General features: G+C 42.8%; 1 protein-coding gene across 7 annotated transcripts; it reads left to right on the forward strand.

The window, feature by feature from the left end:
- Positions 1-13,288: 13,288 nt before the first annotated feature.
- On the forward strand, positions 13,289-60,204 carry Zbtb34 (zinc finger and BTB domain containing 34). 7 transcript variants are annotated; one of them, XR_010040191.1, is made up of 5 exons: positions 13,289-13,413; positions 33,198-33,265; positions 33,362-34,890; positions 44,519-44,649; positions 45,979-60,204. XR_010040191.1 is itself a non-coding variant. In XM_063227723.1 (3 exons), the coding sequence occupies exon 3, from the start codon at positions 33,372-33,374 to the stop codon at positions 34,884-34,886; it is 1,515 nt and encodes a 504-aa protein (XP_063083793.1). In that variant the 5' UTR covers positions 13,289-13,413; positions 33,198-33,265; positions 33,362-33,371; the 3' UTR covers positions 34,887-39,792. The 7 variants fall into 7 exon arrangements, 5 of the variants coding, with proteins under 5 accessions (XP_063083793.1, XP_063083804.1, XP_063083802.1 ...); XR_010040192.1 differs by having other exon boundaries at positions 46,448-60,204; XM_063227723.1 differs by lacking the exons at positions 44,519-44,649; positions 45,979-60,204 and having other exon boundaries at positions 33,362-39,792.
- Positions 60,205-60,948: the final 744 nt, after the last annotated feature.

The raw sequence follows: 60,948 nt of genomic DNA on the forward strand, positions 1-60,948 counted from the left end.
CCCTGGGTTCAATCTCCTGCACCCCACCCCACCCCATCCCCCCCAAAAAAAGAAGAAGAAAAAATACTCTAGCCTTTTGGTGCTGCTGTTAAGTTTTTCTGGGAAGCTTGTTCTCAAAAGCCACGCTACTTTCAGTGAGATTCGGGCATAAGCGAAAGCAGATAGTTACATGTTATTTGGTGCTTCCTCTAATATGGAAAATTTGTGACAAGTAGCTTAATTTGCTTTTGGACAACTTTCTTTCTTTCTTTCTTTCTTTCTTTTTTTTTTTTTGGTGTGTGTGTCTTTTTTGCTTTTTATCGGTACCGGGGATCCAACTCACGACTGCCTGCTTGCAAGGCAGGCGCTTATGCCGCTGAGCTAAATCCCCAGCCCCTGGACAACTTTCTAATTACAACTTTGCCGATCTGAGTTTAACAGTAGAGGGGCTGGGGATTTAGCTCAGCGGCATAAGCACCTGCCTTGTAAGCAGGCGGTCGTGAGTTCGATCCCTGGTACCGATAAAAATGAAAAAGACAAAAAAAAAAAAAAAAAAAAAAAAAAACAGTAGAATGTTCTGGGTGGATCACACAGAATTGGAACCAGACAATTTGGGGGGGTTATGCTAATACAAACGTGAATTGGCTCTGACGGGGGCGTGGCATGGGTCTTCTCTGACCACCTGACATTAGAAAGGGCAGCACTGAGGTCTATGAGTCACACAAGGAGTTACTGTGCAGTTTTGCTGGGAGAGGCCTCCAAAGACTCCCAGAGAAATTGTCCCCAATCTCTTCAAACACAAGGATGATTTTGAATATTAGAATACTTTGCAAAGCTTTCCCCCTTACCACCAGGTAATAGATTGGTGAGGAAAAACTTAAAATCACAAAACACAGTTATGACATATTGCTAACATGTTGCATTTATGTTTATTCTTCAAAAAGTACACGGTTGGCTAGTACTAGCACTAACATGGAAGACCTCGAAGTACCTTTATATCCAGCGTCTATTTCTTGGTTCAGTCATTCAATCCTTTATTTAACAGTATTTATTTATGAGATGGAGTCTTGCAATATTGTCCAGGCTGGCCTCAAACTTCTGACTTGAAGTCATGCTTCAGTCTCCCAAGTAGCTGGGACTATAGGCACATACACGTAGTTTGCTAAATTTTAGGAATCCAGACTTGTAAATAAGATTTAAGGAGCAACTTCAAGAGACCCATTTTTAAGCAAAGCTAAGTGGATGATGGTTAGGACACTGGTAGCTGTGAAAAGGAGTCAAGCAACTGAGTGTGACTGAACAGATCCAAGTTACACCCCCTTCTTACAACACCTTTGTAACTGTCCTCAGTGTTTGTCACCTGCTGCTTTGGATTTTCAGCTAGCTCATCACTTATGACTATGTCAGAGTGGAAAGACAAAACTTCCCATCAAAAATACCATATCTTTTTTTTTTTTAATCAAGACAGGGTCTCACTATGGAGTTCAGGCTGGCCTTGAACACACTTTGTAGTGCAGGCTAACCTCGAACTCACAGCAATCCTGCTCCAGCCTCCTGAGTTCTGGGATTACAGGAATGCACCACGGCACCTGGCTCTTACTGTATCTATCTTACAGGACTTCCCCACTCCTTTTTTTTTTTTTTTTCCCAGTACCAGAGATCAAACTCACGACCTTGCATTTTCCAGGAAGGCACTTATGCCACTGAGCTAAATTCTCGCTCCCCCTCTTTTTATTCTATTTAATTTATTATTTTGGTACCAGGACTCAAACTCACTACCTCAGGCTTGCCAGGCTGACAGTGTACACTGAGCTGTGGTCCCGGTGCCCATTCCCTTTTTAACCAGAACCCTTTTCTCATACTCCATCTACCATAGTTCAGCACACTGAGTTCACAAGGACAATATAGAAGCTGTAGACTAAATCAGCAACAATTTCCCAAGGTCTCTATTTAGCAAGCAGAGTCATGCTTTGAAAACACATATACATGCACACACACGCACGCACAGGCTAATATTCCATGATGTTGTATGCACTGGGGCATTATCAGCAAATAAAATGAAATTTTAAAAAAATCCCTGCTCAGCATTGTTGCAAGTTTAAGACCAACCTGGACTACAAAGTGAGCTCAAGGCCAGCCTGAACTACACAGCAATACCCTGTCTCAAAAAGACAAAAAAAAAAAAAAAAAAAAAAATTCCCATTCTCCCACGGCTTGCATTCTAGAAAAAGATAAAATTGGTATCTCTCTGACATTAAATAAAAGTGTCACAGCTTCGCGCAGCAATGGGATGGCTAGAAATGTGCAGGAAGGGTAGGTGGGACTCCGTGGACATGTGGAGAGAAGAAGCCTTCCTACCCAGAGGGAAGAGTGAAGAAAGGCAAGCAGGAAGTGGGAAGTGTGATGGCTGCGGTGGAATCCAGCGGAGAAGTACCAGGCTGGTATCCACCATGTAACTGATACCAATCACTGAGCATTCACCTCTGTCCGGCTCTGTGCTCCATTCTTTATCTGTAACATCTCATTAGATCTTTACTACAACCCAGCTGGAGGCTCAAAGAGATTAGGTAAGTGGAAGAGCTAGAACTCTAAACTGGGTCACCTGGCGCTGGCACCCAAACTCCTGATAACCAGGCCGATGAGGGTGGATTTGATTTAGTAAGTGATCATCAGAGCCTGTCAGGAAGATGAGCTTCATGAAATGCTGTCACCTCGGATGTGGTGTTTGTGCTGCATTCCCTCTGTGGGTTGAGTGACTAATAATAGGTTTGCCAGGGGAGTCTCCGGGGTGTGGAACAGGTGCCTGGAGGGAGGAGCCACCAGGAGCCCAGGTTGGTTGAGTTCAAAGGTTGGTGATGAAATGGGGCAAGCCCAGTTTCGATGGCCTCCAGGGGCCCATCGATAACCTAGAGCCATCTAAGAATAAGAACTATGGAGCCTCCTTCCAAACTTGGTTTTCTTCTTTGAGATTTTTGTTTCAGGCACTGGCCAGGCGCCCTCCAGTCATTGGGGTTTGTGTGCATGCAAACCTCAATTAACAATTCCTCTTATATAATTCAAAAATTATTAATGTCCCCCGAATGAATGACCCTAACACTCGTGATGGTCTTGAGTAGAGACTGTCATAAGCCCCATCCCCTTCCAAGCTATACCTAGGCTTGGAAGGGACCATCACCACTCCTGTCCTCATTCTCTTTTACCTACTTTACTGCACCAGCCTGGGCTCCCCACTCTGCTTAACCCTATCTATTCCTGTCTGCCTCTTTTTTCCCTCCAATTACCAGCCTGCTCAAAACCCTTCATGGGATCCCCAGTTCCTACCATAGCTGGCCCAGGCTCTCCAGACTGGTCTTCAACTTTTTTTTTTTTTTTCTCCACACCATGAGTCCAGCTGGAGGTCTTCAACTTTCTTTCTGGTTGGTTTTTTCCCTATTTCTCCATTCTGGGTACTCTACTCTAAAGACAAATCTCATCTCCCATGGGTATTCCCTCAACTCTCCCATATCCATGAGCATAGCCAATGCTGTCCCCTTTGCTGGGGATACCCACTATGTCCTCTCCTGCTAGAATTCTGCCCACTAGTTAGGGCTATTTCTTTTCTTTTTTTTTGTACCAGGGATCGAACTCACAACTGCATACTTGCCAGGCAGGCACTTATGCCACTAAGCTAAATCCCTGGCAGTCAGGGCTATTTCTAAGATCACTTCCTCTAAGAAACTTTTGTCTCCCAGCCCAGCGGCATCTGTCCCTCCTTAGAATTCTCAGGAAGCTCTAGCTAGGCCACCCCATAGGCATCAAGTGTATGTACAATTCTAGTACTATGAGGGCCAGAAGGACCTGCTGGATTTTGTGTTCTTGGCCACACAGGACCTGGCACCTGTCAAGAATTTGTTCAGTTGAAGTGAGAACAATCTCCTATGGCCTTGAGTCAGGTGTGGGTACAGCACCCACAAGGTGAGATTGTAGAGACCCAAAATACTCTCTGAGATTTTTTCTGCTGAGAGTGAAAAATGTACCAAACTGTCCCATCACTGGTTATGTTCCCTCTTATAAATTTGATCACCCATGGGTACAGATTTTTTTATGACTAGCCATATTCAATCCAGGAACTGCTTTAGAAATTGCTGGGTGGTGAAGGTTGGTTTTGTCATGTTTCAGTTTGTCCTTTCTTGGGAACTGAAATGTGCTGACCCACCGAGGGCCCTGCTGCTCCTCCACCACCCGTGAGCAGCTGTCACAGCTATCATGTGGGGCCCAGGATCAGGAACTGAGCCCTGGTGGTGGCAATCCCGTGATCACCCCCCACGGCCAAGTTGCTTCTGTTCTCTACAAATGGAGGTGCATGGGGATTCCCCATCTTCTCTTTCTTTTTTTTTTTTTTTTTTTTTCTTTTTCCTTTTTATCAGTACCGGGTATCGAACTCACGACTGCCTGCTTGCAAGGCAGGCGCTTATGCCGCTGAGCTAAACCTCCAGCCCCCTCCCCATCTTTTCTTTTTGAATTTAGAAAAATAAAGCTGGCTGTGGTGGTGCATGCCTGTAATCCCAGCACTCAGGAGGCTGCAGCAGGAGGATCATTGCTAGTTCCAGACCAGCCTGGACTACAAAGTGAGCTCAAAATTAGCCTGAACTGAATAGTGAGACCCTGTCTCAAAAAAGGAAACAAACAAACAAAAAAAGACCATTATGGCTGGCTTTAAAAATGGTATTTTCCTTGTCCTTTGAGTAATCCTATCAGAGTAAGAAAAACGTTCCTTTCTCAAGACCCCCTCTTGGGCAGGATGAAAGTTGCCTTGTTATTTTACAGAAGGCCTGTGGGGCAGCTTGTCCTGTAATCAGAGTGGCACTTGGGGGAATTCTGTGGGGTGGAAGGATGGCCTCTGAATCTGAGGTTGGAAGCCCCTCCCCAGACATGACCATGACCTGCTCCAGGCAACATTGTTACATGCTCTTAAAGGCTTTCTCCCGCAGCAGTTGCGCCGTTTAGAAGCTAGTGACCCCTGGCCTCCCTTGGGGGTGATGACACAGGACTTGTACAGACAGTGATCCAAGGAGAGACCCTGGGTGAAAGTCCCTCCCTTGTTCTCTGTGAAAAGAAAGTTTTCTCTTGGGAGAGTTTATGGCCCTGTGGGTACAGGAGCTGGGCTAGATACACTGTTCTTTCCATTGCTTTGTGAGTTAGTTTCAGTGCAAAGAAACTTACACCAAACCTTACTTCGTCACTGTGCTATTTACTCCTGGACCTCAGGATTTCCTGCTGGCCATGCTTTTTTTTTTTTTTTGTAACTGAAGTATGATCAAGCATAAAAGAGTTTAAACCATACATATACAACTCAGTGAATTTTCACAAAAATAATGTACCTGTGTCACCAGTATCTATGTCAAAAAACATAGAGCTCAGAGTTCTTCTCATTCCTCTTGTCAAGGGAAACCTATCCTGACCAGTGGCCTGTCTTTAAACTCTCTAGCAATGGTACAACAAATACTCTTCTGCTTCTGGCTTCTTGTTGTTGTTTTGTTTGTTCATTTTTAGTTTTTGCTGGTTTTTGAGGCAGGGTCTTGCTGTGTAGTCCAGGCTGAACTTGAGCTCACTATAGTAGTAACCAGGCTGGCCTCAAACTTGTGGCGATCCTCCTGCCTCAGCCTCTGAAGTGCTGGGATGACAGGCATGTGCCACCACGTCCAGCCTCAACATTTTCTTGAGCTTCCTATACACATCCTGTGACTGTAGTTCCCCAAACTTGTTTTTACTTCATTTGCTCTTAATTTTTTAACTTTTTTTAATTTTGGTATTGGGGATCAAACTTATGACCTCACACTTGCCAGGCAGGCACTTAAGCCACTGAGCTAAATCCCCGGCATTCATAGCCTGCATGACTGAAGCTCAGGCTCCATGCAAACTGTTTCAGCTACAAGTGAGACAACCAAACCTAATCTCCCGCTGAAAACCGCATTTCCAACTACAGGATATGATGCCAACACATAACCATGGGTATTTGGAGAAATTCATACGCCGAACAACATAGCTATGTTGTTCGGCGTATGAATTTCTCCAAATACCCATGACTCTGTTGAGTATGGAAAGGGCCAGGCTCACACTTTTATCTCTAGTTCTAAGTTCCTGAGTCTCCTGGTATAGAGAGAGAGAGAGAAGGGCAAATCCTTCAAACTAGGCCTCAGGATTCAAGAAGGCCTTTCTGCTGAGGAGGCTGAATTGATGGACGGACCCCAAGGTGGAAATATTCACAAAACATAAAAGTGCACCATACATATTCTTGAAAGGAATGGCTGTGCCACTGGTGGGTTCCTGGAACATACTGTGGTCCTATACAAGGACTAGCATTTCCTGTTGTCAGCGGCTTCTTGTGACTTGAGCACAAGGACTCTGTCTTGTTACCCACTGCGATCCCTGTGCTAACACCAAGCTGCACTCAAGACAAGTGCTCGATAAACGTTTAAAACAGGAAGATCAGGGGCTGGGGATTTAGCTCAGTGGCATAAGCACCTGTCTTGCAAGCAGACAGTCCTGAGTTCAATCCCTGGTACCGATAAAAAACGAAAAAGACCAAAAAAAAAAAAAAAAAACCACGAAGATCACAGGAAAGACCAAGAGGCTGTGGTCCTGCTGACAACAGGAAATGCTGGTACTTTCTAAGAACTGTGGGAGAGCAAGACTAGGTCCTGTTGTTGAGCGACTTGTGCATAACAGACAAGTCAGCAGAAGGCTGGGTTCATGCGACTATTCTCAGGTAAGCTGGACAGGGCAGAAAAGCCTCATCCTAGCAAACCGAAGTGTGGACACAGGAACTCCGCTTATTAATGTGTGTTGATCCTACACTGGGCACTTTGGAATGCACCTTACTGTCTCACTGTGCTACTCCCAGCAACCCTTTGGGACAGACCAAGTATTGTGATGAAGAAACAGACATTCAGAAAACCTAAGCATCTTAACTTTGTCATTGAGTGTTGACCATAGAAACTATATCCTGATTGCTTAACCAGCACTGACTGCTCCTAATAAGACTTCGGATCTGAAGGTTCTCCCAAAGAGGGTGAGAGCAAGCCATGCACTGCTCTGACTGTCCCAAGTACCGGAGGCAGGTGCTGGGGAAGGTCTTTCAGGATATTTTGTCATCGAAGCCAGGCTTGCATGCTGGGGGAATAAACATGGTTTTGGTTCTAGCCAAGAGAAGAGCTGGAACAGAGGACTGAGATTCTTTGTGCAAAGGAGGTACCTGGAGGAATCGAACCTACTAACTCGTTTATAAACATTCTTCTTAGAAATTTCCAAAAGGCTACTTATCCTCAAAGAAGACCAAAAAAAAAAAAAAAAAAAGAAAAAGAAAAAGAAAAAAGAAAAAAAAAAAAGTATCTTTCAAAGCATCTAAAGGGCCATGATAGCCAAGGCTTCTTGAGTCTTGACTGACAAGGCAGCCTCCTCTTTGAACACTGTTCTCCAGGCAATGAGGTGGGCTGGAGGGGCGGGAGGGGCAGGAGAGGCAGATCAGTGAAGACTTTTCTCATTAAGTGGCCAGAGGCAAAGATTCCACGGAGCTAAGCTCCATGATGAAAGGGGAGCAGAGAATGACAGCCTGTCAGGAGCTGGAGTTGGGGAGAAGAGATGGGGGGACTAGGGTAGACAAACCAGGGTATACCTCTATATTGTGCTGCCCCCTCCATTGATGCCAACTGCAGAGGCCCACATAGGCCAATGGCTTCCACTGGCTGAGCACCCACTAAATGCAAAGTTCTGCAAAGCATCTCTGTTCTCCCAAGGGATTCCCCTAATAGTCTTTTGGGGCAGGAACTATTACCATACCCATTTTATAGATGAGAAAACTGAGGTTCAGAAAGTCTGGCTTAGCATATATGAGGCCTTAGTCCAATCCCTAGCACAGAAGAAAAAAAAAAGAAAGATACTTAGAAATGTGATTATCTTGCCCAGGATCTCATTTTCTTTTGCTTTGTTTTTGTTATTTGAGACAAGGTTTTCATATGTAGCTCAGGATGACCTCACTCTCAGTGAGCCTCCTGCCTCAGCCTCCAAAATGCTTGGGACTACAGGTGTGCCTTTCCCATGGTACCATGTAAACTACTTAAGAGCATGGATTTCTTTTTCTCTATCTACTTCTAAATTCCCAGCACCTATAGCAATGTTTGCTGCTTAGGAAGGAATCCATGAGTATTTGCTAAGTGAATGATCTGCTGGAGGGCTTTTCTACATTAGGTTCTCCCATGCACTGCTTGGCTTCCCTGCTGGTGGACCCTGCATGCAGCACCGTCCTGTTGGCACGCCCCCAGCTACTACTTCTACAGTGCAGACTAGCAGGCAGGGTCAGAATCAAATGCTTCAGCTCTGCTCACACTCAGCTGCAAAGAAAGGCCAGAGTCAACATAGCAAAGGTTGAGCCTGGCATGGTGATGTAACTGCAGCATTCTGGGAAGCTGAGGCAGGAGGATCTCAAGTTTGAGCCTAGGCTGAGCAAATTAGAAACTTGGTGAGACTCTGTCTTAAAGTAAAATAATAATAATAATAATAATAAAAGGGCTGAGGATCTCACTTAGTGCAGAGGCCCTATGTTTAGTCCCCAGTAACACACATACACACATGTATATACACACAAAAGCACACGCACATACAACAAAGATCATGGTGGCAGTGAACAAATGTAGACATTGATTAAGGCTCATTATTTCTCATTAAAGCTTGTAAAAAATAACAGCAAAAAGCCAAGATGAGCTTTTCTCTCCTCAGCAACGGTTGGGACCAACCCACAGTCCCCTAGGGACTCCACTTCCAAAGGATTCCTCTCTTCTGATTCTGCTTGAGGAAGACAGGAATAAAGGGCAGGCAGAAGGAAAAAAAGAGAAATTAAAGGGACTGCCCGCTCTCCAGATCCTCATGTTTGAAAGGTTCAGTGAGGCCTTCAAGCAATCAAATGCCACAACTTTTATTTTTAAACAGCTTTCAACTCTGAAGAAAACACTTAAGTCACCTCTAAGGTCAATGGAACTATTTGCTGAAGGGGAATTTACTGGGGTGTGGGGGAGTTTCCATCTTCCTGGGATCTTTTGTAAGCGCTTGGTCATCAAAGTTAGCCTGCAAAGCCCTCTGACTTCTGAGTGAAGGCAGGCGATGTCTCTGGTCTGAAGTTTGATGGACAGTACATTGGCTTTGCATCAAACACACGTGGCAGCAGGAACGCTCAATGCATACACTTCACTGAAACCGGGAGTGTGCGCGCCCAGATCTCTGCCTGCTCTGACACTCAGCACGGGCACCCTTTTCAGCCACAGCAGATCTTCACAGATGTATTCACTTTCTGACAACCTGTGAATAAATCAGCGTGAGCCACAAAAGTCCACCTCACCACACTATGTCTGAGAGTGCTGCTGATTCTGAGGTACATTCCAGATTTTGTGACTGTGGGGCAAAAACAACCACCAATTACATGTATGCACAGATCCTAAGGTGTTTTCACATGTCAGGTTTAAGTTTTAATGAAGATTGTACTAAATTCAATTACTTGGGAGGTGGAGGCAGGAAGATCATTATAAGGCTAACCCGGGCAGCTTAGCAAGACCTTGTCTCAAAGTAAAAAAAAAGTTGGGGAGATAGCTCAGTGCTCCCAGTGCCCACCTCCCAAAAGTAAAACCTTTATTAAAAGAAAAAATGAAGTCACATTAGTCTCCATTTTCAGTTGAAGTTAAAAGGATTAACTCATTCACCCATAGCTTCTCTAAAGACTTCTCCATTCTCTTAAATCAGCACACAGCGCTACCTAGTACTGCCGTGCTGGAAACTCTCAATTCATGATGAGCATTTGTGGAACAATGCAAGGTGGGTCTCCCATGGATTGGTGTGTCTCCTCCTCTGAAGCCAAGGTACCCTTTTGACAAGGAAGCTGTATCCTCTGAAGGAACTGGATACAGGGGCCCATACAGATTTCCTGAAAACTCTATTTTTCAAATGAGGTTTCTTTACAAATGTGGAAAGCATTTCTCTGTCACCTATCATCTTCATGAGTCTAGGGGCTCATAACCTCCTGGTCAGGACCACTTTACAGACAATGCAGGTAGAAGGGAAAGGGAAGTGGGGTTTCATTCATTCATTCATTGTTCCATTCAGCAAATAGGGCTGCCTATTCAGTACCAGGTAGGTTCCCTGCAGGCTGTGGAATGGAACAAGATAGTCCCTAGGTAAGCTGGGGATTTAGCTCAGCGGCAGGTTCTGATAAAAAAGAAAAAGAAAAAAAAAAAAAAAAAAAAAAAGATAGTCCCTAGCCTCAAAACAGGTACCTCATCATTACCTATTAATTCAGCAGATACTTATTAAATACTAAGCACTAAAGAAATAGTGAAGTTGACAAGTTACCATCTTTACAGAGTTTATGGGCTAGTGGTGAGGACAGCCATCCTAAACACAAAATAGTATGAGTGATTTCTTAATCACCACTGTGATTACTGAAAAGAGAGTCAATTACAAGGGAAAGTGTTGGAGAATCAGCAGGAAAATAGGAAACAGACCAGGAAGAAAATTACACCAAGGAAGGATGCTAGAGGCAGCACTTGGGCCCAGTCTGTACCAGCAGAGCTCAGATCAGAGGAAGGTTAGACCCACCTGGAGGCTGGGCCCACCTGGAAGCTCGACAAGTGAGACAGGAAGAGCAAGCAGCCGCCTCTGCAGGAGGTAAGAAATGGCTGCATGGAAACAGGTTGGGGCTCCCGAGGCCACCCTATTCCTTTACCTCACCCCCCACCTCCTTAATACTAGATATTTAACTCAGAGTCTTCACACCGATACATTCCCAGTCCTTTTTAAAAATCTACTTTGAGATGAGGTCTCACTAAGTTGCCAAGTTGCCCAGCCTGGGCTGAAATTTGCAATCTTCCTGCCTCAGACTCCCACAGTGCTGAGATTACAAGTGTTCACTACCACTCTGTGATTTCTTTCCTGGCTTTTTTTTTTTTAGAAAAGTTTTCTATCTAGTCCAGGCTGGCCTTGAACTCTCTACAATCCTCCTGAAAAATATTTGGATTCAGGCACACCTGGCAATTTCCTTGCATTCTTATTGATCAAGGATATTGATTAAGTGTGCCACACTGAAAGCATTATAGCATCACACTGACCCACGGAAATCAGTACCACTGCCATTCACACTGATGGACCAGCCAGTGCTCAGGATGTTGAGGTCCCTTGGCCCAGATCAGAGGCTCCTTGGTGGCTGAGTGACCGGGATCTGTGTCGTTGCTTAGCCACAGCGTCTCCACTGCCAGCCCTGGCTATGCGAAGGGCGAGTGCTTCAAATCGCACCTCTCAGTCTGATCCCCATTTAGTTACTTTTTTTTTTTTTTTTTTTTTTGGTAAGGTGATCAAACTCACTGATCACCGCTTACCAGGAGAGGCTCTGAGGTGTGAACCACCTCTGTGATCCCCATCACACAGGCAGTGGGTGCCATCGGGGCTCTTACAGGAACAGAGGCAGTTGGTGGAAGAACTCCTTACCTCCTGGGATTATCTGGAAGTCAGCAGACATTCTGGGCCTATGTAGAGACAGGCTCCCCCTGCTGGCTTAGTACCACTGAGGTAGGAGCCAGGTGGAGGGGCACAGTAGTGCCTCCTGATGAGGAAGGAAAGAGTGAGAAGACTACAAATCATTCATGTAATTTGTTGTTGTTATTGGAGGCAGGGTCTTGCTGTGTATTCAGGCTGGCCTTGAACACATGGTGATCCTTCTGCCTCAGCTTCCCCAGTGCTGGGATTACAGGCATGTATTGACATGACTGGCTTTCATGTAATTTTTTTACTTAAGGGAGACTCATTAGTTATGTGTTACCTGTAGATTCTCACAGGTGTCGACACAGTCATAAATAAATTTAGCCAAAGTGTGGGATTACAAGATGGGCCAGAGATGACTGGAGTAGTCAATAACCCAGCAGCTCTGAGAACATTTCAGTCTTTATTCTTAACGATGCAAATACTATGTCACACAGCCAAGAAGACCTCAAATCTTACCAACAAATTCAGCCAAAATCAGTTTAACTGACGCGGCCCAAGCTGGTCTGTAGGGAAAGGAACTCAGTGCCGTGGGCATGTGAATCAGCGTAGGGGTCCCGAGGAAACCTGTTCAGACAAGACGATGCATTCCTGTGTCCTACGCCTGCTAAACTCACTCTTGGGAACACATCTCAAGGCAACAGCTCCAGAGGAATAGCAATTAGCACGACTGTCTGTACAGCTAGAGGCTGGCTACCTCAAAGCCTGCTCTCTGAATGGTGCCAATAGAAAGCAGAGCCCTGAGCCTGGAACTTGGATTTCATTCCAACGCTGCAATTTACTAGCTGTGCGGCTTTGGATAGTTCACTAAGTCTCTCAGTACTTAAGCTCTCTCGTGCATAAAATAGGAACGAAACAGGGTTGTGTATTACAAGTGGTCTACCCATATGCCCTGGTAGTGCCCTGCTGTGTTTCCCAAAAGGTAGCTCTTTGACTGAGGGAGATGACTTGGGTGGATCCTGCTTTCAAAGGACAAGGTGGCACCTGGAAATCTGGTTGTTTTCTTTTTTAAATCTTGAAGAGATGGTGTCTGATCCTGTTTATTCTTGTTACAAAATAGAAGGAAAGAAAAAGAAAGCTCTGCCACAACTACTAAGCAGTCCACTAAAATGCACAAGGAAGGTTTTCAAAGTGTTAAAAATCGTCTGAAGCTGAGAGGAAAACGCAGGTGAGGCTCTCACACCCATCCTAGAGTGTGAAGACGGGGGTGTCTGCAAGGATCTGAAGTGCACGCTCTTTGAGATCAGACTTCTGTGGCTGAAGTTTTATAACCCCGAGTTGCAAAGTGCTGTTTCCATTTTGAGTGAGAGAACACCTGCACAAGGTGACAGTGATTAAGCGAGGCAGGTCTCCCAGCCCTGCTGATAACCACTGCACCACATTGCCTCCGGCTGCTGCAGGAATAACGGATTCCGAGGCACGGGGTGGGCGCGCCCGGCGCAGCGGGTCGAGAGCCGTAAGCTCTCTCTCCCGTTCGCTCCCCGAGCCCCGAACGCGCCCTGCTGCCGAACCCGCTTCCACCGGCAGGGGGCGTCGAGAAGGTGGACGGAAGACTGCGGTCGGGGTCGCAGCTCAGAGTCCGGACTCCGCTGTCATTCGAGCCGGGGCTTCGCCCGGCCTTTGCAAGGGTCGGGGACGAGGGCGCGGCGAGATCCGGCCCCAAGGCCGCTGTGACAGGACCGGCTGCCACCCGGCTGGGCCGGTCCCCGTCTGCCCGGAAGCGCGAGCGCCAAGGGGGCGGGGCCGGGAAGCGCTTCCGGGGGTGGCGGGCAGGGGCGGCAGCCAGAGCGGCGGGGACGGGCCTGGCGCCGGCGGCGGCGGCGGCGGCGGCGGAGAGGGCGCCGCGGGCGGGCGATGTGAGCGCGGCACGCCGGGCAGGTGAGGCGCGCCGACCCGGGCGGCGGCCGGCGGGCGAGGTGTGGGCGGGGCGGGCATTCCCGGGCCGCCGTCCGGCTCCGTCTGGGCGCGGCGGGGCGGGCGTCTCCGCGCCTGGTCAGTGCCACGGGCCGGCCGGCAGGAGTCGAGGTCGGGCGGGGTCGGGCGGCGCGGGCACCTGCTCCGGCCAGGAGCGCGCCCCCAAGGGCTAGCCGGGCTCGGCTGCAGAGTCTGGGGCCGCTGACCAGGCCAAGGGTCGCTCCGGGGCAGCTGCCCTGGGCTCCCAGCCTCCGCCCCGGGCGTCTCAGGATCCCAGCTTCCGGGCCCACGCCTGCGGGGGCGCTGCCTTATGTGCTGGGGGTGGGGCTGGGTGATTGAGGCCCCTGGACTGGGCCGGGCTGGGCCTGGGGGTCGACCCTTCAGGAAGCTGCCAAGGACCCGCAGCTTACCCCACCGCCTTTCGCCAGGTAAACAGGAGGCGGCGCGCGGCGCCTGGTCCCGGAGGTCTCCATGGTCACTGTCTGGCTTAGTGGGTCCTGCCATTTCGGAGGGCGGCTGGGGCTGGCTAGGGGGTGTAAACAGTCCCATACTGCAGCTGTGCACTAGTCTCGGAGACTGTGTCTTGAGGTTTGGGGCAAGGTTTCCCACGCTGGGCCTCAGTTTCCCCTTGTGAGAATTGAGGGGTTAGATCAGCTTTCTAAAGACCTAGCTCTTCCATGCAGTGTACATCTGAAATAGGAAGGGCTGTCCCTGATTCAAGACATTGAGCAGTTTTCCTGAAGACTTTTTGCAAATGTGGACTTTTTTTTAGCTACTTAATGCACTTTATTTTAGACAGGTTTAGAATAATGCCACGCGGTGTTTTCTAAATCACACCTTAATCACTTTTCATCCTTTGCTGTTGTCTCTAGTTTTAGTCACATTCCGTGGAGCTTTTGCATGCAAACATTTTGTTTATATGTGCTCATTTTCTCTTTGTTCCCTAGTCCAGGCCTTCTTTGCTTCACATCTGGATTATTGCAACAGTTCTTAGCTGGTCGCTGACTCCAAGGTTCCCCCCTCCCCCATCCTTCCTTTATGCTAACGCCAAACTTACTGTATAGGAAGTTAGAAAATAGTTGAGTGCGTGCTTGCCTATTAAATGTCAAATGCGCTTCCATGTGGTGGTGGAAAGTTGTAGAAGGTTTGCTTAATTGCCAAGCAGCTTTACTCTAGGTGCTGAGACATTACCTGTTAAGAGGTGATTTTGATGAGGCAAGGCTGTGTGCTGTAGAATTAACCAGAAGGGATACAGATCACTGTAGCATAGTGGTGGGGAGGGCTTAGTGAAGGAGTGGGATTTGAGCTGCGTGTTCAAGGATGAGTAGGGTTCACATTGGAAAAGAGGAGTCAGGCCCAGTGACCCTGTGCGGTTAGTAACTGTGCCAGTCTCTTGTTAAAGAAGGGTCCCTAAAGGAGGAGATTAGGAGAGAAGATTGGTTGCACATAGCTGCCATAAAAACTTGGAACAGGGGAGCAGAGCTGAAAAAAGTATTCTTTAGGTGAGTGACAGGAGACAAGGGATGGTCCGTGTGCTGGAGACAGAAGGGAGAGGCTGGAAGCCAGATTGGCTGTGGGAGCCCATGGCAGTGATGCCACAGTTCAGAGCTGGGGTGTGTCCTCTTGCCTGCCACCTCCTGTCCAATCATTCCCCTTACTGTCTTTTCAAGCTTGTGTCCTGCTGTCCCCGCTCCACCCACCTGAACCTTTTTGGGCTTGTCCAAGTCTGGCCCTTGCAGAAGCTGGGTTTTGACTGCTTTGGGCTTTGCTCCGGTTTTTTCTCTCTGTGTGCATTTTCCATTTCACTTCCTTCAAGCCACTGCTGAAGATATACTTCCTGCAAAGGGTGTTCCCCCGTGCCTTTGTGGTACTGGGTTCAGTGCTTATTCCTCGGTCATTGAGCTTGCTCTTGTCCAAACTGGAATGGCAGGGTGAGCGCCACTGTGTCTTAATACTTCCCTCAGAGCCGTTACAGTACCTCCTTGATCCTGGAAGAGGGTAAATTCTTAGATACTTCCTGGTTGTTGTTGGTAAACATTTTTTTTTTGTGAGTTGACTTTTTCTTAAAGAAGCTGTTTGTCAGCTTTCTCTGTCATGTATAACCAATATCTGATGCTGTTGTTTTCAGCTTCGATTCTTGGGGTGCAGATCCATGAAATGAATCTTTGAAACATTAAATTGTTTACTGGTGATTCTGGGAAAAAGAAAAAAGTCATGCAATTCTTTATTTAGAGGCTTTAGGGAAATAACATCAGCTTTGGAATCAGACCTGGGTTTGCATCCTGGCAGAGCTGCTTACTGTGTGTGTGAACTTGAGCAATTTATCAAATGTCTCTGAGCCTTTTTCCTTATTTGTAATGTGTGGGATAGTACAATTTTCATTTCTTAGGGTTGCTGTGAGTTTTTAAGTGAAAATGCTATGCGAAGGAGTTAGCAAAATTTGTGGAATCTCAGTGACTGGTTACTACATTTTCATTGTTAGAGTGTATAAATTTGTCAGGGTGGAAGAATAATAGGCCACCGGGCTCTGTGAACCACTGAGTTGTGAATTCCTCCATGTGTCTAAATCCTACTTCTGCTTTCCAGTTGAAGCTCTTGTCAAAAATGTCAGTATTATGTATCTAGAATGCCATCAATATGTTTTATTGCCCTTAATTTTCATGTTACTTTAAAGTCTGCTTACTGTTTTTCATATTTCTTTTTTTTTAAACAAGGTATTGGAACTGGAGTGTTTTTTATATTTCTTGTGTCCATTTAACATTTTGTAGCTGAAAAGCTACTGATTTAGCTTAGTGAAGGCCATCAACAGGTATAGTTAAGTTTCTAACAATTGTTTTCTGGTTGTTGGCAGCATGGAAAACCTCATGGAAAAATGCAGTTTAAGGTGAGATTTTGTTTTGTTTTGTGACAGGATCTCAGCTGGCCTTGAACTCATTATGTTGTCCAGGCTGGCCTCAAACTTGTGGTGATTCTCCTGCCTCAGCCACCTGAGCGCCAGGATTAAAGGCATGCACCACTATGCCCAGCTGACTCTTGTTCTAAGGGGCAGAACATAATGTATTTTCCAGGTCCAGTGTCCCCGAGATGCCAGCAGTAAGTACATAAGATGCTGCCCCTCAATAATAATAATATTTTTACCTGTAACAAATCCTTAATTCATGATTAGAATTTTTTTTTTTTTGTCTTTTTTTTTTGAGTCAGGGTCTCGCTGTGCAGTTTAGGCTGGCCTTGAGTTCACTTTGTAGCCTAGGCTGGTCTCCAATTTGTAATGATCCTCCTGCCTTAGCCTTCTGAGTGCTAGGATTATAGGCATGAGCCACCATGTCCGGCTCTCATGATTAGAATTTAAGACCTCAGGTATGGTGGGCATATACCTGTAATCCCAGGTACTCAGGAGGTTGAGGCAGGAGTTTTGCTTGAGCCCAGGAGTTCAAAGCCATCCTGGATAACATATCAAAACCCTGGTTAAACAAACAAACAAACAAAAAATAAGAATTTAAAACACTTTTTTGCCTACTTCACTGATAGACTAAAAAGAATGGACATTTTTCAGAGAAATAGCTGCAGACCATTTGACATGTAACTTGTTGTGACCACTTACCACTGTATCAGACCCAGTGTGACATTATCTGTATAGTGCATCCTTCTATGAGAATTCTCTTTCCATTTGAAGCTGGTTAAAGCTTCAAATGTATATCAGCACTGTGGCTGGGTTAAAGTTTATTCTTATAGGCAGTAAGAGTTCTGAGTCTGGAGACTGACAAACCTAGGTTCAAATCCTGGCTTAGCCAGGCATTAGTGGGGGGACCTTGGTCTCTGGTTCTTAGCATAGATTGGGAAGAGCTGCAGTAACTGTTTCACAGTGGTGTCAGTAAGTGCAGTGCTTCCTTGGCTTAGTAACTGCTAGTCCTTAGCATCACTGGGGAAGTTAAAGAGGCCATTCCGCTCCTGTTTGCAAAGCTCAGAAGCAGCTTCTGATGTTTCACTTTAGCTAAGACAAATCTCACCCTCTTAGAATTAGTATATCTGAGCAGACCTGGAGAACGTTAACGCCTTGGTCGGAAATGTAACAGTTTGGATAAAAATGTTCCTTCAGATTCACATGAATTAATGCAGTAAGAACTCTAAACTTGTTTTCCTTTAAATTAGGATGAGTGCTTCATGAATATCCATCACAGAATGCCATTTTCTTTTCTTTCCTTTTTTTCTTTTCTTTTTTTTTTTCCTTGCATTGGGTTTCAGTAGCACCAGAATGTTTTATGCAGCCCTGGTGCTATTCCGCGGCTCCTGCTTTCCAAAGGATTAGATTGTAGCTCATGACAGCTCAATTTTAGTTTTGATCTAGACCCGAGCAGAAATATCTAGAAAAGTTATTTTTATATAGTTGTTACTGCTGTTACCATGCCTTTTCTTTCCAGTGCTTCAATCTGTGGTCTTTTTAATGACTTTTTGTATGAGAGTGAAAATTAAGAGATCTTCAGTTTATGATGGAGAAAGCTCGTCTGAGCTGTGTCTCAGGGGTCAGCAAGTGAATGAAGCAAGCAGGTGCGAATCTGGGTTTGAAATCATGAGCATCTTGCCTGAGAATAATGGATAGGGTACCTCCTGGTGCCCTAAACAACTTCCAAATCTGTAACCTTCCTTTCCTTTCTTGGAAGTGTAACTGGATATTTTTAAAGAGAGGATAGCATCGTGTGAAGCGAATTAGACTGTTGCTGGGTTAGGTGGGAATAAGCCACCTTGCTAGATTCTGCCTTCTGCCAAATGCTATTCTTCACCTCTAGGACCTTCAGCAGGAAGGGTGAAGAGCTGAGGGTGTGGCTGCCGTGGCAGTCACCAGCTTGGCTTAAGTGGTCAGTGGACTCATGCTGAGAGCCTGCCCGGTGCACACTGCCTGCAGTCCCTGCCCTCAGAGTTCATTCAAGAGTGGGACAGCTCCGTGCTGTGCAAAGCTCACAAAAAAACGAGCACAACTCCAGCTTTAGTCTTTGCTGTTTACTTTAGTACTAGTTATTCTGCAGAAACAGGTCTCAGGTTTTACCCAGGAATATTGCAGAGGATTTTGAGGGTGTTTTGTTCAGGTGACATTTAAGAGTCATTTCTCAGTCAGGCATGGTAGTGCACGCCTATAATTCTAGCCCTCAAGAGGCTGAGGCAGGAGGATTGCTGTGAGTTTGAAGGCAGCCTGCATTACAGAGTGAATTCAGAGCCAGCCTGAACTGCATAGTGAGACCCTGTCTCAAAAAGACCAAAAAAACCAAACCAAAACAAAACAAAACGAAACAGAGTCCCTTCACTGACTGCAGCAGGGTCAGCAGTGTGAGAGGATAGTACTAGTTTTTCATTGTCCAGTTTCCTCGCACTTAACAGAATGCATGAGGAGGAATTTTACAAATTCTAATTGGTAGAAATGCTGTTTTAGAGATGGTGGAAATGCTGTTTTAGGAGACAGCTAAGTACAAATGTTACGTTTTTTTTGAGATACAGCACTGGTGTATCTTTGCTGGAGTACCTTATCAGAAGCAAGCATTTTTTTTTCTGTTCTTAGCTCCCTTTCCTTTCCTTTCCCTCAAGAAGCCTCATTTTACTACCACCATCCTCAGTACAATTGTGGTCACTCTCTCTCCCGCCTCACCTCAGCCTGTCCTGCCTGAGCTTTTACCCCCAGAGTGGACGTGGGTGTCTCTCTGATTCCAAGGGCTGTCAAGTCCTCCTTTGGACTCGTGTCCACAGGGGATACCCTCTGAATCCTGTTCGCCTCCTCTGACCCAGTGTTCAAGCCCCCCGTGCTGTAGCACTGCTCCTCTGTGTCCCTCCTTGTACACTGTGTGGTCCCTGGTCACTCATACAGTGCTCCAGGCCTCATCCGCTTGCATTCTGCTCCTGTCATTCCTTCTGTCCCGAGTGTTCTTTCTGTTCCTTTTAAAATGCAAGACCGGGTTCAAAAATATCTCCCACCATGAAGTTTTCCTTTGTTCTATTTTGATTTTTTAAAAAATCTTTTTTGTAATCAGTCCTGTCATTGTTGTACTTAGCTCTTTGTTTCTACTGCTGTACTATCTGTTTGATACAATGATTATCCATTTGCAGCCCATCTTTTTCTTCTAGATTTTTAGTTTAATATATTACATATTTTTAGGTAAAAACTACATATTTAAAAAAATAATACAGCTATGTGATTTAAAAAGATTCAGAGCTGGGGATATAGACCTGAGTTCCCAGTACCAAAAAAAGTAAAAAAATTTTAAAAGACAATGTTTCTTTTCCCTATCCCCTTCCTTAGTTCTTTACAAAAGTGACTGCTGTTAATTGTACCATGTGACTCTTTCCAGAGTGAATATGGTCATGCGTGCACTTGACTCCTTGAACAACACAGGCTTCAATTGCATGGGTCCACTTACACATGGGTTTTTCCTAGCTTGTTTTTTTGGAGATTTGCAACAATTTAAAAAAACTTGCAAACGAGCCATAGACCCTAAAAATGTCAAAAAAAAATCAAGAAAATATTAGATATGTGAATCGTAAGTGCTTAAAAACATGTATAGTCTATTTTATCACTTAATACCATAAAATATACAGAAATCTACTGTATCAAAACCGACACACAGACATACTGTATGGGTGCAGTTCATTGTCAGGGTCATTCACCCGTGAAGATGCAGTGTTCACTTCTAACTGCATAAATTAGCCATAGCACACGCTGCTGCTGGAATCTCCTAACTACCCCGTTGCTGTTGCGGTGAGCTCAAGTGTGAGTGTCCCCTCAGAACATCCCTGGGATGGTAACCATCTTTATGTCTCCTCAGTAAATTGCATGTGACACTAAAAAGTGATCTCTTGAGGTTCTCGTGTGGTTTTCACTGTAATACATATCATATACACAGTGTGCTAATTGCTTGTTAGTTACTGGTAGATTTAGGAGAGTCAAACATGACATGGACTTTTGACTGCAGGGTGGGGGTCAGCACCATAACCTTCACACTGTTCAAGAGTCCGCTGTAGGACTGCAGGTGTAGCTCAGTTTTAGATTACTTGGCTAGCATGTGTGAGACCCCTGTGTTCAGTTCCCAGCACTGGAAAACAAAAAGTCGACTGTGTTTATTCTTTTCAGCAATGCACGCTTGCAAAGAAGATCATACTTGCATCTCCATTGTTCTGTGCCTTGCTGATTGATTTCTGCTAAATCTTGGCGCTCTTTCCCTTACCAGAGCGTACAAACCGATCTATTCTTTTTAGCGGCTGCATGGTAGTTTACTGTAGATTTCTTTTGCTTTTTTGATTTTTGAGACAGGGTCTTGCTTTGTACTTCAGGCTGACCTAGAACTTGTACAGTCTTTTGGCCTCAGCCTCCTCGTGTGAGATTACACATGTGTGCCCCCACACCCCGCACTTCTTTTTGTTTTTGATGTGGAGTCTCAAGAGTTTCACTGTGTTGATGGGACTACAGGTGTGTTTCTATGTGCCCAGCTTGGGTGTGTGTGTGTGTGTGTTTTTAACCAGTTTCCCCTTGGGGTTCTTTTTTATGAGCTATATCAAAGAAAAATGCTTAGTGTACATCTTCATTACATGTATGTGAATTTTTTTCTTTTAAAAACAAAACAAGAGGGGCTGGGGATTTAGCTCAGAGGCATAAGCGCCTCCCTTGCAAGCAGGCAGTCGTGAGTTCGATCTCTGGTACCGATAAAAAAGGAAAAAGACAAAAAAAAAAGATAGAAATAATACATAGAAAAATTCAAAATTAACAGTAAATGTATTTCATATTATTTTAGAAATAGTTCAGGTTATAAAATTTTGGCATAGGAATTGATCAAACAGACAAAGCACAAACTGTTCTTTTCAATGAACTTACAGAGATTGTAGTATAGCTATCTATCTTGTATATATATCTATATATATAAACATATATGCATCTATACCTATATACTATAATCTTTTCCCTCCTTCCTTTTCTCCTTTCCCCTATCCCGGTTGTTCTTTCCTTTTGAGCATTTTCTTCCCCTTTCATTTTTACAACCTCTGTTGTACATTTTGGATCTTATTACTCTTTCAGTTTTTTTATACTAGGGAGACAGTGTGATATTTATACATGCAAGTTTGATTTATTTCACATATGACTACGGTCTCAAGTTGTATCCATTTACCTATAAAAGCATCAACTTTATCCTTCTTTATAGCTGAGTAATATTCCATTGCATAAAAACACCACATTTTAAAAAATCTATTCTGTATTTGATGGACATTTGGATTGTTTTCAAGATCTGGCTATTACAAATTGTGCTGTATATATCGCTGTGACATGATGTTTTCAGTTCTTCTGGGAAAATACCCAGAAGAGGAATAGCTGGATGGAATAGGATTTCCAATCCTAGTTTTTCAAGGAATCTCCACACTGATTTCCGCAGTGGTTGTATCAATCTGCACTGCCACCCAAAGTGGAGAAGGATTCCATTTTTTCCCCCACAGCCTCTCCAGCGTTTGTTATTGGTTGATTTCTTGATGCCAGCCATTCTTTCTGGAATGAGATGGAATCTCAGTGTTGTTTTAATTTGCATTTCTCAAATGACCAGTGATGCTGAACATTTCTTCATGTATTTATTTGCCATTTGTATATCTTTATCTGAGAAGTGCGTGTTCATCTTAGATTCCCATTTTTGGATTTATTCTTTGAATTTTGCGGGGCCTGGTATTTTTCAACTCTTTTATGTGTTTTAGATATAAATCCTTTGAGGGACAGTTGGCTAAAATGTTTTCCCATTCTGTGGGTTTTCTTTTCACTGTGTTGGTGATTTCTTTTGAAATGCAGAAACTTTTTATTAAGATGGATCTGAGTTGTTGATCCTTTGAAGTACTTCCCATATGGCTTGCGTGTTATTCATGAACTCTTTGCCTACCCCTGTGTCTTTTTTTTTTTTTTTTTTTTTTTTTTTTTCTTTTTCATTTTTTTTTATCGGTACCGGGGATTGAACTCACAACCGCCTGCTTGCTAGGCAGGTACTTATGCTGCTGAGCTAAATCTCCAGCCCCATGTGTCTTCAAAATTTCTGCCTACCTTGTCTTCCAGTAGGCTTAGTGTTGTTATTTTATTTATTTTTTGTTGTTCTGAGACTGGGCCTCGTTATGCAGTTCAGGCAGGCTGGCCTTGAACTCTCAGCGATCTTCCCCTTTCAGCCTCCCGAGTGCTGGGATTATAAGCAGGTGCCACCAAGTCCAACTTATGCTAATATATTTTCTAAGCAGTCTATTTTTGTAGGCTCAATTTTTAGCCGTTACTTATGGCCCAAAAAGCAAATGATGGATATTACCAGTTTATCTCTCAGAATTACATTGGCTATTTAAAAATCTGTGCATGTGTAATGGTTTAAAAACAGTATCTCATGAACTGAGGGTGTAGCTCAGTGGTGAGCATGCACTTAGCATATGTAGAGCTCTGGGTTTCATCCACAGCGCGCACACACTAAATTTCATTTTAAAAAATTTTAAGTATCTTTAATCACGAATGAACCTAAAACATCTCTTCATAGCCCTTTTGTCCTTTTGCTGTATTTTTTAAAACTATATATGTCTTGGGGCTGGGGATTTAGCTCAGCGGCATAAGCGCCTGCCTTGCAAGTAGGCAGTCGTGAGTTCGATCCCTGGTACCGATAAAAACAAAAAAGACAAAAACAAAAACCAAAAAACTATATATGTCTTTTGCCCATTCTTCAGTAATGTTTTTAGTGTTAGCCCAATTTGATGTATAAATTTAATAATTTGAAAAGTAGTCCTTTGTTATATATGCGTGATTTTCCCTCAGTAGATATTTATTTTGTGGCCTTTTTGGGAGAAGGATGTCTTTTGTCATACATTTTTTCGTTGTCAGGTACATTCTTCTGCCTTTATAGTTTCTGGAATTTGTATCAGTATATATTAAATTACCCATAGGTTTTAAAGTTACTTTTTGATGATGTGTAAAACTTTTCAAAATATTGATGTAAGAATATAATGGCATTAAAGAGGAAATAATGAACCTCCCATGAATTCCTTGTGTCTTTTAGGACACCGATAAGCATGAACCAGCTCTGAAAGCTCAGGAGCTGCGTTGCGTGCCGACCGTGCCCTGCAGTTTATCTGGCCGCATAGCGCTGTGGGGTTTAAGAACAGCCTCAGCGTTTCGTGTTCTCTGCTCACACCCAGTAGGAGCAGGGTGAAGGAAGAGCTTGCATCCCTGGGGACCCTGCTCAGGCTCAGCTGTGTGGAAGATGATGGTTGATTGGTTTCCTTGTCTTGCAAAGTGCCTTTGTGTTCCGAGGCTCAGGTCGGGAGCTTTGGAACTAGGGTTAGAGCTATCATTTCCTTGTTTGTTACGTTCAGAGGAGCATCTTGTCCTGCTGCATGGCCACAGTGATGTGGTGTTGTGAGGCTTTTTGAATGAGGTCTTGCAATGATTTCAAGAAGCTGTGCTTACTAAGCCTGTTACCTTATGGTCTTGAATTGGGTCTTTTGTCTTCTTCTCCTTCACCTTTCACTTCAGTCTGTAGGAGGCGTATCCAGGCTGGTTCAGGTGGTAGGCAGGCCAGTCCTGCTTTCTCTGGCTTCAGTACAGTGCCACGTTGCGTGAGTGGCCTCCTTCCTCTGGGTGCCCTTCTGCCCCAACTCCATTGCATGTCTGTCCATTTCCTTCCAAAGCTGCTGATCTTCCCTGAGCTGGTCTTGGCAGCACCTTTGGTGCTGTCAGACTCTGCGTCCTCACTGCTCAGTCACTCTTAGGCACCCCCCGCCTCCCGCCCGCTTTGTCTTGTTTGAGCACCAAGTGCAGTGCTGCTTTGCACTGTGTTGAACTTGGGCTGAACCCTGTGTCTTCTTGGCAGCATCTACTTTCTGGGACTTCTACCTTGAAACACCAAAGGACCAGTCACTTAAGCCCTAGCTCTGTAGTTTCTAATGAATTGAGGCTTTAGCCTGTAAAAATGGCTTTTATTTAAAGCAGGTAATATAAACCAAGGTAAAGGGGTCTAAGGGGAAACAGGGATCAAAGCTGTGAATATGGAAGCTGTGATGCATTTCAGCCAGAGGGCCCGTCCAAGGTTTTCTAGCACAGAGCCCTCACTTCTGCAAGAGGTGTTAATCCAGACAGGGAAATTGGTCTGGGAGGAAGGTACTGTAGTTAACTCAAATATCTGAGATTGCTAAACTAGAGAGGATGTGCGTTTGTGATTTTGAGGGCTGTTACCACCAGAATGCCCTCACTGGCCCTTATTCTCTGTCCTGGGCCCCACTCAGTCGGATGTTTGCCACCTGTCCCTGTGCCCACTTTAGGATTACAGTGTCCTTTCCTGCCACCTTTTCCTCAGCTCCTTCTCATCTCTTTCCTCTGACTGTCCTGCTCCCTTGGGCAAAATGAAGCAGGGTGAGAGGTTATTGTTTAGGCTGCGGAATCTGGAGCAGTCCTGTGGAAGTCAGCCTCCTGGAGCCTAGGTTCCCTCATCTCTGAATGAGGTAGTAGTAGTGTCTGCCTATTGGGGGAGGGGGAGGTCAGAGGATTTGGTGGATACATGTGGATAAGCCTTTGTGCCCCACCTAGCTTGTACCAAGGGTTCGCAGCCTGGTGCTTACGGTGGTGACGCTAGGCAAGGACTTTCCCAGATAAAGAGGGAAGGCTAAGGGGTGATTGGAGATGGCACCAACCCCCTTCTACAGTTGGTCTGACTGGTACGGGGATCCTGGACGTGAGGAAGTGGGAGAATATTTGTCCCTTGAGACCAGTGGTGGCCTCATGTGACCACAGCAGAAGCCATGTGAGAGGAAATAACTGTTTCTACAGGTGTGATGTGGTTCTTTTTCTTTGTAAAAAACTAAGAATTCTGGCTGGAGATGTACTGGCCTAGTGGGAGAGTACTGTCCTAGTATGTGGCTCTATCCCCAGCACCACTCCCCCCAAATTTTTAAAGTAAGAAATGGAAAAAGAAGGGAGATTATCTCCTTGTTGGTTGAAGGAGCTAAGTCTTCTTTGCAGCTAAGTTTTTCTGTATGTGTTTTTTGAAAGAAATGTTCACATTCCTATCCAGAGTATAGTTTTCAAAATAACAGTTAAATAAATATTGTTGAAATAAGCATTAATGGTAATATAAAAAAATTCACAGCTTATATGTGTGTTTTTAAAATTAAAATACAGCAATGTAAATGACTAATTTGAGCATGGTTTTTGTCTATTGTAGTATGAAGAAAAAAGACATGATTAATCTGCTAAATTAAGAATACTGATTCTGATGTTTTCAGTGAGTAGAATAATAAAATTCATTATTGTTCTGAAGCAGCTGCAAACTTAATCTAAATGAAAAACTAATATAAATCACTACTCTGCATTATCAAAAATGAATTCCATTCCCATATCTCCCTGACTTGGGAAGAATCTGCATTAAGCCTGCATCAAACTGCAAGACTGGGACTCTTACTCATCTTTGAATTCCCTTTGGTTTTGTGTATGTAGGCGATTGATATCGAATGAATATTTCCTATAAATGTAGGAAAAATAATTTAAATCCCCAGTTAGTATGCCACTTAGTGATTGCAATTAAATTTCATACTTGCAGCAATAATTTCCTTAATTTGCAAAGAGCTCTGACAATTCAAGGAAAAAAAACAAATATCAGGGAAGGATACGTAGTTCAAAGACAGATTGCTGTTAAACATGAGGAAAGGTGTCGACTTCACCTATGAATAGCACACGCACAGGCAAACAGTAAGGTACCATTTTTCTCCTGTCAGTTTGGAAAAGTGCAACAGCTCTTCCTGTGAAGAATAGTACTTCCATTTTTTGGTGAAAGAATAGTGCTTCCATTTTTTACAGGGTAATTTGGCATTATCGACTGAGATGAAAAACCTCACAGTTCCTCCACTAGAAGCTCCAGAAGAAGGCCAAGATGCATGAAACATATGTTACCATTTGTGTTTATAATGGCTGTTTAAATTGCTTCCTGTTTTGGTATCAGTTGAAACAGCTATCCATGGAATGCTATGAAGTCGGAAAAAATGAGGTCAGTGAGTGTGTGCTGCTAGGAAAAGATTTTAAGGCAATTAAATACATTTCTTAAGAGCAAGGTGCAGAAGTTTATGCTGGTCCATGTTTAAATTTTCTCCTACCCGTGATTATCTTTGGGGACAGGAGCTATGGCTGGGGAAGTTTTGCTATTTTATTTTTCTATACTGTAACGTACAGTTCTTCAATAAGCATATACATATTTTAAAGGTAAAATTAACTAAAAACTGACCTAACACAGATACAGATACACTGATGTTCCAGGCAAGGGCAAAACCAAGATCTGAGAATCGCGTTTGAATTTTATGTGCCTATTGAAGGTTCTGACCTCTTCTACCCAGGAATCCCTGGACCTGCCTGATGAATCTGATCACGGGGAGTAGCGCTTGTGATTGATTATTCTTTTGCTGTCCTTCGCCTGGTCAGTGTGCCTAGAATTAGATTAAGCATACTGTAAATTCGCCCTCCTAGTCTTTCAGAAGCTTCTACACAAGTGTTGCCTGCTAGCAGCTCTAGGAAAGAGTCTTGGAATCTCATGTTGCTGCCTAAAGAAGCGTTAAGGCAAGGGAAGGAGAGTGCTTCCTCTAATGTGGGGAAAATGGAATCAGTGTTAATCAGTGTTAGGTATTAATCAGTGTTACCTTTTTCTTTTCTGTGCTCTTTCTTTCTTTTTATTTTTAGTATATGTTTGTAATACATATTAATTACATATTTCTTGGGGTGTTGATATATACACATATCGCATCTTGATCATTTTTATTTTTACTCCTATCCCCCTTTCCCTTCTTGTCTCCAGAGTGTACCTTCCTGCTTTCTTTCAAGTGTTCTCTACTTTTCCAAGAAGATAAAAAGCTATGCATAGGTGAGAAGGCCTCACTGTAAACCTGTTTTCAGTTTTAGATTCTATTTCAGAAAGGCTTTATTGTCCTCTCTCTCCCGGTTTTTGCCCAGGAGTCCACAGCTTTGAGAAGTGAATGCACCTTCCTTCTACTCTTTCAGCCCACAAATCTCTGCTTATACACCTGGTGTCATGAAATAGGAAAAAGTGACATCTGCTCTCTACTCAGGTGTCAGCTGGGTTGCATTTGTGTAAGTGTTGGCATTTGAAGAAAGAATTGTGTCTTACATTAATTTTTGTTTACTGATAAAGTGGTTAAGTATTTTTCTCTGTTTAAAGTGTGGTTTTTCTATTCTATTTCTTTTTTAAAGCATCTGTTCATACTCATTGACTGTTTTTCAGTTGTCATATTTGGTTTTTATTAATGCGTCTTATACTTCTCTCTGTGTGTTATAAAGTATTTTTCATAGTTTGTTTTGTTTATTCTTTTGTTTCTTTGAGACACGGTCTTACTCTGTAGTGTAGTTGGGGCTGGCCTTGAACTCACTAGATAGCCCAGGTTGGCCTCGAACTTGTGCCTTCAACACCTCCCCGCCCCAACACTTTATACTAAAGATTGAACTTGGAACCTCCACACCAAGCTACAGCCACAGCCTCCTTTTTGAAACAGGCTCTTGCTAAGCTGTCCAGGTTGGGTAAGAATCTGTGATCCTCTTGCTTCAGCACCTACAGTGCTGGGATGACAGGCATGTGCCACCATACACCTGGCTTGTTTTATCACTTTTTTCACGAGGGGCATTTTAAAAAGAAACATAGAGAAATGTATTAGGCAGATTTTCTTTTAAAATCGGCTGTTATGCAGTTCAGGTGTACCCTGAAATCACTGTGTAGGTGAGGCTGGTCTCAAAGTCACAGGAACCCTCCTGCCTCAGCCCCTCTTCCTCCCCCTCGTGCCAGGATTACAGGTGTGTGCCACCATGGCTGGTGTAGTCAGAATTTTACTCAGAGAAATAAAGTGCAGAGCCTCCACAGGGACAGAGGCACCTTGTGGCCTTGAGCTGAGCATATATATGGGGATTTAGGGTGTTTCTAAAATAGATTATCTAGGATGTGTATTCTAGTAAGACTTTTTTTTTCCCCTAAAGATACATGAAAGTTTTAATTCTTCTGTGTTTAAACCCATGTGTCTGTCCTCTGTTACTTAGAAATGCCTTCTCGAGTTAGCGCCTGCCTGGCAAGTGCAAGGTCATGAGTTTGATCCTGGGTACCAAAAAAAAAAGAACAAAAGAAAGAAAAAGGAATTCCTTCTCCATAGGTTATTTTGGGTGTGTTCTACATCTGTCAAAATCAGAAGAGATGTAACTCTCATATTGTATTCAAATTCCCTAAGAATATCTACTTTGATACTGTGTTAATAATTATTCTCTTTACTGAATTGCAGTGGCCTTTGAGGCCATCTCAGTCTGGTTTCTGCCCTCCTGACAGCCTGGTGTGGCCTCTGTCCTTCCCCTTATGCCTGGCCTTGCTCTGCTGTGCTGCTTCCAGCACATCCATCCTTCCTTCCAAACTTAGGCTCTTTATCTCTTCGCACATGTAATTCCTTCTGTCTGGACAGTTTCCCTGCAGTGCCCCACACCCTCCCAGATCTGGCGGGTCTTTTACTCATCCTTTCGGTCTCTTTTCAAATAGTGTTTGTGCAAGTGGCCTTCTCTGACTACTCCTCCATTATGAGAGATCTTGGAGTACGTCTCATGATTTATGATGAGAGAGCTGTAACTCCCTGGGGTCCCTAGTGTCTGGCACATAGGAGACATTCAGTACATATTTACCAAGTGAGTTATAGCCTAATTACTCACTAAGGTTGGCTACATTTTTCCTTTTATAAAATTTCTTTAGTATTTTAGATTTGCACCATCTAATATGGTGGTCACTGGTCACCTGATGGTTGAGCACTTGAAATGCAGTTTGTCCAAATTGCGACATGTTATGTATAAAATACACATCAGATTTAAGAGACTTAAATATGCAAGATGGAATTTAAAATGTCTCATACCTTTCTAATCTAGTACTGATTATATGCTGCAATAGTGTTATAATGGGCTAAACATATTATGAAGAAAGGGGCTGGGGATTTAGCTCAGCGGCATAAGCGCCTGCCTTGCAAGCAGGCAGTCCTGAGTTCGATCCCCGGTACCGATAAAAAGGAAAAAGACAAAAAAAATTGTAAAAAACGTATTATGAAAAAAATTTTTTTAACTGTAAATATTTGCTAGGTGTAGTGACTCATCCCTGTAATCCCAGCACTTAAGAGGCTGAGGCTGAAGGATCACCTTGACTTTGAGGCCAGCCTGGGCTACGTGGTAAGTTCAAGGCCAGCCTGAACTAGTTAGTAACACCTTCTCTGAAAAAAATGAAACAAAACAAAAATATTTTATTTTATTTATTTATTTTTTGATACTGGGGATCGAACTCAGGACGTTGTGCTTACTTAGCTCAGTGGTCCCCAGCCCAACAAAACAGAAAGTAAATATTAGATAGGCTGGTGGTAGAGTGCGCTGCCTAGCATAATAAGCCCTGAGTTTAATCTCCAGCACGGTAAATAAATAAATAAATAAATAAATGCTGAAAAACCATTCATTTGTACATGTGGATTCTATTTCTATTGGTCATCAGCGCTCTTTGACTCTTAAAATCATTTTGTTGCATTTCTAACAACATTTTCCATTGGGCTACATTATATTTTTAAATCCAGTATAGAGGAAGGTGTCTATCCGTATAGAACTGAATCTTCCAGCCAGCATGTTACAGTTCTTCACTTACATAGTTTTGCCCTCTGTGTGTGAGAGTGTGTGTGTGTGTGCGCGCGTGCACACACACACGTGCATGTATGTCTTTTTGAGGCAGTGCCTGGCTCTGCAGTTCAGGCTGGTCTTGAGCTCATTTTGTAGCCCAGGCTGGTCTCAACCTTGCAGTGATCCTCCTGCCTCAGCCTCCCAAGTGCTGGGATTATAGGTATGCCCCACCACCTCTGGCTTGCGTCATTAAGGTAACCTATTTTTCTTCTTGTTGCCCCTATTTATCCTTTGTAGGTATTGTATAGTTCTTGTTGCTCTATTGTTGATTATAACTTATCATTATCTTCCTTGGTATTTTTATGTGCAGTTGTTTTTGAAACCCTGAATTTCTCAGATCCTGATTCTAACAATTAGTGAAAATAATTTCTTTTCACTTGTGTTTTCTATGTAAATTGTCATATTTGCATGTAACAGCAGTTTGTCTTCTTTTTTTTTTTAAATGGCTGTGTGCTTTAATTTTCTCTTGTCTTGTTGCTTTGGCTAGAAGTTCCAGAACAATGTTAAGTAAGAATAGTGAAGGTGGAAAACCTCGTCTATCTTCCAGCCCCTGATGGCAATGCCTTTACTAAAGTATTTACCAGAATGTGCTCCAGGGAACACTAGTTCTTTGGAATATTAATGTGTATACCTTGAGAGAAGAGATCCACAGTTAAATGACTTGCAAACTGGTGAGGTAAACAGAATGCTTGTCTGCAGAACTCTTCAGATGGGGTATTCTGCTAATGCATTTTTAATCACCCCGGGGTAAGATATTGGGGCTAGCTTGTGGGCTTGTGTTATGTTGAATACGTTTTTTTGGGAAATGCCGACATAGTGTCGGCATTTTTTAAGGATAATGGTTGGTTTACAATAGACACTTTATTATATTAAGGAAATATTGTTCTATTCCTGACTTGCTGAGAGTATTTTTCTCTTACTCTGAAATGACATTTAATTTCCTTAAATGGATTTTGGCATGGTACTGCTTTGGTCATACAGGGTTTTTCTCCTTTGACTTTCTGATGCCACAGATTATATTTGTATATTTCCTAAAGTATAGTCATCCTTACATTTATGAAGCAACTGTTTTTAAAGCAACTATTCTTGTTCATAAAGTATTCATTTAATATGTTGTATTTCCCAGTAGTTCTGCTAGTACTTTAAAACCTACTTAGATAAAGGAGACAGTGTTCCTCTTTATGCTATTTGTCATCTTCTGGTATCAAATTTGTACCAGATGAACTGAGATGCTTTAAATGTTTCTACATACATCCAGAACAGTGTGAACGGCCTGAAGATCATTTGTGCCTTAGCACTTCTGTTTCTTTTTTATTTAGTTCTGCCAATTTATGTTATGCTAAAAATATGTCCATGTCATACAGATTTCAAATTGATTTCAATCATAAGTCTAGGACAAATAAAGACACAGTATTTCTCTTTGACTAACATGTCTTAACTCAAATTGTGACATGATTTTTTAAACTTCTGGTGTGTTATATCACTCTAAATGATGGGCCCTTTCCTGTAAGCTTGAGATTGACTGTATATCATCTAAAGTTTTTCTCTGATTACAAATTTCTTCTCTATTATTTTCTTCCTTTTGGCTTAATTTGTTGTTCCTTCTGTAATCTGAGTCATTTCACTTATTTTTTAAAGATAACACTTTAAAGGCTCTGACTTCCCTATTGCAGTGTTTGTTGTTGATGATGTTTTCTAAGTCTCTAGGATTTCATTATGGAAAACTTCAAATTAATCAGGAGTGGGACACACTCAGTCTGGGATTCACTCCCAGAACTCCTCAGGGAGGTTGAGGGAGGAGGTTCTGCCAGGAAGCATGCTTTCTCTCACAGTGGCACTGGCAAGTTTAAGCCCTGCTTGGGCACTTTAACACTTCAGTGAGACCTTGTTTCAAAATAAAATTTTAAAGGTCTAAGGATATAACTCAGTATGTAAAGTCTCTGACTTTAATCTCCAATACCAAAAAGCAAAAACAAAAAAAATTCCAACGCCCCAAAAAGTTAAATTTTACAACACTCAAATACTCACCCTCTTGGCCTCCCATCACTATTAACATTATATTATGTTTGCTGTTTTATGTATCTGTCCATCTGTTGTTTGAAGACATTCTCAAGTAAGTTGAAGACAGAGGTAAACTTCACTCTGGAAACTTTCTTGCTAGAGATTCCTGTTTGATTTCTTATTTCTTAAGTACTTTTATTCAATTTTGATTTTTCTCTGAATACTTACTAAAATTTTATTGGTTTAGTTTTAAAATCTAAAAAATAAAGGTTAGATCTGGCTTCATTGTGATGTGGTCAGAGAACGGAGGCTGGGCTTCATGTGCTTGGGCGATTTTGAGTGAGCCCTGGCCACAGAGGCCAGCCAGAGGGAGCTGAGCTGCCCTAGATGTGCTGGTGCTGTGAGCGCTGGAGCAACGTGCTTTTGATGTGCCCATCGCTCTTCCTATTCCTGGTGTCTAAAATAACTCTTCACTGGAAGGGGCTGAGCACTGCCGTGCTGTATGAAGGTGTGCAAGGCTGGGGGAAAGTGCAAAGCAAGACAGTGCTGCAAGAGGTTCTCTCCATTCACTGTGTCCAGGGAGGCAGTATTCTTTAAAAAATGCCACTTAGAAAGGCAGGATATCTGTTAGATGAATTTAAGGGTTTTGTGTTTTGGGGTTTTTTTTTTTTTTTTTTTTTTTTTTTGGTTGGTTCCTTTGGTTTGGTTTGGGTTTTTTGGTTTTGGGTTTTTGGGTTTTTTTTTTTTTTTGTTTTTTGTTTTTTGTTTTTTTTTGATTCTCAAAAGTAGATAAGGAGCTGGGTGTTTAGCTCAGCAGCACAAGCACCTGCGTGGCAAGCACAGGTCATAGGTTCAATCCCCAGTACCAAAAAAAAAAAAAAAAAAAAAAAAGTAGATGAAACAGGGAATATTTTTCCTAAAGGAATGCCAGTGTCACAGTCACAGCTTAAATAGCCCTAGTTGTGTACAGTGTCTTAATTTTGATCAAAATGAATGTTGGGCAGTAATAAAATGGGCTAATTATTTGATTATTTGGCTTTAGGTGAATTAACCGAAGCATGAAAACTAAAAAATAAGCAAGAGGAAGAATGTTGAGGCAGACCTTGGGAGGTATGATAGCCAGCATTGGTATTGTGAGCCTGTGTTTGTGCCGCTGTGCCGAGTGAGGAGTCGTAAGTGAATGATGAAAACTCTGTCTCTCCGCAGATTACGCCTCATGTCAGTAGCAATGGACAGCAGCAGTTTTATTCAGTTCGATGTGCCCGAGTACAGCAGCACCGTTCTGAGCCAGCTAAACGAACTCCGCCTACAAGGGAAACTATGTGACATCATTGTCCACATTCAGGGTCAGCCATTCCGAGCTCACAAAGCAGTCCTTGCTGCCAGCTCCCCCTACTTCCGGGACCATTCAGCATTAAGTACCATGAGTGGCTTGTCAATATCAGTGATAAAAAATCCCAACGTGTTTGAACAGTTGCTTTCCTTTTGTTACACTGGAAGAATGTCCTTGCAGCTGAAGGATGTTGTCAGTTTTCTGACTGCAGCCAGCTTTCTTCAGATGCAGTGTGTCATTGACAAGTGCACACAGATCCTAGAGAGCATCCACTCAAAAATCAGTGTTGGGGATGTTGACTCTGTAACCGTAGGTGCTGAAGAGAATCCCGAGAGCCGCAATGGAGTGAAAGATGGTGGCTTCTTTGCCAACCCAGTTGAGATCTCCCCTCCATACTGCCCTCAGGTACGGCAGCCCACCACAAGCAGTGATCTCCGGATGGAGACGACTCCCAGCAAAGCTTTGCGTGGCCGCTTACAGGAGGAGGGGCACTCAGATCGGGGGAGCAGTGGAAGCGTGTCCGAGTATGAGATTCAGATCGAGGGGGACCATGAACAAGGGGACTTGTTGGTGAGGGAAAGCCAGATCACCGAGGTGAAAGTGAAGATGGAAAAGTCGGACCGGCCCAGCTGTTCAGACAGCTCCTCCCTGGGCGATGACGGGTACCACACTGAGATGGTTGATGGGGAACAAGTGGTGGCAGTGAACGTGGGCTCCTATGGCTCTGTGCTCCAGCATGCGTATTCCTATTCGCAAGCAGCCTCACAGCCAACCAGTGTATTAGAAGCTTTTGGAAGTTTGAGTAATTGCAGCCCATCCAGGTCCATGCTGAGCTGTTTCCGAGGAGGGCGTGCACGCCAGAAGCGGCCTTGGTCTGTCCATCTGCACAGTGACCTACAAGGCATGGTGCAGGGGTCTGACGGCGAACATGTGATGAACAACCCTGGGTATGAGAGCAGTCCCCAGGAGAGGAGTGTAAAAGGTCATTGGTACCCGTACAGTGAGAGGCTGATCTGTATTTACTGTGGGAAGTCTTTCAACCAGAAAGGAAGCCTCGACAGACACATGCGACTCCACATGGGAATCACTCCCTTTGTGTGCAAGTTCTGTGGGAAGAAGTACACAAGGAAGGACCAGCTGGAGTACCACATCCGGGGCCACACTGATGATAAACCATTCCGCTGTGAGATCTGTGGGAAGTGTTTTCCATTCCAAGGTACCCTCAACCAGCACTTGCGGAAAAACCACCCGGGTGTTGTTGAAGTCAGGAGTCGCATTGAGTCTCCCGAGAGAACAGATGTGTACATGGAACAGAAACTAGAAAATGATGCATCAGCCTCAGAGATGGCCCTAGATTCCCGGATGGAAATCCACACAGTTTCCGATGCTCCTGATTAAGATGGTAAAGAAGTGCACCCAAACAAAGCACATTAATCAATGCATATTTGTGATTTGCTTTGTTGTAATCTTTGGTTTTCCCAGCCATCTGGAAATCTCTTGGTCTCTTGGCAGTTTTTCTGAAGTTTCTGGATGGAACACTTCATTGTGTTTATCCTTCCCCTGCCCTCTCTCCCCCAAGGAGCTCAAAGCATGAAGGGCAACGTATCCAGGGAAAACATAGGCTGACAGTATTCCTCTTGGGCTGAACTCTGAATCCCAAATCTGCCAGTGATTTAGCTATGCCAACTGGTTGACCCTACACTCTCTGCCAAGAGGCATACTCTTCCTCACGGCAGGCACTGGCATCAGCCATCAGTACCTGCCTGTGGAGAGAGGCCAGGATGCCGTCAGCTGATACAAATGGGTAACCTTTTCTAATTTAAAATTACTTTTAGAGGGTAGCTAGGCAATTTATATATATATATAATAAAACAATTATTATATATAGTATATATACATTCTCAAATTTGAGTTTATTCTGGTTGAGGTGAATGTAAGAGGAATATATAATTTAATACAATGTGAACAGAGTTTTTGACTCTGTCTTATCCCTTCATAATAAGTTAGTTTTACCGTTTTGTTTCCCTCTTGGAAGAATGTTAGTAGGTTTTCATACATATAAATCATTGTGTCCAAAAGCAAGCAAAGCAAATCACATGTTCATAGCTCTGCTTCATAACAAATAATACATAAACCAAATGCCATAAAATTTCTTCAACTCTAGTTGGAAACCGTTTGGGATTTTTGTTTGTTGTCCAGCAGATAAGCTGGATGACCTGTGGTGCTGACCTTTTTACATAGTGTAGTGTTATATTAGCCAACCCCAAAGGAGCAGTGGTTTTCGAGGTTTTTACCGGCCTACAGATCTACCTTCATTCCGTACTGTAGAAACATACATACCAGGTAACTAAATCGAATCACTATCTATCATGAGTTAGGACTCATACTAAAGGAAAGGGATTTGTAGTTTTGTCTACAAAATTCTCCAAGCAGTGTTGTGGTTTATTTTCCCTTTCTTTCTCTTTCCAAACAGCCAGTTCAGGTGCACAGCAACTTTTTCTACATGCAGTTCCCAGGGAAACTGCAGAACTTGGAATTTGTACTTTTGTAAAGCTATACTCCATGGGAATTGCAAGCAATATATCTTAGTATTGTGTGTGCTAATGAGAGCCTCAGTGCTCCCGCACTCTCAGTGTTTCCTGCTTAAAGAAACCAACAGTTCAAAGCCCTCTAAGATACTCTGTGTGTCACCAAATCTCTGTGTGTGTGTCACTATATTTTTGGTCACGTGGTGCTATTTTTATGTTAAGTATCTTCTAGGTCAGTATAGTTGTAGAAAATGTGAAATCTAACAGTAATAGTGAATTGCGGTTATTTTCCTCTCTTGAGTTTATAACTTGAAAGAGACCTCAAAAGCATGTGCTAGCAAACACATTGCTGTGTGAAAACATGCCCGAGTCCTGTCTGAATAATGCTTTATTAGTGATTTAAGGGAGTCTTCAGTTGACCTTTGCGTTTGCACGTACAACACAGGTTTGCTCTGGGACTGCGGGCTCTGGCAGAGGGCAGTTCTGGAAGCCACTGGAGCACCTGCTGCAGGCTGCCTGTGGATGTGGATGCGGATGCTCCAGTCTCCGCCTGGCAGCAAGAGATCTGAGACCCACACCCAGCGCATCCCTGAAAGAAAGAACCAAAAGGCCAGCCTCAGGTGCTAGGAGTTAGAAATACAAAGATAGGCATTTGCTGGCTTTCCATGCTTTTTTGGCTCTCATGTACCAAGAATGGTTGGTTTGAGAGATATTTTTGTGTTTTTTGTTTTTTGTTTTTTTTGAGAAAAAAGAATCAAGCCCTCCATGTGTGATGGCTGGTGGCGGCTGTGCAGTAGCACCTCCTTAGCACACAGGACCTGTTCACGTGTGAACGCTGCGCTACACATCAGTGTTAACTCCACATAGATTGCATTCTAATCCCGTTGCTCCTGAGGAGCAGCGCTTGCTAAATCGGGTATATATTATGCCTTTTCCTCCTCAAACTGCCTAAGTGGGAGTCTGTTCTCTCTCTGAAGCACTTGTTCAACTTCTGGTAAAGCCACGTGCCTCAAGGGGAGACTGGACCCCAAGTGTTTACCCACTTAAATATGTTCTGGGGTTTCAGGTAAATGTTTGTGGTTTTTTTTTTTTTTTTCTTACACAAATAAGTTTGGTTTTGATTTTTCTTTAAAGAAGTAAATGCAAAAAATTTGTGTTGTGATACAAATTAAGTCTGTGACAAGAAAGGCCCAAACCCTAGGACATGAGGGGTCAAGCTCAGGGAAGGAACCTCCTTTTCACTGTGGCTCGGGGCCCCCTGCAAGGCCACCGGAGCCTTCTGCAGTGTGTGCAGCACGTGAGGAGGAAGAGCACTTGGGGCAAGCACCTCTGCGTCCTGGTTCTTGTCACTGTGTCCGTCTGAACCTTAGTTACATGGAGTTCTTGTATTTGTAAATTTGTTTCTCTGGTTTGAGTTTACCAAAGAGTGACTTATCCAAAATTGTCGTTGACAAAAATATACATTGCTTTGATTGTACAGTTCAGGTTCAAACATTGTAATGGGACTGTTAAGGGGCAGAAAATTGATTGAGTTTCTCTCTAATAATCATGATTCCACATTGTGCAAGTTCCACTTGCTCCCATTCGTGTTGCTAACACTTTACCCTTTCCACTGCTAGCAGTGTTAAGAATGAATTCTCAAGCCATAACACAGTACTGTAAGTTCCGCAGGGCTTCGAGGGAGGCAGCGCGCAGGCCAGCACAGAGCTGTGTGGCCTCTCAGCATTGGCACTGTCAGCCCCCCAGTGGGCGTGATTGGTGAGGGGCTCACGCCCTTCAGATGGGCAGCAGCAGTTAATTGTGCCTTGCCGCAAGAGGATGTGCCAGGAGGATTTACCTGACCGCAGAGCAGAAACATTCTCTCCCTGAAGTTCATGTCACGTCTCTGCAGGCGAAGTATGCTGTGTAACTCAGAGCAACTCTTTTTGGAAAGCAAAGTCCCTATTTCTGTACAGTTTTAGGTTAGGTGTTTCATTTATAACAAATCAGAAATCAGTTAGGATAAAGTGATCTGTGAAGAAATCTTTTACAGTAAAATATATCCTGAATTCACATGGGCTTGTTCATAATTGAGTCTCTTCTTGAGCTACCTTTTCCATTTCAGACAATGTGAAAACAGTGACAGCATCCTTTCCTACCCATGTTTAACTGTTATTAGAAACTGTGAAGACAAAGAATTTTATACTTGTACTAACGTTTGTGGTTCTAAACAGTTACTTTCATTCTAATCAGTTCTCGACCCTCTTATTTCTACTAATGCTGTACATACATTTAGAAATTATATTTGTAAATACAGTATATGAAGACAAGTTAATTTTTTGGTCAGTGGAAAGCCTCCCAGCCATTGGCTCTGCCTGGGCAGTTGTTTAGTTTTTGTTTGGTTTAGTTTTTGTTTTTTTAAAATAGCAGAAAGGATACTGTCAGTTCACTGTTAAGCAGAATATACTGTACCTAAAATGATAATTTTTAAATCTTCCAGAGCATAAGTATATGTCCCTTCTAATGATAGCAATTATAACCAACTCTGTCTTTCCCTTAGCCCAGACCATAGGCCTGCATACTTTGATGTGTGGTTTTATTTTTACTTTTGTTTTTACAGTCTGGAGTCTGGGAGGAATGTGCAGGAACACAAAACAAGGGCTGGGGGAAATCATCTATGTGAATGAGCTTTACTTTAAAGAGATCAATGTCTTTAAACAACTTTTTCCTATTTGTTACTGTAATACTTTTGTTGTTATCATCGTCGTCATTATTGTTAAATTCTGTAATGGTTTCCTGTGAAGCCTCCACTGAAAGGGACTCAAATATGCAACACCTAAACTATTTTCCAAGGGCACATGCCCCTTGAATGGTGCTTCTAGACTGGTCAGGGTTATTTATTAAATTTTATATATGAAAGTATTGGGGAATTATGTAAATTCTTTATATGAAACTATCTAGTTCATAAATCATAGATTTCATATTACTCAGTGCAATTGAACTGAAAGTTCAGAAAAGTCATTCACATTGTTCCAGATTTGTAACGGTGTCACACATCACGTCTTTTCAGTAAGTGCCAGAGCGTTCCCACTGTTTCTGCCCAGTGCTTGACTTCTTGGCCCAGAAGAGAACCTGTTTTCTCCTGTTCCCTCCCTGGGTCTGGCACCGACAGGGCTATTGTTCTTGCTCAAGTCCCCGAGTCAGCGAGTCAGCTTCGCTTGGTGCTTGGTGCTCCGTGGAGCAGATTCAGTAAACAGACCTCTTGCTGCCCCTCAGTGACAAGTATGCTGTGAATTCAACCTTTGGACTTGCAGCCCAAGCCTCAGGTTGCTGCCCTGAGTAGAGTAAGAGGTAACCTTACCTGGTTTGTTGGAGAATGACCATTTTCCTAATGTGAAAACCATCTCTCACCACTTTTATTAGTAGGGCTAACATTGTTTTCCGTTATAAATGGTTGAGCAATTTGAATGACTTACACAGTGTCATTATCTTGCAATATAAACTGGTAACCTCACAACTCCACACTTCATCACCATATGAAGTAAATGAAGCTAGCTAAGCGGATGCTGTATCAACTAGTAACTTGCCATTAAGGATTATTTTGTAGCATGGATTTAAGACTATTTATTCAAATGATATTTTACTCTCGTATTCATTTTGTTTTAGCTTTGTGACATGAATATTTCAGTGCTGCTTTAATTTTGTTCTGAATTCTTGTTTCTTGCTTGTAAATGGCTTTTTTATGGTATAAAGTCAATGGAAATTGCTGTTTGTAAATAAAAATGCTGCTAGAGCAACTGTGCTGTGGTCGCCTTCTGTCTTCACCCCTCGTGGGCTCCTCGGCTTTCCCCGGCTCTGACAAACATCTGCTGTGCCACAGTTTCACTAACCACTGTTTGGAAGAGCTGCGATTTCATAAGAACCTCTCATGTCACTGTTGTGCTGAGGAGGAAGAAGCAGGTGTGTTTCTGATCTTACGAGGCCAAGAACAGCTCATGGGGGGGCCCCAGCCTGTGGCTGGGCCGCCCCAGAACAAATCTTGGTGAATCCTCTGCCACTTGCCCACGGAAGTGCCCCTGTGGCGCTCTGCAGTGTGTCTTGCCTAGTCAGTGCTGCGGTGGAGCTCGCAGTCACATGGGCTGTTTCGTCTGTCTCAGCTACTTAACTCCTCCTCTAGGTTCCAACACCGGCCTTTTTTGCCCACAGCAGCTCTTCTAGGTCAGGCTCCTTTGTAAGAGACTTCCATTGGCGCCTGTGTTCCTGCCCGAGAGCACTTACTTCTGTTTGTAATTGGATATTCACTACTGGGATTATTCATTTCACGTGCCCACAACCAACTGCCTTTCAGCTCCTGTGACTTAGGCCTAACCTCACACTCTTGGGCACCTGTAGCACAGGCGCTGGCACCACCACAGGTGCTCCGAGGTGAGTGCACGTCAGGTGAATGAGCAAACCTGAGTCTTCTGGAGGACTGAGCAGGCGGTGGGGCCCGGCTGCAGGTGGGGGATTCAGCTTGGTTCCCAGGTCCTGCCGGCTGATTTGCCGCTTAGTGGTGAGCCAGGCTGTGAAGCAAGTTCTCTCCCTCCTCCAGAGCTCCAGTACAGACAGGTGACAGTGAGATAGTGTGATGTGGAAGGTTCATGCAGGGACCAGAGTTACCTGTTAGCCGCATCCCAGGATTCCCAAGGAAGAAGGATGGGTGTGATGAAGAAAGTGCATCCGGTTGTCTGGCTTCTAGCCCTGTCTTTGCCTGTCCTTGACCTTAAGTCACAACCTCTGGAACCCCAGTTAACTCCTGACTCAGGTGGGTTCTGATAAGATTTGCTTGTTTCCTTGGGCTGGAACAGTAACCCGACATCAGGAGGAGGGGGGGCAATGCTCTTCTCCCGAAGGACTGAACGAAAATCCAGGTGAGCCAGGTACACCAGGTGGGAGCTATGTGCAGACTGGCCTGGAGTGTAATCGGCCTTCATCTCAGTTTCATCCAATTGTAATTCATACCATTGTCAGCCAAACAGTGTGGCTTCAGGGATGTTTTAAGATGCCCTTTCTGGTATCAGAGAAGGACCTCTTGTCCTTCACTGCCTGCTGGGTTTTGCCCATCATTTACTTGAAAGCTGCTCAAACCCCAGTGATGTGTACCTAAACTGTTTCCTGTGATGTCTGCCTTTGGGGTTTCTCAGCAGGCCTGCCTTGCACGTCTTTTACCAATGATTAGGGCTCAACAACTCAGAACAAAGCATCAGTTAAAGACTACCATGAAAACATGGTAGAAAAACAACGGCAACATTTGAGGCATTTGTGGAACCCAAATTGCTGTGCTGCAGTGCGTGGGGAATTCAGATAGTAAAGCTTGCTTTTCTGGCTCTAGTTGGTCAGTTGAGCACACACTGTTGCTCCAAGGTGATGGGGTTTGTGTGTATAACAGATGCCCTAGGAACTAACGTGCAGGGCCCACCCATCTGCACCCCTAGAGGGTAAATGGGTTCCCAGACTCGTGTCCCTGCAAAGGGTATGGGGAGCTGCTCCTTTTGTACCTAGGCTTGAAAGGAGCTTCAGTCTTAACAGGGCATGGCCTGGGAAAGCTACATTCACCTTGGGGTTGGCTGGTGAGTGTGCCCCTGGTTATAGACGCAGTGAGGCCCTGCACCCACAAGGTCCCTTCTCCCTGAGGGCTCAGCTTTGATAGTCTAATCTGCCCTGGACACTGCTATTTGTTTGTATTTTGAGACAGGGTCTTACTATGTACAGTAGTTCAGGCTGGCCTTGAACTCTGTGTATCCCAGGCTGGCCTGGAACTTGAGGTAACCCTCCCACCTCAGCCTCAAGAGTGCTGGGGTTATATGCCCAGCTCTTCCTTTTGTCCAAGATTTGCCCCTAGAGGTTTTCTTGGGTCCTATAGTGCCCACTATGAGCAAGTGACTGTAGGGCCCAACCCTCTGAGCCTCAGGTATAAGTTGTATGTGTATGTGGTGTGTGTGAATGTGTGTGCACATGCAGTTTTAAATGGACAAACGAGGATAAGTCATTTTTGCAGGAGATAGTGGGTTTAAGACAGAGTCCTGCTATGTAGTTTAGGCTGGACTTGAACTTACTATGTACCTCAGGCTGGCCTCAAACTCGTGGTAATCCTCCTGCGTCAGCCTCCAGAGTGCTGGGATTACAGATGTGTGCTGCCATACCTGGCTGAGAGTGAGTCATTTCGAGTTCTGTCTTCCCCAGAGTGCTGGAACTTTCGTAATGGAAAGGGATCTCACAGGCAAGCTGTGTCAGTTCTAGAACTCTTGCAGTGGGCCGTGTCCAACATCTCCAGTTCCTGCTGTGGGAAACAGCTGCCTCTCAAGGAGCTGTGCACATTTGACAGCTCTCCATGATGGAAGTTCATCCCTGTACTGAGTTCCACATCTGTCTCCTGGGGCCTGCACCGTCAGTCTGTCCCCATGTGGCTGCACTGTGTTTAATGTGCTGTGACAGTGTGCTCAGGCCCACTCTGATGGGCTGCCGTAGGCCATGTGAGACCCTAGGACACTATTGTCTTCACAGAATTCTAGGCCACTGGGACTTGTTTTCCATTTCTGCCTCCCTCTCCTTCCATTTCAGGGTTTTAACCAGCATGACTGTGGGACTTATTTCTTGCAGAACTTTGCAGGAGCTGAAGTGATAGAATCCGTAACTTGGAGGAAAACTTCTTTGGCAAGCACATTGCTTTTTATAACTTCACTGGCCTGGATGACTGATGTGTGTAGATGAAACATTATGTGTGATCTATCCGTCACACATCTGGGCTCCTGGAGCTGACTTCAGAAGGTTTTCTAAATGAGTATTTGTCTTTAGTTTTGGTTTTTAATTTTTTATTTAATTAATAAAATAATTTAATAAATAATAATAAGTAAAATAAATTATTGCCATGTAGCCCAGACTGGCTGCTGCTGGGATGGCAGGCGTGCGCCACCATCCGAATGATTTTGTCTTTTTTCCTCAGGGCCTTCATGTGCCTCCCTTACTCTGTGAGTACTAATGTGAGAGTTGGAAGCCGGCTATCCCTTTGACTTCGGGAGAGCTGGGCTCTGAGCCTGGACTGTAGCGTCTGACTCCCGAGGCCTCACAAGATCGCTTCAGAGCTTCCTCCCCTTTGATGGCTGATCTTCTCACTCTCAGGGTGCCCCGGCTTCTCCAAAGAACTGGGCCTCTGGTCTGTTGCAGCTGGGAAAGGGCTTCCTGCCTCGCTGTGTGTCTTTGCACAGCGCAGGCCTGGGAGCCTGTTGCGGTTTCATCCTCTCTCTTTGCACACTTCTCCATGTGTGGGCCTCTCTCTCTCCTTCTTGCCTTTTGCACCCTGCCCTGGTTGGTGGTGCAATGGGAATGTTACTAGACTTTCCTAGCTGAACTACCAGTTCCCTTCTTTCCCTCCACTGCACCCCCGCCCCGAGCCCCAGAATGGGCCCCCTGCCAACCAGGCTCTGTTGAAAGGCCCTACTTCCGGCTGTGGTTGGGTGACCAGCTGCAGGCCTTGTGAGATTAGAGACTTCCACCCTGGAGGTGAGCCCTGTGCCTCTGTCTACAGTTGTACCCAAGTCATTTCCTAATAGTGTCAGGCAGCATCTGGATGTCTTTGGCCTGACGGAAAGGGGTGGTCTGCTTGCTGGAGCCTGTATGTGGGTAGGTGAGACACAGAGAGCCTCACTCATTGCCTCTAGAGGGCTGGTGGGAGTCCAGACACAGGCAACCCTGAGAACTCTCAGAGCTTAGGGTGTTCCCACCTAGGACTGGCCCTGACCCCTCAGAGGGCCACATTCTCAGGTCCTGGAGGGAAGAACTCAGGCGGAGCCAGTGAACACATCCTGCAAGTGGAAGCTGAGAAAATGTTCTGGGACTAGCTTTGAGGACCTTTGAGAACCTGTATCCTGCTAGAGGGAGGAGGGACCACAGGGGACCCAGTCTGAGTGGGGAGGACCAGCTAGGTAAGAAGGGACAGGATGATGAAACTAAAGTTCAGCAGGATGAAATAGTTAATTATAGAAAAAATGAAACAAGCTACTTATAACAAGAAGGAGGTTAAGCCTCATCTGTGTTTGCAGTGGAGAAGATATTTTTGATGCAACAAGAAATTCTAAGGGGAAGAATAGATTTGAACAGATTTGACTATAAACAATGTGTTCACTGAAAGCAAAATAAACCATAAAAACAGAAAACTTAAGTTTAGGAAAAAAACTTAAGAACAACTTATAAGAACAACAGCTTTAAAATTAATAAAAAATGAATTATCCGCTTTAAAAAAGGGGATGGACATAAAGCAATCTGCAGAAGGAATAAGACTAATAAATGCACAGGCAAAACGTTTTACTTCCCTAGAAAAACAAGGAAAGCAGTAACAAGAGTCTTTCTTTCTACAGTGTCCAGTGTTGATGTGGGTAGGGGAATAGGAGAGTCATACCCTGCTGGGGGAAATCTAGGCTAGTATAACATCTTGGGAGGTGATTTGATACATTTCAATTTTTAAATGCTTATTACTCTTGTTACCAGGGAAATACTTTCAAGGATTCGACCTAGGAAGACTCTCAAGTCAAATAACTGGATGTGTATGTTTATCCACCTCAGTGCTGATGATAATATTCAAAACTTGGGAGCCACTATAATACCCATCAACAAATCTGGTACGTTCTTTCAGTGCTATCCTAGGGAGTCATTTAAAGCAGCATTAAGAAACTGTGAATAAGCCATGACACATTAAATGTGGAAAGCAGTTTACAAAAGAACATGTGTCAAGGGCCGGGGATTTAGCTCAGTGGCGTAAGTGCTTACCTGGCAAGCGCAAGGTCCTGAGTTTGATCCCCCGTACCACAAAAAAAACAAAAACAAAAACAAAAACGTGTCACGTGAGCCTCGAGCCTCGGCTACAGCACAGCCTTGTATGTGTGACATGCCTTATATTGTGTGCAATGGCTCTGTATTTAATGTCTACACATAGCTATTTTTCATTAAATGGGATAATGTGTTTGAGATAAGACAGTAAATACCTCATAATTTCTGGGATTTAGGAAATAAGGGTGAGGGTGGGGGTGCCAGGTGTTGAGGTGAATTGTATTTTATTTTAAGCTAAGAAATGTGGATTTTAGCCTGTGGCCATGCGGAGGCAGTAGAACTCAAGGCAGTGAAGACTTCTGGGCACCTCTATAGACTATAAATTTCCCAGTTTAAAAAGTTATCTGCCCTGGGGCTGGGGATTTAGCTCAGCGGCATAAAGCGCCTGCCTTGCAAGCAGGCAGTCATGAGTTCGATCCCTGGTACCAATAAAAAAAAGGAAAAAGACAAAAAAAAAAAAAAAAAAAAAAAAAAAAAAAAAAGTATCTGCCCAGAGTACACTGCTGCAGAGAGCGAGGTTTGCTCAAGGCAGGGTCAGCAAATCAGCTTCGCCGGGTGGGTTGCCTTGTGGATTTCACCAGGGCCGGTGCTGCCCTCAGCCTAGCAGACCTGGAACCCTACCTGTGGAACACAGGGAAAGCAGACCTGAACCTCCTACTGCCTCAGTCACTGAGTGTAAAGACCAACATACAGCACCACAGTGATCAGAATGCCACCATGTGAAACTTTTATGAGCTGTAAGTGGAATGCTGCAGTGTAACATTTAACACACTGACCTTAAGCCAGTATTGCCAGTAGAGTTAATATTGATGGCTGCCTCTTACTAAACATTTAACGCACGCCATTAAGTATTTTTCATGCATTGTTTTCTGCAATCATCAGAATAACTCTCTGAGGTAGTGCTGTGGTTTGTACCTAAGTGTTCCTCATAGATCCATGCATTAAAAACTGAGTGCTGATGAGGGTGGTGATACTGGGAGGTGCTGTGGCTCTTTAAAAGGTGGAGCCTAATGGGAGGTCCTTAGGTGACTGGGCTGTACCCTTGAAAGGAATTATGGGACCTCTCCTATCCTCTTTCTGGTCCCTGCTTCAGCTTGAGATGTGACCATTTTGTTTCCCAGGCACTCTCCCATGATATTTCCCCTCACCAGAGACCAAGCCTTGAACCACCAAAACTGCAAGCTAAGTAAACCTTTTTTTCCTTCACTTTTTTCTTTCTTCTAATTTAATTAGTTAATTTTTTTTTGTCTTTTTTGTTTTTATCGGTACCGGGGATCGAATCACGACTGCCTGCTTGCAAGGCAGGCGCTTATGCTGCTGAGCTAAATCCCCAGCCCCCAATTAGTTAATTTTTGATACCAGATCTCACTATGAGGTTTAGGCTGGCCTTGAACTCACTATTTCTCCCAGGCTCACCTCAAAAGTGTAGCAATCCTACTGCCTTAGCCTCCTTAGTGCTGGGATTACAGATGTGCACCACCATGCCTAGCGACTTTTTCCTCTTTATAAAGTTAACTTCTCCAGGTTTTTTGTTGTAATAGTACAAAATTGACTGAATCAGATAGATACGACTATTAATCTCTTTCACAGAAAAAACAGACTTCAGAGATGGAAGAAATTGATCCACATCATATAGCCTGGAGATGGCATGAGGCTGGTGTGATTTCATAGTTTGGTCTGTCTTCGTAACCAATATCAGTTATGAAGCAAACTCGTACCACACATTGGGGACACAGTGGTGAGCAAACCTGACACAGCCCAAGCCCTCCTGGAAGCCAAGAGTTCAGTGGAGAACGTGAGTCATATGGTCACAGTGACATGTAATTCAAAACACAATGAAGCAATGGTAAAGGGAACCATGAGATCTTAAGGCAGGGGCACCTGACCTCATGAGGATGCTGGAGGAAGTGACACCTGAGAGAAACAGGATGAGTTGCATTTAGCCAGATGTCTTAGATCACTTTCCTTGTTGCCCAGACCCAATGCCTGACACCCACAACTAGAAAGAGGAGAGTTTTATTTCGGCTTATGTTTTAGACATTTCAGTCCTCATGTGGTTGGATGCTGCGGTGGAAGGGTCTGGCAGAAGAAAGCTGCTCACCTCATGGTGGCTGGGAGGCAGACAGTCAAGGGAGACACAGCCTTCCAGGTCACATCCAAAGTGACCCATCTCTTCTACCCAGACACCGCCTCCTCACAGTAAGTCAGCTGTAATACCCTGGGAACCACTCACCTTCTGGCAGCCCCACCTCTGAACCCTTGAGGTGTTTTGGGGGGACGTTTGGACACAACCATAACAGTAGGTAAGGCAGGAGAGGGAGAAGAAGAGCATTTCAGACAGAGGAAGCAGCATGGTCAGAGGTCTTGAGGCTGAAGAACGCTGGCTTGTATAAGAAGCTGAGAAAGGCCAAGGTGGCTAAAGAACTGAGAGTGACCGTGATATGCTTGGAGGACACGGACCTGGTATTCAGCACTACATTTCTCGTGAAAACCTTGGTAACCAAGCAACCCTCCTTCTACTAGATCCTTCTTCTTCCCCAGAAGTACTGAGGCCTGAACCAAAGGACTCATGTATAACCAGGCAAGTGCTGTACACTGAGCTCCATCTCCAACCCTCTATGAATTTTATTTTAAGGGAGGCATGGTGGTCCATGTCTGTAACCCTGGCACTTGAGAAGGTGAGGTAGAATTTCCAAGCCCCACCTGGACTACAAAGTGAAACCTTTTCACAAACAAACGAACATCTTTTTAAAAATTTGAGACAAAATTTCACTAAGTTGCCCAGTCTAGCTTTAAAAGGATCCTCCTGTCTCAGCTTCCTGAGTAGCTGAAATTATAGGCAATGTTCTTCTTCCTCCCTTCCTTCCTCCTTTCTTCCTTCCATTTTTTTGTACCAGGAATCGAACTCATGACTGCATGCTTGCAAAGCAGGTGCTTATGCCGCTGAGCTAAATTCCCAGGCCCCTTCCTTGTTTTTTGATAGGACCTTGCTATGCAGTTCAGGTTGGTGTTAAACTCACTATGGCTCCCATGCTGATCTCAAACACACAGTGATCCTCCTGTCTCAGCCTTCTCTGTTCTTGGATTACCGGTATATGGCACCACACTTGGTCCTTTCCTTCTTTAGACTGATCAAACTTTTTTTTAGAGAACATCAAGTATTCCTGGGCTGAGAGTCAACCTGTCTCTTTAAGATGTCCTTGCGTGTCTTAGTTCTGATTTCTTCCACCTGGAATTGAAGTTGAAGTTTCAGAGAGCAGCTCTTGTGGTCGTGTTTCAGGAAAGTGCCTCTTTCTAGCCACACTGATAATACAGTCCTCAGTGCTGGGCTAGGCACAGGGCCACAGAAGTGTCCTCTTTACAGTTCCTGTCCCTGCACAGCTCACAGTCTTGTGTGGAATTTAGATTCAAAAAATCATTAGTGATTAGTTACCTAGATGTATGCTTTTGTCAAGATTCATCACAGTACATTTAAAGTGAGGACATTTTATTTTATATGAAACATACCCTAATAGAGTTGATTTTAGAAAACACGTATATCAATATGCAAAACTTGGGACAAAATTACCATCTATTGTCCCAAATATTAAGCTGGGCTTTCCTTCCAAGCTTCTAGATCCTGATAACGCCAAATTTGTTTTCTTTTTCTGTCCCCACCCAAGGATTGTAGCTGCTTTCCAGTTATTTTCTCTTATAGTTTAGTGGTGGTTTTTAATCCTTTTCTCAGACCTTCAATACACGTTTGACCCATTCCCTATAATAATTTCCCCTGCTAAAATAACTAGTGTGGTTTCTGTTTTCTTGGCTGGACACTGGTCTCTCAAAGCTGAGTTTCTAGGATGGGTTTGACTGGGCACCTGGTCTTGAACCACTGCCAACCTGTCTGCCATGAACAATGGCAGGCAGGGAATCTGTAGCCTACAGCAGCATCTTAGCTGATTAAATGCTCATCTGAGGTTGGTTTTGATGAAATGCCTACTGAAGTACCGTCTTAAGAGACCATGTGGCCAAAAGATGGTAGGTAGATAACAGCTGGCTACAGAGGCTCTCTGAGATAGTCAACTTAGAATTCAACATAATACAGCGTGGGGAGCCCCAAACAGAGGGAGATGAATTCTCTCGTCTCAAGAAGAAACTAAGGTGAGAAGAACCAATCAAACATACAGTCTCAGTGTTACTATTAGAATAGCTAAAGGATCAGTGCTCCCGCGGCAGTGGGCAAGTTACCAAGCCGTCTGAGGTCCCACCACTTCGACTCACTGGAGGTGCAGTCACACGGAGGTTGGGGGTCAGCCAGCCAAATGGAGAGCTGAGCTGGTGGGGAGCCTGCATTGACCTGTGGTGGGTGACAGAAGGGGAGCCATTCTACAGAAAGGGGGGCTCTGGTGGATGACATTCTGGGACTTGGCAAAACCGGCAAGTACAAGGAGCAGCAGTGACTTCAGGCAGTTGTTCCCTTCCCAAATGGGGTTGGTAGAGTGAGCCTGGCCTGGGTCATGTGAGACCCAGTAGGTTATCCGAAATCAATTTCCTAAGGCGGTGGCATACACTAACCACACTAACACAGTGAAGCCTCAGAAGTTTGACTGATCCGGAGGGGAGGTGTTGCATAGTAATACAGTACAGGCCTCAGCATCTTGACTGATCCAGAGGGGAGAGGCCATCATACACTGCCCCTGTCTGCAACTCATTAGCACACTGCAGTGGGAAGGGCCAGCGTGCTTCAGAAGAATTGTAACCAACAAAGAAAGAAACTGGGGCCTCCTGGAAGAAACAAAAAAGATGGGAAGAGGAAGCAATGACAAATAGTCCCCAGGTCCCAACCCTGAGGAACATGGACCCAGGACAGGTAAATACAAAGGAGAATGAGAACAGCAAACATGCAATATCAGACACAGTGTCAGTGGACATAAAGAGATATCTTCAGGACCTCATAGACAAGTTCAAAAGTGAAATATTTAGCCAAGTAAAGCAAGATATGAGAAGATTAATAAAAGAGATGCTAAGCACCCCTCAAGCAGACAGAGATGGAAGAAGGGAGGAACTCAAACAAAGGAGAGAACCATTTGATGAAGAATATAAAAAAATATGTAGAAGACATTAAGCAGATTCAAAGAGATTAGCAGGAAATTTAAAATTCTATGGAAAGATGGCAAATCTGCTTGTAAGAAACTAAGGATAGATTATCCAAACTGGAGAACAGTTTTGCAATGTGGAATTATGAAAGGAAGAACTTTTTAAAAATAACATGGAAACAAGCCATAACAATACAAAGGCTAGAAGATGACAAGAGATCTACAACTTGAGAATAAAGAATGTGAATGAGGAAGCAGGGGTACAAACAAAGGAACTACAAAGGCTATTCATAGAAATAATTAAGGAAAACTTCCCAAACATAGGAAAAGGAAATGGTATTCTGATGTATGAGACATACAGAACTCCAGCCACCTACAGCCAAAACAGAGCTATACCCAGGCATATAATAATCAAGATCTCAGAAATTCAGTATAAGAACAGAATATTAAAGGCTGTTAAAGACAAGCAACAGATAACCTACAGAGGAAGGCCCATCAGAATAATGGCAGACTTCTCGACATAAACCATCAAGTCAAGAAGAGCCTGGAGCGAAATATTCCAAGCCCTGAAAGAAAATAACCTCAAATCCAGATTGATATACCCTGATAAACTGTCTCTAGAAATTAATGGAGAAACAAAATGCTTCCCAGACAAAGAGGAACTTGGGAAATTCGCAACCACCAATCCAACTCTACAGAGAATACTTCAGGGCATTCTAGAGAGAGAGTGAAAAGTACTAGGATTCCAGGAACAGTGGCAGAGAGGCCTCAATGAATGGAGCAGAAAACAGAATGAAGAAGATAAGCAGACAGCTGATGGCAAAAAAAGAGCATAACAGAAATGAGGCAGAGAAGGTTGGTTATAATCTCTAATAATAGATGACCTTGATACACTAAATTTAAAATAAAAAAGAACCACATGTGGAGTAGAACAGGAGGCAGGGTCCACTGAGATGCTATTTATAGGAAATATAATTAACATGAAAAAAAGTACATGGACTGAAAATCAAATGTGAGAAAACAATGCTCTATGTGACTGAGAACCAGAGAGTAATAGGGGCAACTAGACCAGTATTTGTGGGTAGGCTGGAAAGACAGGCTTTAATAGGTAAAGGAATACAATTAAAGATCAAGGCCAGGAGAGAGGAGGTTTGGAACCACTTAGGTAAATAGCAGGTTGCCCCACCCCCAATTTAAAACCAAGGGTCTTGGTCAGACCCAAAAATGCACAGTATACCCTGGGGAAGTGAAAGGGGAGGGAGAGTCTTAAAAAAGATGGCAGAAGATATTGTTAATGGTGTATCAGGATTTAAAATCCACATTACTCGCACCACTCTGCTTAGATAGATTTTATTCTTTTTTTGATAGATTTTATTCTGTCCCAGTTTATCTACTTGCATTAGATTTGAGGGCACAGACAGCTATCCCAAAAACATCAGGATATAGCACAGTAATTTCCTATTATCTTAATTCGGAGCCCTGTATGACTTACACTGTTTTATCATGACTGATCTTAGTTAAATCTGGTTTGATTGCTGTTTGGTAGCGACAAATTTTATTTAAAACTGATATATTTTTAAAAATTTTTTATTTAAAAGGAAAAAGAGAAAAAACAAAACAAAACAAAACAGTGTAAGGGTACAAGTAATACAGAACTACAAAAAAAAAACAAAAGAAATCATCAGTTAATAGATTACACATTATCATCTTAGAGATAGTTGCTCAAGTCACAGGATCAAAGCATACAAAGTGGACATTCAAACAGTGACACTGCAAACAGTTGTGTTCAGTGATCCAACCAAAAACATTAATATGGTCAGCTATTTAACACCGATAAACACACTTGCAGTTGTATCCTTTAGAGTACTTTTTTTCCTCTCTTTTTTACAACAAAATTTACACATTTTGGGTTTTATTACTCCTATAGTTCTTATTACTTTTCTTTGGAAGAGAAATCAAATATGACAAAACAAAGCTGTCAGTCAAAACCAAGGATAGACATAGCACATGATGTAAAAACAGAGTACAAGGTTATCAACAATGGTTACCATAATGCCTCTTGCTTCCTTAAAAAGAATTGTCTATCTCATTAGGTATTATAAAGTTGAACAAAACAGTAGAGAACAAGACCAATAAAACCTAAACATTGTAAACATTACAGGACTTCAAAAGAAGATAATAGTCAAACCAGAATGGGCATCATCGTGAATCTTATTGCCTTAAAAGTAGTTGCCTATACCCTCAAACTTGATACTATCGTACAAAACGGAACAGAGTCTAATCAGTCAAAACAAGATAGTGGGAGTATTACAGGACTTCAAATCAAGTTAATAGGAAATCAAAAAAGTTACTATAATATATCCTGCTAATTTTTTTTTGATTTTTTCCCCTTAATTAAAAAATAATAAAAAAAACTAAATAATTTTTTTAATGAATAAGGGAGAGATTGAGATAAAAGAGGACATAACAACATAACAATAAAGGTCAAAGCATGACAGTTTCAGCAACCTAGTGCTTCACCACCAAATAACCCGACTTAATAGTAGTTGCCATAGTGTCTTTTTCCTTGAAATATTTGAATATAACTTCGTATACTATAGCATCAAACATATCAAGACAGTGTAAAACCATTCAAGTGGATGAAAGCATTGTAGGGTATTTAGAATCAGCTAACAGAAAACAAACAATGATTTCTATATTATCTCTTTGCCTATAACAATTTTTGTTTGTATTATCACATATAATAAAATCCAGCAAGATACATGATAAAACCAATGGAGACAGAAGAGCCATAGTTTGGTGGGGCTTCAAAACAAGATGATATTAAATTAGCACTACCTATTATGATGTCTTGTTTTCTTCAGAATAGCTGTTCATTTCATCACAGGCAATAATATCAAGCAGCCCAGAATAAAGCCATTCCAATTAATAAGTGAAAACTTTATAAGGCTTCAAGGCCACATAATGTGGAGTCATGATTACCACATACTTTTATATATTTGAATCATTTCTTACACTAGGGAAACTATTTGGTATTCACACATGCGAGTTTGATTTATTTCACTTATGAGTATGGTTTCAAGCTGCGCCCATTTATTGACAAATATCTCAATGTGATCCTTCTTTATAGCTGAGTAGTACTCCATTGTTTAGAAATACCATAACTTTTTTATCCATTCCTAAGTTGATGGACACTTGGGTTGTTTCCAAGATATGGCGATTACAAATTGTGCTGCTATAAACATAAGTGCGCATATATCACTGTGGTATGATGCTTTCAGTTCTTCTGGGAATATGCCTAGAAGTGGAATAGCTGGAACAAATGGGACTTCCAATCCTAGCTTTTTGAGAAATCTCCAGACTGACCTCCACAAAGGTTGTACCAGTCTACACTCCCACCAACAGTGCAGGAGAGTTCCTTTTTCCCACAGCCTCTCCAGCATTTGTTGTTGTTGGTTTTCTTGATACTGGCCATTCTTTCAGGAGTGAGACAGACTCTCAGTGTGGTTTTAATTTGCATTTCTCTAATGATCAATGATGATGAACATTTTTTTCATGTATTTATTTGCCATTTGTATTACTTCATCTGAGAAGTGTGTATTCATCTCAGATGCCCATTTTTGGATTGGATCTTTGAATTTTGGGGGTCTGAGTTTTTTTAATTCTTCATATGTTTTAGACAAAAGTCCCTTGTCTGAGGGGGAGTTCACTAAGATCTTTTCCCAGTTTGTGGGTTTTCACTGTGCTGGAGATATTTTTTGACATGCAGAAACTTTTTAATAAGAGGTGGTCCCAGTTATTGATTCTTGGAAATATTTCCCGTGCGGTTTGAGTCCTGTTCATGAATTCTCTACCTACCGCTATGTCTTCAAGGTTTCTACCCAATTTGTCTTCCAATAGATTTAGTGTTTCTATTTTAATATTCAGATCTTTGACCCATTTAGATTTTAATTTAGTACATGGTGATAGGCATGGGTCTAGTTTTAGTTTTTGGCAAATGGAGAGCCAGTTTTTCCAACACCATTTATTAAAGAGACTGTTGTTCTTCCAGTGAACCTGCTTGGCTCCTTTATCAAAGATAAGGTGGTTTAGTGTGTTTGTAGTTGTGGCTGTATCTTCTAATCTATTCCATTGATCTTCGGCTCTGTTTTGATTCCAGTACCATGTTGATTTTACTACTGTTGCTTTGCCTCCTGCCTTGTCTTTGCTGCTTAGAATTGCCTTTGCTATTCTAGGTCTCTTCTGCTTCCAGATGAATTTTAGGAGTGATTTCTCTAGGTCTATAAGGCATATTGATGGTATTTTTTATTGGGATTGCATTGAATCTGTATAGCAGTTTTGGGAGAATGGCCATTTTCAGAATATTTCTTCTTCCTATCCATAAGCAAGGGATGTCTTTCCATTTTCTGAGATCATCTTCAATTTCTTTTTTCAGTGTATTATAATTTTCCCTGTATAGGTCTTTCACTTCTTTCATAAGAGTAATTCCTAAATATTTCATTTTTTTGCCTGCTTGTGTGAAGAGTGTGGCTTCTCTTATTTCTCTCTCTGTGATTTTGTTGTTAGTGTATAGGAATGCTATTGATGTCTGAGTATTGATTTTGTATCCAACTACATTACTGAATTTATTATATCTAAGAGTCTTCCAATGGAGTTTAGGGGGTCTTCTATGTAAAGTATCATGTCATCTGCAAACAATGATAATTTAACTTCTTCTTTTCCTATCTTTACCCCTTTTATTTCCCTCTCTTGTCTAATTGCTCTGGCTAGTACTTCCAGTACTGTATTAAATAGGAGTGGTGATAAAGGACATCCTTGTTTTGTGCCTGATTTTAAAGTAAAGGCTTTCAATTTTTGGTCATTTAGTATGTTACTGGCTGTTGGTTTGTCGTAGATGGCCTTTATTATATTGAGGTAAAGACCATCTATTCCAATTTTCTGTAAAGTTCTTATCATGAATGAATGTTGGACCTTATCAAAGGCTTTTTCTGCATCTATAGAAATGATCATGTGATTCTTACTTTTGGCCTTATCGATATGGTATATTACATTTATTGATTTACGTATGTTGAACCATCCTTGCATGCCTGGGATGAATCCCACTTGGTCATGATGTATGATCTTCTTGATGATTTGCTGCATCCTATGCAAATATTTTATTGAGGATTTTTGCATCTGTGTTCATTAGGGAGGTTGGTCTATAGTTCTCTTTTTTAGTTGGGTCTTTCTCAGGTTTTGGTACTAGAGTAATATTTGCTTCCAGGAATAACTTAGGAAGGATTACTTCCCTTTCAATTTCATTGGATAGTTTGAGGAGTGTCAGCATTAGGTCTTCTTTGTATTTCTTGTAGAATTCTGCAGTGAATCCATCTGGGCCTGGGCTCTTCTTTGTAGGTTAGGACTTAATTACATTTTCAGTTTCATTAACAGAGATTGGGTTATTCAGCAGTTTTACATCCTCTTGACCTAGCTTTGGTATTTCATATGTTTCTAAGAATCTGTCTATTGCTTCTGTGTTATCAAACCTTTGAGAGTAGAGGTTTTCAAAATAGGTGTTGATGATCTTCTGTATTTCTGTAGAGTCTATAGTGATTTCCCTTTTTCATTTCTTATTGCATGAATTTGAGCTTTTTCTTCCCTTTTTAAAAATAAGGTTGGCTAGGGGCTTATCAATTCTATTTATTCTTTCAAAGAACCAACTCTTTGATTTGTTGATTTTTTGGATTGTTTTCTTAGTCTCTATTGTGTTGATTTCTGCTCTGATTTTTATAATTTCCTCTCTTCTTTTGGCTTTGGGCTTGACTTGCTCTTCTTTTTCTAGCTGTTTGAGGTGTAGCATCAGGTTATTTATTTGTATTCGTTCTGTTTTCCTGATGTGGGAACTCAGTGCAATAAATTTTCCTCTGAGGACAGCTTTCATTGCATCCCACAGATTCCAGTAAGTTGTATCTGTATTTTCATTTTCTTGTAGGTATTGTTTAATTTCTTCTTTAATTTTTCCTGTGACCCACTGATTACTCAAGAGTGTGTTATTCAGTTTCCATATGTTTGTGGGATTTTTGCAGTATCTTTTATCATTAATTTCTAATTTGAAAGTGCTATGATCCGATAACATGCAAGGGATGATTTCAACTTTTTCATTTGTTTAAATATGTTCTGTTATATAGTCTGTTTTAGAGAATGACCCATGTACTGCTGAGAAAAATGTGTATTCTGATGTTGTTGGATGGAACACTCTGTATATGTCTATCAAGTCCATTTGTTCACAGGTGTGATTCAGTTCTGTTATTTCTTTGCTCATTTTCTGTCTGATTGATCTGTCCCTTGGTGTCAATGGTGTGTTATGGTCTCCTGTTACATTCGTGTTACTGATAATTTGATTTTTCATTTCTGTTAATAGTTGTTTTATATAACTGGGTGGTCTGGAATTTGGTGCATATATATTTAAGATAGTTATTTCTTCCTCTTGGAGTTTTCCCCTAACGAGTATGTAGTGACCTTCTTTGTCCTTTCTGATCATTGTTGGTTTAAAGTTCCCGTTGTCTGAAAACAGAATGGCTACTCCTGCTTTTTTTTAGATTCTTGTTGCATGAAGTATTGTTTTCCATCCTTTGACTTTCAGTCTGTGAGTATCCTTCTGGGTTAGATGGGTTTCCTACAGCATATGGTTGGATTTTGTTTCTTGATGCATTCTGCCAGTCTGTTTCTTTTGATTGGTGCATTGAGACCATTTACATTAATGGTTATAACTGTTATATGCTGGTTTATTGTTGACATGTTATCTTTCTGCTGTTGCATCTTTATCTTTCTGTTCTGTTTAATTATCTGCTTTGCTTAGTGGTTTTTTCCTTTGTGTATCTAAACTGTCTCTCAATAGTTTTTGCAGGGTTGGCTTGGTGATCATGAGGTTCTTCAGCTGTTCTTTGTCATGGAAGTATCGTATTTCACCATCGATTTTGAATGATAGTTTTGCAGGGTACATCAGTCTAGGTTGGAAATCATTTTGCTTTAGGATCTGGAAAACTTCACTCCATGCTCTTCTTGACTTTATTATTTGTGCTGAGAAGTCTGCTGTGATTCTGATAGGTTTTCCTTTATAAGTGATCTGTCTTTTCTCTCTGACAGCTTTTTTTTTTTTTTTCTTTTCTTTTTCCTTTTTATCGGTACCGGGGATCAAACTCACAACTGCCTGCTTGCAAGGCAGGGGCTTATGCCGCTGAGCTAAATCTGCAGCCCCTCTCTGACAGCTTTTAAAAATCTATTCTTGTGTTGGATTTCTGGGATGGTGATTATTATATGTCTGGGTGTAGTTTTATTTTGGTTATGACTACTTGGAGTTCAGTAGGCTTCACTGAACCTGATGTCGGTTTCTGATCTCATGCTTGGGAAATTTTCAGCTATTACTTCTCTAAATATCCTCTTGACATCCTTTATGTTGTCCCCTTCTTTTCCAATAATCCCTATCAATCTTATGTTGTTTTTCTTTGCGTCACCTTGCAGTTGTTGAATTATTATTTCCTGATTACTTGTTATTTTTAAAATCTTTTCTTTCCTGTTCACTAGCTACAATCCTGTCTTCAAGGTCTGAAATTCTATCTTCACTTTCATTGAGGCGGTTTTTACAGCCTTCAGTGGAGTTTTTGATTTCCTGTATATCTCTGTGCATCTGCTTTATGTATTCTGTTTGTTTCTTATATTGCTCATCTAGGGATTCTATCTTTTTGTTTAGTTCCTCCAATTTTTAAACTGTGTTTTCTTTAGATATATTCAGCATCTCTTTCATTTCATCATTTTTTCTTTTACCTGGGAGATTATTTCGAGTTTGAATTCCTTTAAAGCTTCCCAGAGTTGCTTATTTATTTCAGTGGCTATTATGTCTGATATTTGAGGTGTATGGCATATATTTTCTTCTATATACATTGCTCCTAGGGTTTCTTGAGATGGGCTGGAGGTTTGAGGTTGTAATTTGGTCTTTCGTTTTGTCATTTTCCTGTATTTCTGTGTTTCAAGTGTTATTGAAAAGCTTCCTCAGGGTCTGTTGGAAATTCACTTCTATGTTTGCATTTCCTGGGACTCTGGCACCCAGTTCCCCCAGGCCACTGGGCCTCTGGAACCCATGGCGCTCTCTGCTTGCTTAGAATTCCGCAGTCCCAGATAAGCTGGGCTCCAGGGACAGTGTGCGCCCACCTGCTTGCTTGGAACTCCACAGTTCTCTGAGTGCCGCCTTAGCAGGGAGGTGGATGTAGGAGCCTCTGATCTGCCTATCTACTTCACTGCACCTGGCAGGCTCGAGGGTCCCAAACAGGCTGGGCTTGGGGGAGAGTGTACTGGACACTTACCGCAGGCTGTGGGGCCTCTGGATGTGATGATGCTCGCCTGCTTGCTTAGAAATCCACAGTCCTCCAGACACACGGGGCAGCGGATGCAGGTGCCCCAGACCCATCCAGCTGTTCCCCCGCACCCAGATGGTGCGAGGGTCCCAAATAGGCTGGGCTCAGGGAACAGTGTGCACCCGCCTGCTTGCTTGAAACTCCACAGTTCTCCCAGCGCAGCCAGAACGCGGAGGCAGATGTAGGCGCCTGGGACTTGCCTAGCCACTTCGCTGCATGGGGAAGGCTTGAGGGTCCTGAGCAGGCTATGCTTGGGGGAGAGTGTACTAGGCACTTACTGGAGGCCGCTGGAACTGGTGATGCTCGCCTGCTTGCTTAGGAATCCACAGTCCTCCAGACTGACGGGGAGGTGGATGCAGGCACCCCAGACCTGCCCAGCCATTACCCAAAACTGATATGATTGATAGTATCAAGTGTGAGAGTATAGGCAACTACACTGAAAATGACAAGACTCTATGATACACATTCTGGTTTGATAACTGCCTGCATTTGAAGTTTTATACTATATACAAAGTTGTGTTTTTATTAATACTGTTATGTACTGATATATTCAATTATACTATGTCTGATGATATAGCCAGTTCTATTGAAGATAACATGAGACAACACAGCAACTATGGTAGAACTCCTTGTACAACGGTCTTATATGTCTTTTTCGTTTCATGTGTTTATAGGATTATGTTTTGTTTTGTCTTGCTTTATTTTGTTTCTCCTAATATAGAAAGGATAGAAATACATGTTAAGACTCATGCATGTATAGAACTGATCTTATGACACATGATGAACAGATACTTTGAAGGAAAACAGACACTAAAGTTTTTGTTGGATAGTTGAACAGAATTGGTTGCAATCTCACTGTTTGAATCCCCACTTTATATGTTCCACTTTAGTATCCTGAATAACTATTTGTAAGAGGACAATCTGTAATCAACTAGTGATTTCTTACTGTTTATTTTTTCCTTTAAAGTGTGTATTATTTCTACCCATTTTCTGTTTTGTTTAGTCTTTCTTTAAATAAAAAAAAAAATTAAAAAAAAAAAAAAGACACTACAGTACCCAGTGCTCATCCCGGAGTGTCATGATGTGAAATCCAGCAATACTATTATTCTTTGTTCAGAATGACTTTAGCATGCTTTAGTTTGTTTAATCCCAACATAAATGAAGATATGGAAAGCTGCATGTGTGTTTAAGTGTATAGGATTGACAACCATATTACTAAGTTTTTGTTGGATAGTTGAACAGAACTGGTTGCAGTCACGCTGTTTGAATTCCCATTTTATATGTCCCACTTTTGTATCCTGAACAACTATTTGTAAAAGGACAATATGTAAACATTAACTAGTGATTTCTTACTGTTTATTTCTTCTCTGAACGAATGTATTACTTCTTCCCATTTTCTGTTTTGTTTAGTCTTTATTTAAATAAAATGTTTTTTAAAAAAGAGAGAGACCATGTGGCCGCTACCTGAGATTTAAGGTAAATACTTGCTTCCAGGCCTGGGAATGGTTTAGCTATTCCTGATGGCGTGAAAGCACTTATAGAAAGAAATGCTCACACCTTAAGCTGTGGGAAGAGGCTCACAGAGCTTTTATGGTGGCCACAAAAGAAACCATTCTTTATTGAGCTGTGGGGCGTGGCTGTCAGAATGCAGAGGTGAAAACAGAAGCAAAATCAAGTTATCTTTGGGAATAGCATTGCCATGGGAATCCATGTGCCACGGTAAACTGTGGACATACTCAAAGAGGTTGAGGCAAGGGGAAGGTTTTAAAGGCAAAAGTGAGAAAGATTACAAAAAGACATTTTGGAACAATAATCTTGAGACAGTGGTTAATAACAAGGGTGACATCAGTGGGAGGTTGAATAAAGAGTTGCTGGTTTTACAGAGTGCTTCTTGTCTTTTGTGCAAGCCTGTGGCTCTGGCAGTCTTTTGTGATAGTTACTTTTGGGCAGACATGCCTAAGAATTCTTCTTTCATAACCTGCTGGCTTTGTTTTTTGTTAAGTTTGACACAAGCAATTCCATTTTGATTTTGATGTTTCGTAGGGGTTGATCTCAGTGAAAAATGAAACCCACATTTCATTTGGTGATTTGTAGAATGTAAGAGCTGAAATCACAGACTTCCTGTGTTTTTAATGAAAAAACTTAATGGAATTGATTCAGAAAGAATGGAGCCTGAAAACCTTGAGCAGGCATCCAGGTAGACTCAAATAAGTTTGAGAATCTTGAGCCCCTGAGAATCTCTGAGCCTTCCTTCCTTCCCTTCCACAGGAGGAAGGCAGCTTGCCCTCCCTCGTCTGAGGGGAAGAGCATTCCCTTGCTAAAGACAGTAATAATATAACCAGGCACCATTGCTTTGTTAAGGTGATTCTCTCTGAGACTCTCTCCAACTGTCAGTCCATCATCTCTAGATTGTATATCTAGAGTCAGATTTCCCCATGTCTTAGACTATAAAATGTGGCCTGAGAGAAGACAGTGAATACTATAAGATAGTTGCACAGTTTTACAATTTGTATCGATAGATACCTGGGGAATATGTTTGGCAATGATTAGACCAAGGACTAAAGAATGTAATGTTGAATCTGTTGATGTGTGAGCATTTAGCAGCGAGTATGGGTACAAGTTGTGG

The sequence above is a fragment of the Cavia porcellus genome, unplaced genomic scaffold, assembly GCF_034190915.1.
Source record: "Cavia porcellus strain 051 isolate PalLab524CR breed Dunkin Hartley unplaced genomic scaffold, mCavPor4.1 scaffold_1, whole genome shotgun sequence".
In the NCBI taxonomy this organism is placed as follows: Eukaryota; Metazoa; Chordata; class Mammalia; order Rodentia; family Caviidae; genus Cavia; species Cavia porcellus.

What these genes read in the sequence shown, in the direction of transcription:
- Zbtb34 (XM_063227723.1), top strand. Translation starts at nt 33,372, where the DNA reads ATGTCAGTAGCAATGGACAGCAGCAGTTTTATTCAGTTCGATGTGCCC.